Genomic DNA, 69,435 nt, shown 5'->3' on the forward strand with positions numbered 1-69,435 from the left:
GAAGAACACCTCCTTTGATGAAGGAGGAGTAGAATCTGAGGGCTCGTAAATAAGGATGACTTCATCGCTTCTGTTATCCAGACATTTAATGAACATAAGAAAAAAAATGACTTGAAGCAAAGAATGACGAAAATCACTGTGGATTGCCTCCGCTTTCGCCAGAGAAGCCATGGGGTAACTGAGGAATCAAGATTTTAGTCCTCACATTTTAAATCCCCTACTTCCAGCGGAGATCGGGAAGTAAGTGTTAAAGACTGCGACTAATAAGTAACGTTTATGAAGTTTTAGATAACCTTTATCTTTAGAGTATGGCACCAGAATAAACATCGAGAGAGAAATACAAATCCATAGGTTTATTGTAAGAGCCGGAAACGGCTCACAATGTGATCCAGATATTGTCCATCTCTCTGTTTTTATAATTAAAACGGGTATAAACGAAATCATATTTTTGTTCTAAATAAATCTAAATTTAGATTCTAATCTAAATTCTAAATTCTGTGCAAAGTCATGCAAAAAAAACCTAAGTATTTAAACATGCAGATTTTCTTCGACGTCAGCATACCCTTGTCCATTAGTTCCCATTTGACCTTAGTGTCTAATCTATTAGCGTAATGGTTCTAAGGATGACTTTAAGGAAGAACTCACCGAGACATCAGCCTAAAAAAACTATGTCGTGTTCGAATGTAAAGAAAGAAAGTTGTACGAAATAAATAACTTATAATACACCGTTGAAAAGAGCATGTACACCTCATCAATTCTCGGGGAAAATCCTATAATGGCGACATTTCGAACAACAACTGCTCCAGAAACGAACTTGACCTCGTCTCTTTGTATTCATCCGAGTCTTAGCGTCAAAACGAATCGGCATATCGCTATTATGGAAAGGTCGTAGGGAAGAGAATCGAAGAGGAGGGAAAATGGTCGTCCAGCTGGCGGCAGTTACCGGTCGTATAATCAGGGCACCCTGACCTTTTGCGCGTATTCCTCGTCCATTCGGTGCTGAGTGGGGGGAGTGGGGGGCTTGAAATCGATCGAGGCCATTCACACGAAACAACCTCAGTTGGTTTCGTTCGCATTTATTCTTTGGCAGCAAGCGTTTCGGCCAGGATCTGCCGCATGTACTTCCCGCATTGTCACCGCTCAAAGCGGTCCCGGTGTCCGCCCCCGAAAGCCATTCGCTCCTGCCATTGTGTGCCCTACTCATCCACTATGGCTGGCCTTTATTTGTGCTTTCTCATATCGATCCGTTATGTTCCTATGCTCTTTGCTTAATAAACGGAGAGAGGTAATGTTCCCTGGCACATTGTTGCTCCTCCTAATTCTCTCATCAAGAATCTTCGCCGGTAACTCTACAGTGGTGCATTTACGACCAGCTGGAGTGATATCTTTTAATGGCGTATATCCACACTATAATCACTAGTAGTTTTCTTTGATTACTGTACAACTAATTCGTTAACATCCCGATTACACATTCAACAAGTTTTCTCTCCTTCGTCGAAGAGTCCAAGGTACCTAGAGTACAGCGTACCTTTCATCTGTTGTTTATAAAGAAACAAAAATTGAACGAACTATTCCTATACTTTCATGAGGACTATAAATTTTGATTTTATCTGACTCAAACATGAAAACCTCTTACTGCACCCATTCTGCATCGAATCTATGAAAACTTGAGCGTTCGCTGAAGAAAAACTCCGCTACAGCCGGTTTTCTCGTTCGTTCTTCTACATATAGCCTATGTATGGATTCCCTAAACTCCCATCCATGTTCCTTATGGTTCATTGCTCAAAGAATGTTTAAACGAAATGTCGTCGTTAAGCTATTCCCATGTAGAGCCGGAAAAATCCTCGTTTTGCTCATTGTTTGCATATGTTCGAATTTTTCCCTTTTTCATATTATTATAGGAACCAAGTGCTCATTCAGTTTTTCACCTTCAATTAGTTTAGATTAGTGTTGAGGAAGCTATGGACTAGTCGCGGAGCTATAAGCTCTCGGAACTTCATTTCATCGAAAAATACGCTCTGCGTGCAAAAAATTGGACGGGACGCAAATATGCTAAGATTTTAATCCTCACGACAAATTGATCGCTTAAGCAGATATTACATTTCACTGGTATCGAATTCTTGCACAATTTTTTATTGGAACATGAATTTATTCCTTAAAAGATAAGTAAAGCTTAAGGGATGAAGAGGTATCTGAGGACATGCGATTTCCTGGGTCGATTAGTAGGGAACGCTTTTATAACAAATAAAACCTGTCAGATCTCATATTTTGTATTCTCGTATCATTTATTGCTGTTCTTTCTTCTTGATTTAAATAAAGGCTTTGTTAAAATCGTAAATATTTGAAGAAGTTGACATGAAGTGGTACACGAATCTCCGGAATACTTGCTATTTGTGTGCATCACGCAAGTATCGAATAAATCCACAAATTTAAATTAAAACATGAATTTATCACTTAAAATATAAGTGAAGCAAGGGGTTCAGAGGTGGAATATGGAGATTTTGAAATCGAGCTCAGCTTGAAGCCTACTAAGTTGTATTCGCAGTAAATATAATTGCGATCGTCCTGTTGTGCGACAGCCTAGGGAATTTTGAAGCAATTTCTGCAAACTACGCGTTTTTACCATGTCGCAAGTTGTGTTTTTCTTCCTACTTCCACTTCGATATTCTATATTCTGCTACACTCGAAAGTCCACGAGAAAAAGAAAAAAAGGTAAGGACAAATATTTGGATCTATATAGGGTCGTGTTTCCTGAACTTGTCTTTTCAACTTCCGTTTTCTCATCGTCTGCACGTCAATTCCCATCCTTTTTCTTCCTGTTCCGACCACATGGTGCACTAAGCAATTCGCCATTTTCTGATCCTAATGCTCCTTCACCATCTGGCTACAGTTACCGTAGTGGGCTTTGGAACTCTTTGCTGCTGTTGTCCTTTCATCAAAAAAAAGCTCTTCATTCGTTGTTGTTCGCGAAATCGTGTAAACAGTCCAATCATGCAGCTGGATTTATCCTTCCAGAGCGTTGTATAGAAATCACCATAGCGATCAGGACTCTTTCATACATTCCTATGAATTGGAAGTTCTTTGACATGATCTCACCAAAATTAAGATTTTTGGAGCTGTATAGTCAAAAATAAAAACGTCTCAAATACTATTGAAGTACATCGACGGCAATCAATATCTCTCGCCATTGAACTGTTGATGATCTATTGATTAGAGGAAGTCATAACTTCTTTGTCGCCTTTTAGTGCGCTACTATGCAGCGAACTATGAACGCGTTTGTTTGTACTGGAGCCAGGTTTTCTCGGATCGACTAGTTGTGATTTACTAACAATGTATTGCTCGGCACGAAGTGGTAGAAACAGGACCAGAAATCGGGAAACGAGTCAAAGCAGAAGTGGATCCTTGACAAATCCGGACAACGAAGAGGATCAAGGAATGGGTCTCATTCACCATCTTGAAAGATGTCGAGAGTCAGAAGATCACATCCCGCGCCTTGGGGATCCTAGGGGAATGCCATGATGCGCATGACGCTTCAGGCCGAATATGTCGATCGCATCGATCAAGGTCGTGCAGCTCGAGGTCATGCCGGTTGAGGAGGAGATGATCTCCCATGTCACGCTGAGCAGTGAAGGACAGGAAAGGAGAACGCGAGGAGGTTGCGTGAGGATATTTCACGCAAGTGCAGGTAAATCTGAAGAGGTCTTTCTCGTCCTTCCATCTTCTTGAATATTCTATTATAATCCCCTATGTGTACTAATAGGGCACAGTCGATATTGCTGGTATCCAACAACTAACTGGTGAAAATTGCATTTTATAAACATTGCTTCATTCCCATCTTAAGTTATCGATCCATAGGAAAAGCATTGTTGTATCTAAGCAGTTAAATCTGTAGTTGATTCAGCACCTTCTGGACACTTTGTGGACTTTCAGTCCTGTTTATTACTGTCCACAAAAAATTTGAAACGTTTGTTCACAACTAAATCCATTATTTACTCAGTAACTGTGAAAATGTTCAACAATCGCTTTTTTGTTCATTTAGTGCATAGAAACATTTGAATTATTGCACGTAACAATGGATTTGGCTCGAAAAATATAATGGATTTTCACATAGTGATACTATAACACTTGTTTCCTTTGTATCAACAGTGATCACCGTTGGATAGCTTGTTATTATGTTTGACATCTTATTTTATATAATATTTCTTTGAAAAGTCGCAAATAAAATTACGAATAAATTTAATTACTTGGAAATAAATGCAGTCTTAACAACATTTCTTTAGATTCATCATGATCCTTGCTATACGAATTCTCTTCCGTATCGCTGTCCTGTGCATTGTCGTTCTATCGATCCGTAATGTATTACATAGAAGGTGGCCCATTGCGTGCAGTTCCTTCGAAAAAAATTCCGCCTCTTTCCGCACTTGAAGACCGATATTTCCCTCACTTTTGACGTATAAAGCTGCGCTCAGCTTCCCTCGATGTTACTGCTTCTGTGCAAAAATTTCAAAAAAAAATCCACAAATCGAGAATATGCCTTTTGCTGCACATGTTACTAGCCAAGATCAAAAATCAAGATCATGAGAATGATATCGATCTCAGTGTTTTTTTTTTCTTCTACAAACACATTTTCTACAAACGAATTTTGAAACTGTTTATTGACAAATCAGTAAATAGAGGAAATTATATTTAGAATTATGACTAGGGAGAGATTGACACCTCAAAGTTGCGAAATACTGATGAATAAATCCTGTGCTAAATATCAAACATCATGGTGGATGACGCATTTAAGGGCGGTGCTTGGAACGAAATCGTACAGATACTGCATCTACGCATAGAGAGAGACGCAAGCGATTGTTCATATACGTGATCATTGCGTTCGACCTTACTTCATGCTGTAATATACATCAAACAACGAAGTTTACTGTAACTCTGCTTCTGCTTCTTGTTCTTTGATCTAACGATTAGCATGCGGTTTGGTTTTAGCTGATGCCATTCTATATTGATTTTTGCCTATCATATCTCTATAGTATGATTAACTTTCCCTTTTACTATTCTTTATAATTTTTTTCCTCATGTTCGTCAGTGATTATAGAGATATCGACGGTGTCGATCCATTTTTTGTCCAGAAAGTCCTAGAACGTAATATCCTTCCTGCATTCGTATGCAGGAAGGACACTACGTATTGCTTTTGAATGGATGCACCGTAATGTTTTTCGTCCAGATATTAACGTTTTATTGTGTTATTAGTTTCGAAACGGGCACTATTAACTTAACGGTTTCTCCATTTTTCTCCGGTATTGTTCGAAACATATGCATCCACTTGTGTTGACACAGATGTTAAAGCCGATAGACCAAGCTAAACCAGCTGTCTTTACATCCTAATCATATAATGCGATACAATTTCTCTTCAAACGCAATGTTCGTCGAAATATTCGATGCTCAGTTCTCTGTAATAGTGGATAGAGATCCGGACATAAGTTTCAAGTATTATAACGAAAAAACAAAGCCCAGCATACGAATTTAGATATTAGGGGTCTCAGTTCCCCTGACGAGGTAACTTTTTACAATAAGTCTATAAGGATGGTGGCGTGAAAGCGCTCGAAACGAAGTAGTGATGAAATTACTCGACGTATCAGGTGATACACTCTTACCAGTGCCGAAGATTGTTCTGTACGTTTTTATTTCATCATTCATAGGAATGTAAGTAGTTGCCTCGTTTTATGAACTGAAGACTTTAGGTTCTACCGTTGGGTCTGATTCCAGGATTTGTACTTTGTGTTCCAAACAGCCGCGAACTTCTTCACGACCCTCATTCGCTACTGGAAAGATCCAAAATCGAGAACAAGCCAATGCTCTATTCATACGCTTTTAAATACTGCTTTTGTAAAGTATTTTCTCAAAAGTAACTTTTCGCAAAAAGTGCCCAAAACCTGATTTTTGGTAGCTTTTCACAAAAGCCCTACTAGTAAGCACCCAGTTCTCCCCGAATCCGAGCCGATCTCTAAACGATGCAAATCTGAATAAAAACACTGTACAAGCAACGTCATTCCGTAGTGAAAAACCTGCATATGAGAGCCAAGAGCAGAAAATTTATTGCATGAAGAGAGCGAATTGCGAATGTAATGACAGAATGTGCAGAAAAGAGAATTAAAGCAAGAGATAGGTGAACTTTCACAGCGACGATTGCGATGCCAAAACCGATGTGTAGCTAAGTAACAGGCTAGCTGGGTACTAAGAGACCGCTAGGAAACACTCTTACGAATATACTCCAAACTTTCTTAATGTATGCAATGATGTCGTGAAGATTAAAAGTGATTGAACATCCATTATTACTTCTAGCTCACGCTCATAGACACAATTCTCATATTGAATCAAGAATCTTGACTGTGGGTGACCTTGTGAAATCTCAGAGTAGCTATTCCTACATTTTGAACCAAGACCTTTTTGTTATGCATCTTGCTTAATAAGTTTGAAATATTAGGGGGAGATATAGGATTGTCTTCTGACCTCAAAATTTTATCAAAGAAATTCTTTTGCTGCATAATTCAGTTAAATTGCTTCTTGATTTACTATAACGTGCTTTGTATCCGCCAATTAAGTGCTAGTTCTTTTTTTTTACATTTCGATTTCTCGTCTAGTTTGTTTTACTCGTCAGCCGAGCTTTACGAGATAATTTTCTCGATAAGGGGTTGTAATTCCGCTGACACTCATATGCGAACTTTTTGCGGTTCCATATGCCCAGATGTTGCGTAATAACTCGATGTCATTGTTCTTAAACATCGTGTTCCGTCAGAACTTGTCTGTCTTCGTCTGAAACGTCTCCTTTCCTTGTCTCAAATGACTCTTAATTCTAACACTTCCAAAATCCAAAGTACATATTTCAGATGGAGATCGGCTATGACTTCTCCGAAATCTTCCCCTCAGAACCTATCCAACGTCTTGATCGTGCACAGTTGTATCGTTTCAATCCCAGAAAATTCTGGTCAGTGCAGAAAGCGATTGATACGTTGGGACATCTGTCAACGGAGGTAATTTTCTCTAAAAACATGAACCAGCACCGTTCACGTACTAAGTAGCCTCATTTCGGAGAACATTTTGTTATTTTTGCTTCAATCAAACATTCATGACGTGCGCTGCCTGCAGAATCATACATTTTAGAGTGATGTAGCAGGAGCTATTTACGGGAGGTCGTTGAAGTTTATCTATGCTACCGCCACGGGGACAGTTTTTTTCCAACATTTTACGAATGGGCAAATATAAGAATAGTTAACTCTTTTCATTATCATAGTATGAAATAAAGTGCAGGCTACATAAAAGTTCTCTTTAGTCATACCAAAAGCAGTTGATCTTATATTTTTTGTTAACAGGTGATGAAAGAAAAAGTTTTCATAGAAATGCACTTTTGTGTCTTTGAAATGTATCTATAATCACAGAAACTACCAGCCATGCATAATTTTCTGTGATCGCAAAATGTTATGCACGGCTTGCGTTTGGTGTTACGGACAATGGTATACGTGGTCGTAATGTGGTGCGCACAGGTGTGCAGCATTAAATTTTGCCGTATCTCAAGGTGTTCATTGTGTTTATTACCAATGAAGCAAAATCGGTTCTTTTACGATATTATTTGTTAACAAATTCTAAACACTCAGGTATCCTACACATTGAGATTACAACATTCACAGATTTATAGAATTCCGTTTTGAAAAGATGAAGCGGTAGATTGAAATCAACTTCGGATGCTGACAAAAGTTTTAAGGCTATGGTTTTCCATAATACCATAAATTCACCGGTGTAGGAGATATTCCTTTCAAGATACATAATTTTCAGCTTTTGAGTTTTGTTTGAGTAAAGGTGTCTTCTTGATAAGCAATGTAGTACGCTTACAAATAGCCAACATAGGCTTCTATTCCTTAAAATGTCTGTCTGAAAGGTACACTAATCACATCTTTTTCTCTCATTAGAGTCCTCCTAACGATTTCTTTCCTGCATTCTAGTTGCGCACGCTTTCATTAGACGAATCTCCCGTTGACGGTTGCACTTCAGCGAGCTTCCTTAACTTCGTATTTTACCTCAAAATCCATGCTACGGTGGTACCCACACGGTTGAAACGTGAAAATAGGTCTCAAAGCAGCAGTTCCTCGCAGGAATTAGAATCGTTCTGGTCATAAATTGATTGGTTTTGAAACTGAACCAATTACAAGTTTCGCTAAACAAAATTTTTTAAAAAAAATTCTGACTTCACCACGACAGAACTGAGATATTTTTAAAATTATTTTGACTGCTGATTGATTTGTCACCGTACCTTAACAGTCGATCAGTTTATATCGCCATTGCAGGCCCAAGGCTTGAAACGAATCCTGACGACGTATGAGAAAGTTTTAAACCAACCGGAGGATCAATTCATATACTTAATGTGGCAACGTCATCCATCGAAACCGTTAGTATTTTTACATATTTTATTTGTACAGAGATTCAAGCGGTATTGATATATCTGTCATCATAGATATTACCTCAATAATCCTAATAGGCATGGTAAGTTATAATGTTGTTCAAACTCGTTACTTGAATTTTTTTTTTCAAGGGCAACCAGTTATGTAATTGGAATGTTGAAAGTTGGCAAAAAACATCTCTATTTACTGGATGAAAATCAAAAGAAGTACGAAGAAGAACCATTGTGTATCCTTGATTTCTATATTCACGATTCCGTTCAAAGAAGAGGAAATGGGCATCAACTTTTTGAGGCTATGCTTAGAGTGAGTGATGCTTGTTTTTATCAGTTGATTTAATTTTTAAAAATGTTCCCAAGTCCTCGAATGGATCTTTGGAGTCCCATTAAAGCACGACTTCATTCAAACTATTTCATTCATTAATCTCTGGTCGAAAAGAAGTGAAAACAAACTGGTCACAGTATACGAAAAAGAAATTAAATGAAAAATGTATGTGTTAATTGAATGATTGAATAAATGAGCGCTGTCATGCTGGCTAACAGAAATAAAATTCGAATTAGTAACGAGTAAAGCAGATCTAAGTTCCTTGACCGTTTCTACGTCTTCTTTTTTTTTGCTTCTGTTCAAGCAAACTATCCAGCGATAAGCTTTTAGACCCATATAATCTCAAGTAATCGCTTTTTGGTTGTGACCATGAAAATTTTTTAGGAAGAGTCCACATCAGCAGCTGCAGTTGCCATTGACCGGCCTTCAGATGCGTTTTTACAGTTCTTGTCAAAGTTCTACGGACTTTCTAAACCAGGTGAGCAAACGTTTGAAAATTGAATTCACCATGCTCATTATCTTTCACATATTTTTGTAGTCTGGCAATCGACAAATTTCGTCGTTTTCCCAGAGTTCTTTGAAGGGAAAGCTCCCGTCGAACGTTACGATAAAAGTGGAAATGGATGTCGAAGTGAGAAATTCGGAACAAGAAAGAATGCTACGCAGGTATTTTTTCATATGTGATCCAAATCTAATTTACGAAGAAGATCGGGAAAAAAGTAATGATCCACATCGAGAACTACTATAAGCTTAGTACTTTTAGAACACAGCCTCGGAAACAACTGTTAAGGATACGGTAGCAGGTTTACTACACGGTAATCTAACCCCAGAATTGCGACGAGTTGCAGCTCCTGATACACCACTGGACCGAAAAAATAGGAGAGATTTTGGACATCAGAGTTTATGGTAGCTATGCACTGCTTTGCTTTGTTATCGTTTTTGTTATTACGTTATTACACTATTGTAAATGTGCAACTGATAGTTTCTATTGTAATCATTTTTAGACAGCTTTTTGTGAACTGTCAAGCTTAGTATTTTAGCAAGTTTAGGTGATCTCAGCTAGTCCACTTAAAACAACGTGTTTAAAACAAATAAAGCTATTAATTTTTAAATTATTGTTTGGCTTTTTTGGGCAATTGAAATATTGCCTATTATATGCGGCTATAGGCTGATGCGACGAGTCTTTTGTTAGTTTTCTCAAACTTTTCTCGTAAGCATTTGTTAGATGTTTTATACTGTTTCTTAGTCATTTCTCTTCTTACTTGTTACGTAATTTTTCGAAGTTAAATTTGTAATCCTACACAGAAATCGGGTCCCTAACTTACATACGGATCCGACAGAGTAGTGAAAATATTTCCTGTTTCAACACTCTGTTTTCTCGACCCCATCATCGACACCCTGATGTAGATGTGTGACCTCGCTCGGTCGATCACAGAGATGGTAATAAAGCAACTACAAGTGATATATTCTGTAATTTTCCATACCGTTGAAAAAATCCTTATCATAGAGAATTAATAGACTTGTAAATTCTGTGGATTTTATGACTGAATTTTTCATTTAAAGTTTTCAGATCAAAACAGATACATTTTGAACAAAACTGCCTCTGCTCTCCACATTATTTGATAGTTGGTCAAACTATGTAATCGATCTTGATGGACCGAGCAGGCGCAATAGAAGCGAAAAACGAACGCATCTTCTATTTCTAAGATGTGGGATCGTATCCACGTATTTCTTCCCTCATAGATATATTGGTGTTTCCTCCAACAGGAAATTTCTATTCTCAAATCAATGAACCATCGGGAATATTTTCAAGTAATTCGATTTTGTAGCAGCCGTTAACATAAATTAACATTCAGACAGGTTGTTAATACCATTCACCGTCCTTAAATTTCTCCCAGATTCTTCGCTTGAATTTTTGATTAGAAAAATGAAACCAAGGACGGAATAAGTAGGAATTTAAGCAGAGATGAAATCCAGCAAATAGTCAATGCTACTACTGTGGGTAAAAATGAGATTATTCTATGTCTAAGCAGTAAATAACTCGTGTTAATCCTTAAAACTGAAGAAAAAACATTTAAATCAAATGAAAAATATTAGGGTAAAGAGCTGTAGGAATCTCTGAGCCAACCTTAAATCGGAGGACGCCCTACTGCTATTTCATTAGATGAAAAAGTTTTCTGAAGCGAAGAAAAGATCCGGAAACAAAGAATCACATTTTTTGTACTCACTAACAATGTCTCCCTCCAGCAATCGTAAATAAATCCTGCAACTATGCACTTCGCATATTCTGAGTAAAGATTACAAATAGTCTCTAATTTTCCCTTATCCTACTGTAGATTGTAAGATCAGGTCTCTCATAGCAGCTGCGACAACTCCAAAATAGTCAAACCGACAAATGGTTAGGTTCAAAACTATCCTAGGTTAACCAATCGATGAAACGATCTATCCATTTTATTCACTGATCTCACCACACTCAAAATTTTTGACTTGAAACGAAAGTCGGCTCCTCAGTCAACTTGTCCTATCTCTAAGGAAAAACACCCATTCCCCCTCGTAAATAAAAACCTCACAAAACACTTTATTTGAGAATTTAATTAAAAAAAAATAAGATTCGATTATTGCTAGACGAAGTTACCAAATACTATCAAATATTTACCAGAAAACATAAGTTGACAAGCAACGGTATTCCTTAAACAAACTCGATTCAAATATAATCAGCACAAAGTCATTTGAATAAATATTAGGATGTCATATTTAAAAAAAAATTGGCTTCCACCAATAGCTTAAATATTTTGAAATCAACAATCAAAATGAGAGAGGAAAATGTAATGGGACTAACAACACTATATAATATTCTCTTAAAACAAAACGTCTTTCTTTCCACCAGATTTGCGTTTAACTCTATAGAGGTAGTACGAATAGCCCAAGGTTAAGTACTTGAGAAAAGAAATGACCTTGGCGTCGCCATAGAGAGGAACAGCTAACCAGTAAGAACAGGATCTCCAGAAAATGTTCGCGAAAACTCTCAACAAATGTTGCGAAGGGGGGCTGAGACTCGGGCAGTGAGGCTCTGATCTGATCTATCATTTTCATTTGTGAAACTTTTACAGAAATTTATTGCCAGAAAGCATTGATACATCTGGAAAGTTCTAACAAGATCTAAAATTGGCATTCCTAAGGATTGAGAGTTGGATTTAAGGCTAGTTCTCGGTCCCTCTTGGCAGCATTGCTCGTTTTCGGGTGTAACTGACAAGGTTTGACCAGTTCTGATCAATATGATCTATTCGGAGTAGATCGTATAGGATTTGTCGAGCCTATATTCTTTGCAATACAAGCGCTATCCGCATCTCTTCCTGAATATGACTGAATCTCATTTGCTTAGCAGTCCCTTGGACCTCTTCTATCATGATCTTCACACGATTTCCTGCTGTTTTCGTCATTGTTCCGAGTTATCAATCGATCTAGGTTTGAAAAAGGACGAATATGATCTTGAGCATTTCCATCGCTTATCCACCTTCGGATTATAGTTCACCTATATCCATGTTAAGACTAAGTTTGAACTTTTTTTCACTACCTGAAACTTCTTGTCTAAAGTCTTTTTGTCCTGGAAATTACAAAGGATCACAATTTAAGAACGAACGTAGATCTAGTCATTCATCCACCTCATAATCGATTCAAGAGAATTCCCCACGAATCGTCGGAAGATATTAATCACAATGAGACGTATGAAATCCAACAAATATGTAGAAAATCTTGTTCTAGGAAGATCCAAGGATTGTTTTCTCAGTTTCGTCAGTAACAACTAGTGACAGTTCAATTATATTTCAGGGACTACAAAGATTATTTTAAAAAGAACGCGCGAATATTAAGCGACAATCACATTTTGATTTAAATTAGACATAAATTGGACTTACATTCGTGACTTACATTTGGATCTAATCCATCCTCACTAAAGAATCACTTCAAAGCTGCAGACCAATTAAGGGGCACTAATTCTAATAGATAAGAATGCCGTAAAAGTGGTGGTGATGATGAGAATGAAATCTTTGTCTTTTTTTTCTTTCGTCCGTTTCTTTTTCTCTTTCCTTTTTTTGTTGTCTCTTTTTCTTTCTGTTCTTTTTTTGTTTTTTATTATTTTACTCAAAAGCTATTTTTTTTTTAATTTAGACCTGCTAATTTTCAGCAAGATGTAGAAATGAGTTTCCGAACCATATCACTAATTCGTTCCATGATCTTTCTCTGGGATAGACCGTATATTAAGTGTAGCAGTGGGATAGAGCCTGAACTCCTTGGAATGTGCCCAATTTCGCATAAATGAGAAGTATTAGACTTAATCTGGAACATAAATGTCTAGTGTTACTTTAGTACTGGATTTGTGGCTCTCAAGACAAAGCTGTTCAGAATTGAGTGACCGAAACTTCCAGAATAGACAGAATAGGGCTGGGAAGAGTCTCAGTTTGATTTCATAATGCGTCAACTAGACTGTACGGACATTCTGCACACGAAGGGCATAAAGATAACAGTATGCATGAATTCGTCACACAGAACCTATCCGTTGCCTGTAGCTTATTGTTTTGGATGTCATTTTTAAATTTGTCTACTTTATAAAACTTTTCTGTAAGCAAAAACGCTAAGCAGAAGGTTACTTCTCTGAAAGGAGAAGAAATTGTTAATGCTCTGCAATCTCCCAAGTTTCTGTTTCAAGGTAATCGTTTATAAACCAGATATGAAACTGCTAAGAACGCGTATCCATACAAATCTGGGATATTTCTCCGATCTACTCTTATTGCGGTCCCATGTGACAAAGTCATTTGTGCAGTGACGCGGCTATATTTCCAAAAATCGATCAAAACTCAACCAAACATCCTTTGCCGAAGACAACCTTTGCGGGGAAGAAAAAAGATTCCTTATTTAAATCGCATCCATATAATCTCATATCTTTATTTATACCTTAATAAACATGAAATAATAATGAACTTGGTAAAAATGTTTATATGTTTAAATATATTTCATACATAGTGTCCCGAAACGTAGTGTTTATGAGCGTTCAAAATGAGTTCGACACATTTCCATTGGATTCAACTCATTGCCATGAGGATATCATAAATCATCTGTGTTATTCGTTGTACTTTGTGTTTCTAGCACATTATTGAATTCTGGAAGGAGTTCCAACTGGATGAAATGTTACTTTATGGGTTCAAAACTTAGGAAAAATGTTGCAAAATTACACGAGGAAATAAAACGTTTGTTTAAGATTATCCAATCATAATTCTTTCATAGTCATTTCAAAAATGAAATAAAACGTTTGTTTAAGATTATCCAATCATCATTCTTTCATAGTCATTTCGTTGTTCTATGCGAACTATTTCATCACTATTTTACCAGGAAATTGTAAATATTTAAGTCGTCACCTTCAGCTTTCCAATGATTCTTTGAAAAAATACAATCACCAAATCAGTCACTAAATGGGCGTTCAACAATATATATATATATATATATATACCGCTTTTTTCACTCAATTTTGATTTTCATACCAGTAGCGCCAAGTACCAAGTTTTAATCGCTACCGTGCGCCGTCTGCATTATCAACAATATAATTCGAGCCAGCGATTGCATATTATACAGAAAGAACATTCTAGCAAGTTTATTATGGTTCAGATAGACTTCGCTGACTTCTGAGTAAAGTATAATCCTTGTATTTTTTCTTTGCTTACAATGTACTGTTAATAGTTGATTCGTAAAGTGTAGAACTTATGTTGAATATACATGATGAATCGTCATCACATACCACAACAAAACACACTAGTCATAGATAAATACACTGTATATTCAACAACTAATACAGTACTTTTATGTGATACTCGTGCAAATGTGTAACTTCTAATCAAATCCACTGCTTTGAAAAAAATCATCAAGCAGCGTATGGATAAAAAAAAACTGCTCAGAACAATCCAGGTGAAAGCAGTGCTAGGAAAAGAACTGAATCTAATCCATAAGAACATCCGGAATGCTCGACTTTGCGCCTTTATTTCTTGCGATTAGCAACAAAGAATGCATACCATCAGGATCTCGCTCCATATCTCCGAAGTCTGTGTTCTAATTTAAATGATTTACTGGAAATCAGTCAGTCCAGTGAACATTCACCAATTAATATTAAGTTATTAAGTCTACTATAAGTAATCAAATTTATTTTTATTCAATCTAAAGTTAGTATCTGGTTCAATGGCTAATTCAGTTATCGAAAGATAAGCTGTTTGATTTCGGACAAATTTGTTCGGATAGGAACCATGTCGGTTAACACATTTCAGGCTTTGATGAGGTCGATTTGCTGAAACGTTAGCCGATGAAACAAGTTTGTGTACATCTCCTCAGCGATCAATACACATGACACAGAACTCACCGCATTGCGCGACCACAGACTAAGACAGAGCTATCTCTCAACATTATTTGAATATTCCTATATAGCTGGATTTTAGCCGACGAAGGGTTCAAAAACTCTTGCCAAATCCTTATTCTGTAGAAGATTTAACCTAAGTCAAACTAAAAAACTTCAAAAAAGCAAAGATACTCCTTCTTGAAGGCAGCAGAGTCCATATTATTGAAGATTTTCCTCTACTATTTGGTGATACTTGTCTTCTGATTGTCGTTCTTAAACCAGGATATTTGTAAACCCTGCTTCATGACCCAATTTTTAAGAATCGTAGCCTTCTCTGTCGCATGATTTCCCAAAAGAAGCAAAAACAGATACAAAATGAAAGCGGTTCTGATGTCTTTCTCAGGCCTATAAAATAAAACCCAAGCAAAATTGACTTGCGGCCAATGATAATGTACAACCACAGATGGCAATGCGAAAAACTTAACAATTATGAAATCAAAGAGGACGGATCCGTGCCGATGGATGAAAAACTGGATCATTTTAGAGTTCCTACTTTGAGAGCTAACTAGAGAAAACTAACGTACCCGAGCTATAAGAGCATAATTCACTTCTCTATTAGTATAGTGTTTCGAAAACTAAATCCATGACAGAACCATAACAATCCATTTGCATGGAATGCGCTCTGCACACCTTCACACACCACACATATTGCTTGCTGGAATGAGGTACACTGAGCGCCTTACCGATACGAAAAACGTCAACACTCGAGTCGAAACTATCTGACTTCTCGTTCAATTGCGTAAGTGATCACGCTCGAACTGCCCTAGATCCACAGGACCCTAGGTCACCTCAGCAGCACAAGTGGAAATAGAGAGGATCCCACCCGCTACCGACAACGCTTACGCAATTGCACCACAGGTCAGGTTATGTCATCAAACACATAGAACCAGTACACTATCTCGACCTTGACGTACCAGAAGCTAAACGCAGACGCGTTTCAAAAACAACACCAATGACGATCGCTTCTATGAGCGTTTGTAGGAAAAAAATCAACATTACCTGGAGCCATGAAGCAAATCCTTTCGAGATTTCCTCAATAATGCAAATTTCCTTCAAATGATAAAAAGTAGAATAAACTAAGCGATACAAAAACCAGGTAACTTCCCTGCGAACTATGTGGCTACGGGTATATCGAATTACAGTACACACGCAGTACATAGCCGGAGAGCTAGTTACCAGAGAATATGGGTGACTTCAAATTGATAAGCGTAGAGAGATCGGGATCATTATCATTACGGGTACATCACAGGAGTGTAATCCGTAAATAATGATCCGGACCTCAGCAGACGCAGTATGGATGTGGAGACGAACATAAGAGTAGGCGAATAATGGTTAGTGCACCACACAACAGATGAGGTCAGTCGATAAGGGAGGAGAGAGGGTGGGGACGCGCGCGCGGCGCGTAAACAAAGGCGCTCGGGGGTCACGCGGACGCCACCGGCACCCCGTGACCCGCGAGCGATTGGGGACACGCCGCCTATTAGCATATGTCAAATAATCGATACGGGAAGGACCGAACCGTAGACCGTCAAAACGAGCACTGACGGGGAGTTTGGAAGCGATAAGCGAGACAGTCGTGCCAGTCACTGTACGATGCTATAAAAACCGAGTCACGATTGTGTCCGCTATCACAAACGATGAGGAGTGCTTTTATCTGTCGCACTAATCGTGACCAAAAATTGCAACATAGAGCGAGAGAGGGAGGGAGAGAGAGAGAATGAATGAATGAATGAATGAAGCGAGGAAAGGAAACGACGAGCTCACGCAGCTCAAGCTATGTACATTACGGGTACAGTCACATAAAATGCACACGAAATGCATAGCTTGGGCTGAATGACTCACTCACTCACTCACATGACGCACGCAGTATGTGTGAACAGTAATAGTAGACAGCGTATTGTTGCAGTAGCGCACATCGTTTAGCGAATAGAAGAAATGTGGTGATCCAGGCAGCGAAATGAATAGGACGCTTTTTTAGAAGCGAGAGCGGCGTAATAGTGGAGTGGGTGGATGGGTGGTGGGGCGACTGGAAAGATTGGGGTGTACGGGGTAGGGGAGGAGGAGCGAGAGGGGAGGGGGCACACAACCGCCAAGGCCGATCGTCGGACAGCGTAATGACCAGTGTCCAGTGCCAAGCCACGCCCTAGCTAACACCTGGCATCCATCCATCGGTCGGTGGTGGGCCGGTCAGCAGCAGCGGCGGCGGCGGCGGCGGAGGGTCGTCAAAACAACGCCAGCGGTGAGAGAGCAGCAGCCGGCGAGGAGGGGCGAGGGCGAAGCGAATCGACTCGATTTGCGCCCCCCTCACCCCATCCCACCCGTACTGCGACGACCATCTAGGGACGGCGGCAGCGCGAACCGCCGGCCGACGCCGCCACGGACAGAAAAGCAAGGCAGTGATCGGATGAATGGCGTAGGAAGACATTAAAACGTTGAAACAGTGACGTGTTCCGTCTCGTCGCAGCACTGCACACGGCGGCAGTAGGGCAGCTACACGAACGAACGAGAATTGAGGAGTAGTGACGCATGACATCGGAATGGGAGAAATGCTACCCGTACAGCGAACATGAGAGTTGCAGCGAGCGTCGCCAGAGCGCTGAGTGGTGCTGATCATGGGGGAAGAATCCGGCCGGTCCGGTGGTATGCGAGAATTGTGCGATCGATACGGAATCGCCGAAAAATTGCCTCATAGTGCATTCGGCGCCGTCACAAACATGCGTTTTCGCGCACACGTGAACACCACATATTCCAATTAATATATTAATGCGAAACAATGCGGAGACGATAGTGGCAGACAGGAGGGAAAAAACTATCCATATGAAATATCGAATACACGATTCAGCGATGACCGAACCAACATCGAAAGTGGCGAAAAGTATCCAGGTGTGATAGATATGTGCATGTACTAACATGTACATATGTATGCAAATAAATCTGTACCACTGTCGACTCCGATCGCGATGTTTGACCTAGATTCCGTAGGCGATAGTATTGTACACATCCACGTCCTGCTTCTCTCCGGCATCGACGATCGATATTTTAAAATTTGCGCGCATACGATCGGATCATTACGTCTGCTCGGGCGGAACCATTACAATTCATTGCAGAAGCACTTACTGTCGTGAGGTTCAGAGGAGTCTGAATACGGTGCCGGCAAAGAAAACGCAGGAATCGGCGGAAATCCCGAGGAAATAGCAGACGGTCAGTACGGTTGATGAAGTAGCGAGCGATCCGGCAGCCGCAGGAGCTGAGCGTCCTCATTGGACCACCCATGGTGCTTGGCACACTCCATAAACAACATCGGGGCCGGGTCAACTGTCGTAATCGCGAGCGAGCTGGCCTTGACCTGATCGCAACGTTAGTCGATGCCGGACACACGTCCGTGCCAGGGTCAATCAGGGGCTTTCATTATCGGAGGAAGAGGGGGGGGAGGGTGAGACAGCGGGCGGGCGGGCGTCACTGGAAGTGGGCTGACGTTCTCGGTGAGTTTCAATGAGCAATATCTAGTGCGATGTCCTTACAAGCATCCACGGGCACCTGTTATCATGCTGTGGTCCTCAACTAGACCTCAAAACCATAGAGGATAAGTAAATTCTAGTGGCTGGAAAGCTTGGGAATCTTGTGAATTAACTTTATAAGTACTTTATTTAGCTTTTAGATCGCATTTTCGTACTAGCCTCAATCTTTACAAGCAGAACATTGAAAAATTTTGCTCCACGTAGTCAAATAGCACCAAGGATTCCATTATGTACACCTTCGAAAGATCCTGTAATACTAAATAATCTTAAAGAGGTTCCAGTGATTCTTTTTTTTTACTCCGTGTAACTTTTATTGCCCTTTAGATGAATGTCCATTAGAAATTCATTGGACGCATCCTTAAACGTGAGGAGAAAAAAAAAGGAGCAAACCTCCATGAAAAAGGGCGGATGACCGTGCATTATGTCAATCAATTGTTCATTCTGCACTCTGACAAATCGACAGAGAGAACGTCGAGAAGATCGTCGATATTGACACAGTGATCGGGTATTGCGGTAGTGTTAGAGGAAACGGTAGCAATGCTTTGGTTGTGGGAAGCAGCAAGTGATGCAAGATATATGTAGAATAATGATGAGATAACGATAAAGAAACAAGAGTAGGACGTGGCGAAACATTCTTACAGTAACAAACACCCACGCAAACGTCATATAAACGTCATGGGAGGTTTCATATCGATAAAGTCATTTAGTTTAATATGTAGTTGAGATAGATATGGTCACAATAAGTTATGTAAATAAGTATTTATTGCTCACCCATAAACAAATAAACATCTTCATGTGATGAAGAAACTTTAAATAGTCGAAAAATCCTCAGAAATTACCATTATTTACTTCCATATTAGTGAATAAAAGAAACCATAACAGTGAAAGTGTAGCCAAATATTTCAAACTATTCTGCCACCCAATGTTAATTTTGTATTTTTTCGTACTAGCTCATAAATAGACAGATTTTAATAATTTATTGTCATCATGTGAAATGAAATGAATCTTTATGAAAATTCAACTTCTTAACATGTGATCATTCTTTTCTAAAAAGACTTTTTAGATCAACAGAAGAAGTATTAGCGGATTCGAGACAATGCAGTAAATAACACATAATATCACTTATATATTAGACTGAAGATTTTTTTTTGCATCAATGAGGTCAAAACTGATTTCTTGGGTGAGAGACTAGATTTATGATTAGGCATAGGAGATCACCTAAATTAGTCAATATTCTTGGTATTTGACAAGAAATCGAAAATTATTTTCAAAAAGAGCTTCAGGACAGTTCCAAGGGGTTTTATATATTTAAAATTGGCTGAATATTCTCTCTGTTAAAACTGTAACAATATATTACCTTTCGAAAATCTCACCTTTTATATGTTTAGTCTTTTTCTTTCAAAATATCAGCTACAGTACGTGGAAGTACATTTAATATGTCAATTCTATTGCTTAAGCCTTGAACTATACGATGCCCCTTTATTATGAATAATTTATATTGTAGTGAAATGTCTCATCACAAAAGTTCAAACAGATCTGTGGTGCGAAAGAATTTGCACTAAAAACCTGCAACCTGCTCTAATTCCTTTTTTAATGGGAACAGTATGATCAATAAGTTGAGACAGGTACGACAATCCCGTCAAACATCGGACAAAAAAGAGGAAATCGCGCCGGAATTCCATGACGCAGTAGCTGATCGGTAACGCACTTGACAGTGATTTACAAAATGAAAAAAAAGTCAAAATGCATGCCTTCCTTTTAAAACAGCAGAAGGAGAAGGCTAATAGAAATGTGTTAAAGAAATTACTCTATAAAAAGTCAGTAGCAGACATAATTAATTTGAACTCCTAACATACTGAGCACTTCAAAAAAGATCCATTTTTTTAAACGATAGATTTAATTAGTTGCATATTTAACGCACTAAGTCAATTATAAATTCAGCACTCTACGAGCATTTGATAGTTGACACATACAATTTCCATCGAGTAGAAAAAGTGTGCGAATCGGTTCCCAACCATAGTTTCCGTAAAATCAAAAAGTAGGATGAGTATTTTTGCCAAGTTTTACTTTATCTAATCCAAGAAAGAAAGACCTCTGCGTACGCTTATGAAAATCTAAGCAAAGTTTATGCCTAATGTGTTTAGTTTATGTCGAAACTCCAAAAGAACATTGAAATCAATATTGCTCTGCTGGCTTCCTTTCTTGTGAGCCCAGAGTGAAGGATGCACCTATCTCAAATCGTCCAACGAATTTTGAGGATGATAAAATAAGGAAATTGGTCAGGGCAAATTGACATTTAACTATTGACGGGACCTTCAAAATACTGAAGGAAGGCGAATACTTACATCTTGAAAAGTTAGTCACAATCATAAGCTAGACGGGGTAAAATGTAGTTCGGGGGCACTCAGTGAAGGGTGGGGGCGTTAATTCTGGAAGTAAATAACTAAATCAGTGAGGCTCCTAAGACCTAAGCATTAGTCCTAGATAATCTGTGAAATGTAAGCTAAAGTTACTCAAGTTAAGAGGAAAAAGTAAGATAGAGCATCCAGAAATAAGAACACCCCTTGTTGCCCTCCCCCAACATTTTCCCGGCCAGATGTATGGGTCCCTCATGAACTAGAAGAAATTCACTTCACGAAACATGTAGACGTCTGCGAATGTATGATTGCTTGAGATGAAGGCTCGGATATATCTCCGGCATTATGAAGCGAAATATTCCTGGAATAAAAGCTATAGGCGGGTTTAACGCACATCAAAAGCAAAAAACCACCAGAAAAAGGTGATGATCTCCGTCAGAAAGAAACAACAGCAACCAAAAGAATCCTCTAAGTTTTTAAGCAATCCACGTCTATCTACGATGATGTCATGTGCGGACGGAACCTGTAAACATCTTAAAAACTGTGTGAATACAATAAATAGTTTGTTGTTGTTCCTTCAACATGGTAACTGATCACGTTCGCTGTTGTAAATAACCTACCGTATTTGTTCTACTTTCTCATTAACTAGTCAGTTATATTATCCGTCATCGATATCCCCAAAATCACTTATCTTGAACTTCTACACATGTTAATGTTGAGCCAATCCTTCCCTTATATTATCACTAAGTACTTCTAAAACAAAATATAATGAGGTATAATATGATAATGTAGCGAAAAACCGACGAGGTTAGGATCCACTTGTCATTGTTTGAAAAACAAGTGAGATCCTCGAATAGTAGAAAAGAGAGTAATCTCGAACATATCGAATTGCGAACATCTTGTGCAGGGTGGTATCGATCGCGCGGGAAATTCGATCAAATTTGACTCAGTGAGAATGGGAGAAGCTCGATCAATATGACCAACAGTGGGGCTGAATGTCTATGGATAAATTTGGTTTGGACTATGTTTTATCATTCTGTTGTGTCTGATAATCATTATTCGTTGACTGTTTTTTTTCTCTCCGTTTAAAATTTGGAAGAATGTTCGTGAAAAGTCATCTACACCCGATTGTTGTTACAGCATTGCTGTTGAGAATGTATTTTTTTTGTCCATGTGTTTCTTCATCTTCTTCAAATACTGGAAGAGTACCATATTTTTCTCCATATAATGAATGGAATGTACTGGAAGGCAGAAAACATGTTGCAGTGCTTTTTTGCGTTGTTTTTTTTTTGTTGTTTTTTTTTTCTTATTGTTTAGTGAAACATAGGTGGTTGTTGAATTGTAAGTATATTTGTATATGTGTGTATTTGTCTTTTTGAGTTTTTCAGCAAAATAGAGACTCAAGGAAGTGAATCTTCGGAAAATGCCGAGTGACCTACAGTTTTCTACGATTATTAGACAAAACGTAACCAGAAATTAAAAAAAAAGAAACAATCACATGAAACGTAGATTAGTATGTTCGCATAAGTCGGATGTTTAAAGATATCTTCCGGTAACGATGATAAATTTGTCACTGCCACTGTGAAGATGAATTAGGCATTCCCTCTTACTCTCTGGAAAACTAGTATGCAGAAAAAAGAAGCGCAGAAATGACTATTCATATAAAGTTTATGTTCAAATGGAGTGTTCCTTTGTATTAAATTGAAAGAATTAGGCCTTCATCACGATTTTTTCTTTCGTAAACAAAGATTTGTTGAGTTTAAGTGTGATTTCGTAATGCTTAACCGTAATCTCGTAGTATCCAATTTGAACCTTTAAATTATTGTTCTTTGCTAGATAAATAGTGTCGGAACCTATAAACCACAGTATAATTTCGCTTATTATTCTTACACTAATTTGCAATTCTTCTCAAATTTCTCTGCGCTTGCAATACAATAATTGTTTTTTTTTTCTTTTGGAAGTACTGTCTCTACATTCTTCTTTTTTCTCTTCCGATTTCATCCGATTGTTACTCAATGCCTATATAACATAAACTTCTGATTTTTTTTAATCATGTTTTTTTCTCTATTAATTGCAGGTAGTGATCGCAAACTTGTGGGATTATTGTTCTTCACTGAAGATAACTCATCAAGCTTCTAAAGCCAACCACCTTGCTGGACTTTAAGAAAAATTTTGGGTAAGACTGGTTTTATTCTGACTAAAGTTTGCAAGCTGTAGTTCGAAAATCATTTGTCTTCCATAGCATAATCCTTTTCATTTGGGCGCATAAGGCAACGGATTCTTCTCGCTCTCAGTCCCCGATGATAATAAAGCCCAAATCGAGCCGCGTGGCGACACGCTGCGCGGTTGGTTATGCCAGTAGGTATTGAGGCGGTACTTTACGGCCACCTATACCCTATTCTAAGCCAAGGAATTTGTAATTTACATAGAAGAGATGTTGGACTAAACCTTTTCTAAGTAAATAGGATTAATGATGTCCACAATAGACGTGTCTTCCATATTATGCGAAGAGGTGTGTCATCGTCAAGTATTGGTCTCATTTTAGAAGCGCTGTTGTGGGCCTGGTTAAGAAAAAAGGATATTTTTTTTGAATATTTTTTGGTCCGTTTTGGTCAATTCCGGATCAAGTACATTGACTGATTTCTCTTTAAGATATTATCGTCAAAGATATTCTTTCCGAAATTACTCGTGATGGCGAGAGATATTGTGGATTCCTCACTCGATCAGGAAATGCCGAATCTCTCAAATGAAGGTGGGTATTCTTGTAATATGTATGTCTTTAGAATGGCCCACTTTTGACTGTTCAGATTCCCCCAAATGTGTCATGATTATGGAGGAGTCAAGTGGGAAAGAAGCCCCTTGTTCGGACACGAGAATTTTCGAGATACCGCGATGTGCTGATCGGGTCACGCCGTAAGTAATTGTATTTTGCTGCTCGATTTCAGAATTAAAGAAGAACAATTTTCTAGCGAGCCGTCAACCAATTCTAATACTTCATCTCTATATTTGTCTCCGAGCTCCATGGGCACTGCTTCATTGCTGTCGGAGGACTTCGAGGTTAGTCGTTTTCAGTGATACGTCCATGCCTTGTTCTTTCAACCTGCCTGTATTCCTCTCTATCGAAAATGTCCAAGTGCAGAATAAATCCTGGAGGAATTCCACATCTTTTCCTTTAGTTCCTGACGGTTAGCATAGATGGGGGGTCATCAGATGTTTGTCTTAACATCTGTTATTAAAACTGAATATGAACGATTGTTTGTAGAATTCGGCTTCATGTTCCGATGGTGATCCAGATCAGGAGGTGGATCCGGTAGCAAGTAGGTATGTCAGTTTTCATGAAGTTGCACGTTGGTAAAGTTGTTTTGTTCCTCCATGACATAGGCAATAAGGCGAACCCATGACAATTTTTGTAACTCCTTGGTTTAGGTTTGCAAGAAGCCCAATGTTGCTAGTCTGCTACTACGTTTTATATTTGGGATTTTTTCTGTCCCTTTTCGAGTTCTAGTCGCGTTTTATCTATTCAGGACCTAGTATTTGTTTGATACATGTTCTCTTCAGTTAATAATCTTCTCAAAGATGTGCTTTGCATTGGTCTTGGCTGTTTTTTTTTGCTTCGAAAAATCATGTAAGTGTAGTTATTTATTATTAATGTGTGGTTTTCTTGCAGCTCGCGAAGGAATTCGTTCATCGAGCCGCCGAATATTTTACCATGTAACAGTCAAGACTATCAGTTTTCTTCGCAAGTTTCCAACGAAACCGGCATTCACAAAAGTGAGGAGGAGATCGCATTGCCTGACAATCCTTCAGAACTTATTACATCTCATTTGGTCGCTTTTGAACACCATTCGAAAACATTCGCTGCGACACAGTCGCCGAAGACCGATTGGTAATGACCTTCTGTCTGGAGTCTTTTTATTTTTTTTCTTAATCTCTCTTTCAGTAAATCCGAAATCCCGAAGAAAATGAGTGTTGTGATGAATGCTAGTCCGATGAAGGAAAAAATTGATTCAAAAAAAGATGATAGGAAGATAAACGAAATTTCGCAAGAAATTTCCAAGTGCAAGAGCCTCCCCCAACTCAATAAGTCCATTGTGCCGCTAATGTCGCAAACTGTCCAGAGAAAAGCACACGAAGATAAAGTCAAGATCAAGGATAGGTCGAGATCGGGTTTGTTTTGCAGTTCTATTGTGATATCTTTAAAAGTTATTTTTATTCATCGACGATGAATTATTTTTTCTAATATGTACATTATTTCAACTATATAATCAAGTTGAGGGGACCTATTGAGTATGAGTCGAGTCAAAACTCGTTACTTCTTGTGTGGAATGCGCTTTCAAACACTTTGGTACTTTTCACGCTCAGTTTGAACTCAACATTTGGATGAGTTTTTGGGACTAAGAGCATATGGAAACATAGAAATAGAAACAATGTGCTGTGAAGGGCCAACCTTGCTGTGTAAAACTTACACGAAATTCTAGTGAGCTGTGTTCCCTCTTGTTTTTGTTTTATAGGACACCTGTAGGTCTTTTCAAATAAATAAATATCACTATCATTATGTTTTGTAATGGTTATGGTGTTTATGATGGCGTGAACAGTTCCATTCATGAATTCGGCTTGTCTCTGGTAACGAAGATTTAAAGGCATCACTCCACGAATCTGAGGTGGTACGGATTTCAGGTGGAGTATTCGGGATCACAGATTAAGGAGAGATGGGTGACTCTGTCCATTTCTTGCTAATTGGCGTAAAAAACGGCCCGGAAGATACGGCTTCGGGCGTTCTGGCGCGCCATTTTCTACAACGGGTCGATTGGAGCGCGCCCGCCTTGTGCACGCGCCGCATCCTCCGGGCCGTTTTCTACGGGAACTAGGAAGAAGTGGACGGAATCACCCGCCGTAATCTGCTATGCCGTATGCGAAGACTCCACCTGAAACCCGTGACACCTCAGATTCGTGCGGTGATTCCTTTAATCAACTGTATGAACTTCAGACATTTCTGACTTATTCAATACAGTTTTTGTTTTAGTCGGATCTTCTTCGTCCGTACGTGTTCGTAAGTTGTCGGAGAAGGGAATGATTGAACAGATATTCCCTGTTTTTGATCCACTCATGAAAGACATCTGGGACTTCAACAACTTTTCACCAGTTGTGAGTTTTTGCCCACTTCACGTTTTTTCCCCGGTAGTGACAGTAACTTTTTTATTTCAGAAACATGTCAAACGTGCGACAGGGATACGGAATACTACGCAACATTGTTTCATGATTTCAGTAATGCAAACGTTAGTGCACACGGCACCATTTGTGCGTTTCATCATGGAGAAACATAATCATAATAATGGTTTGTATTGATCGAAAAACTTAGATTTTCAATTTCTCCTTGTTTGCAGAGTAGTGTTACTTTCTAGCCAGTTAGTCATCGCTTTGATTATTGCCTATAGAAGAGGAAATTGGAGCACATAGATCTAATTTCATACTCTTTTACTCCACAACCATTACAGGTGTACCAGTTGAACGGTGCTTTTGTTGTGATTTGAAGCAGCACGTTCATCGAGTTCTGCGTATAAGGAATATCCCTCACAGAATGGATTGGATCCTTGTACACTGGAAAAGTATGTTATATCTCGTTGTTATGTTTACGTCGCGTAGATGTTCTCGAATATAAAATGGTTTTTTGAAGAATTGTTCGGTGCTGAGTACTTCACGACACAAGAAGATGCTCACGAATTTTTGCTGAAAGTTCTAGAATTGATTGATAGATGTTGCTGCCCACCCACGTCGTCAATTGATGCAATGTAGTTTTTATTCACTTCGAAGAATATTTCCGGCTTCTCTGGAACTTTTCATATTGCTACGTATCTTTCAGACCGAAGGAGCCTTCGCCACCGATGGTCCAACTATTCGGTTTCAAGCTCAGATATCAAAGTGAGTGGATTGCGTTAAATGCTGAAAATTTGATATTATCAATGGACTTCAGTGGTTTGTTCCACTTGTGGGACGTGTTCCGTGAGCTATGCACTTCACAACGATCTCTCTCTTCATCTCCCCAGACAGGATTATGTGAGATTTCCTCCAAACATGCACCAACTAATTGCGATTTACATGAAGGATGAAGTTCTGGAATACGCATGTCCAAATAAGAAGTGAGTTTTAACTTATCACGTTAATTCAGAAAGACGAAATTGCGATAGTAAGAACTAACATTCATGGTTTTTCTGCGGGAAAAAAGTATCAAGTGCTTGAAATATGTATTATATTGGGGTGTTCAATGAGTTCTGGAAGATTTGGTGAAATGGAATGATTATGATTGTTTTATTTGTTTTTGACTTCAATGATACCATCTTCAGTGAAAAGCTGGCCTCTTCGAAGACAAATTAATGATGGCCTTGCCTTTGAGTTCCTTTTTATACTCTTGTCGCGAAAATTTCCTCACTATTGCAAAAGAAACTAGAAAAGAAGAATCTAAAGCGTTTTAAAATTTGTTCACGAACCTAATACTTCGAGAAACCTGGCTTTCTCGAGAGAACTCCAACTGTAAATCCAGAACTTTCTTTTCGATTTCAAAATTTCAAGTTAGTTGTATACTAGCTGAGATTTTATATACATCCTTTTGTTAATAATGCATAAGACGGAGCTCTGGACAATAAATTGAGTGTATGAACTCAGATGTCATGGGAAGTATGCAAGAAGGACGCCATTCATTTTCCGTTCACCGTCTGTACTTATCCTTCAAGTAAAGCGCTTCCTCCACAACGGCAGGAAGAACGGCATGAAAGTGAACGTGGAGGTTAGTTTGTCAGTGTTTGTGAGAATACGTGTTAAGTTTTGAATTGATCTTGTCAAAGGTGCTTTTATTGCTGATTAACACATTAGATTTAGAGATAAGAAATTGGATCTTTTCAGTTTTTATAGTGTTCCCCTCGATATTTTGCAGTATACTGTACTATCTGTGGGACCACAGGCGTTTGAAATACCAGTAATGCAGGGTCTTGATGGCATCATATAGATGTTACCTTTAGCTATCGAGGCTAGCGACTGTTGATTTAGTTTTAGTGTCATTTCACCATGTCATCGATGGTACTCCCGTTCCTTTTTTTACGTTAAACAAACGTTAAACGTTTTTATGCTTTAGGAACACCTTTCTCTCGATCAATTTACTTACTCCCAAGGTGGTAATGAAAATTACGAGCTGACTGCTGTTATCTCTCATCAAGGGAATAGACAGTACACTGGCCATTACACCGCACTTGTGCGTGGATACGACCGCAAATTCTATCATTTCAATGATGAATTTGTGAGTCTATGATGCTCAATATATTTTCATTCATTCATTTCTTTCATTTTTGGTGAACTAAACGATTTTTCCTTTGCAGGTGAATGAGCAGCGATTACTGACGGCAGATCTGTGCCCATATTTAGTGGTATACAGGTTAGAAATTATTTCTTTCCTATGTACAGATGATGTACAGATTGAGTTATGCATCCCTATGCATTTCTACACGTTTGATTACATTACATGATTTAGCACAAAACTGATGGAGGTGTTATACCTGATTTTTGAGTCAAATGTACCTTAGCATTTTAAACAGAATGCTGTTGCCATAGCGTACATTGTGAATGTTCCATAAGACTTAACTTTGAGTTGTAGATTCTGTCAGCATTCACACTGGATAGTTATTTTTTTAGTCGCCGAGGACCTCAGGACCGTATTTTTGCCTCGCCCACGAAATCCAACGTCTGTTTACCCGTTCAGAAAGCACCGTCGCTAACACCAAATTCAGCTAAGGAACAGTTAGCGAGAAAAGTTAATGTTGATGCTGTTCCTCCTGTTAGTAATCCTGCGGTAATCCACCCAGCCACGAAGGTTGCTGTGCCACGTAAACTGGAGACGTACTTCAAGAAGATTAATGTCGCAGAATCGCAATGGAAGACGGAAATAGGACAGCAAAATAGTAGAAGTATACAGGCTGATGGATACGCTGGACTCGGAAGAAATATCATGAGTGCTATCGGTTCTGAGGATGAAAAAAATTGGACGAATGGTAAAGAAAATGGTAGCGTCACATCTTTTCAAGGATTCGGTGTGTCGAAAATGAGGCAGACAAATTATATCGAGGCGAGGTTCAATGGCAGTCGTTCATTTGGGTCATCTGACACGGATACCCTTCTACAGGCTATTGAAAGCATCACAGCAAATATGAGGTAGCTTTGGAAATTGGTTATTTCTTACTCCTACGAGGTATCATTATTTTACTTTAGCAAACGCCGAATCGGTTCCACAATGAAGTCTGGACATCAGCAAAACCATTATAGTTTCTGTAAATCCTCCCCCAATGAGGATGACGCTAGGAAGAAACCTAGATTGGGTTAGCAATTATTATTTAGGGGGGCGCTGAGGAGGAATCAAAGCAAACTTGGTGGAGCTGATGTGTGTGCCTGAATAATATATGACATTTAAAGTTAGTTCAATATAAGTAGAATTTCAAGTAGAAATAAAAGCAAGCTCCAAGCTTTTCAGATTTTAAATTCCTGTGAAAATCATGTTATTCCTTGAAATTTACGCACCTCTTCTCGATTTGCGCAATTTAGAACGGTGGAGGTCGCATTTAGGGACGTTAGATCACTAATCAATCTTGCGTAGGCGTAGCTACGACAGTGAGATTGGCGGGACATCAGGTAAAACGCAGCGGAACGATCTGCTGTCACTTTTGACCACAGCACAGCGGAATCATCTTCGCGCGTAACTCTTAAGAATATATTGTGACAGACTTATGGATCCCTCCTGATACGCACCCACTATTATTATCACATGTTCACTCTCTTTTTTTTTTTGCTTGTTCACACAGTTCCGTACGGTTTATCACTTTAGCCTTTCTCTTTTTCATGCTGCCTTTTTTGTTGTAAAGAATATGTTCAAAAAGTCATGTAATGATTAGAACAGAGTTTGTAGAATTTCTATCTATACATTTATGTAATTGTTCATTGAATGAGTAAGTATACAATTTCGTTGTTCCTATCGTCTTTTTGGTTTGCTGGAAATATCATGTTGCCTATTTGTCGTAACTTTCGAAAATCTGCAAAAATTGGATCTTTCTTCGGTTGATCTGTTTAGAGATGGATCTCCAGTTCGTTGACGTTGCCAGAGTTTTCTTGTTTGTTACTGTTATGTTGTTTTTCTTTTGAGAAAGTCTGTGATTAGAGGATTATGGTTCAATAATTTCTTTAAAGTGGTATTGTCGGTTGAACTGCCGCTGTTTCTAGAAACGGTTGCGCATGCAGACTTTGTGCCATTTTTTTCTGTTTTGTTTAGTATTGGTTATTTTGTTGTATTTTATGTTTTCTTGACTGAATGTAATAAACATGACTACAATATGTGAACAAAGTTATTCGCGTACCGACCGATAAGATCTATTCATGCGTCCTGAAACTAAAGTTCTTGGAGATCCGTGACCGCTGTAGTAACAGTGTGTTCTACACTTATAACCTATAAATTCTATCCCGCTACGAGTGCCAATTGTCGCAGTATCGCATTTCTTGAACTCAGTTCTGATCGCTGAATCGAAAACTGTATTCTACTTAGCCATTCGAGCTTGGTTATTTGGGTCCCAGAACTTATAATGAACTGATCATCCATTGCATCTATTTCAAAGAGTGCTAGTCGCCGCTGTATTACATTTTTCGAATCCAGCTTCACTCGCTGATTCGATATCTATGGAACCATGGCTACTATAGTTTATTGGTCCTGATGGGAAAGTACCGTATAGGCACTGAAAGCAACAACAATTGACTAAAAACGTCATTAAGAGTAATGATAGAGGCTAAAATTAAAAGGGTGGATCGTTTCGCCTCTACCTAGATGATCCACTTTAGATTAACATCACTGTTTGATTACATTAAACATCGTACAGCCTACGAACAAAATTTTAACTGTTATGCTTTGTGCCTACGAGTTTATCCGAGTTCCAGGAAAACAGGTCAGAGTTGTATTGATTAATGGATCAGTCGAAGAAATCAATGTTGAATTCCAGACGATCATCCACTCAGCTGGCATTGCTTTCTTGATCTCTTTACCATTCAATATTAGCAGAGCTAGCCAAGAGGTTAGAGCTTATATATGTGCACAGAAAACTCACAAGTGGAAGTATAGTCGGATCAACACGACATGTGGCACGGTAGCAGGGGTCCTCCCTCGATCCTAACTGTTACACTCTACCACATCACTTCGAGCACAACCGTTTACGCAACTGCATCGAATTTCATTCAATTTAACCTTACTATATTCAAAATATTCAAATTTTGAGTGAATGGTCAAGGTATAAAAGGAAAATTTCTCGTTTATTCTCTGCAACATTTATCAATTTTACAAGAAAGAAATATATACAAAGAAGGACGACTTGCACTTGTCAGAACACTCACAAACATAAATTCTTACACCTAAATTTTTCTCAGGCTCCTAATTTATAGGGTCAATCTAACTCGGAAATAACTAGAACCAATCGATTTAAATAGAAAGCGCATAAGTAATTCCAAAAGAAGGGGATCAAACGAGAAATCAATCGATGCCGAAATAATTTGCATCACACAAAACTGAAATACATCGTTTACGGAAACAATGCGGTTAAAGTTAGTTAATACAGCATCATAAGGAAGTTCCATTGACCATCCTGAGCAAAAACCATCCTGAGCATTACCACGTCTCTACCTCCACTAACAATCCAAACTGCAGAAAAGTTACAATGTCGGTCTTGATCTTCTCAGCAGCAACCTGCTACAGCTCTGAGTTTGCTGGTCCTCTGAGGAACATGGTTTTTGCAATTGTTCGATGTGAGATTCCAGAGAGATATCCTTACCATCCATAACAAAAAAAAAAAACAAAAATATTCTTTTGAGTGATTCGAAACGAAAAGAACGATCAAATGATCTAAGAACGGAGATTAAAAGTTATTTGAATGAATTAGATGAAATCAAGCCAAACAACTACAAATCAGAGCTGAAATCATAACAACACTATTTTATACAGGAAATCGTAATGATAAAATCCAAACGTAGGATAGAGACAATGAATTTCTTTCTACGGTGACGGAATGAGTACGTATATCTTACGGTGTACGTGGTATTGTTCGAGAGCGGGTGAATTGTACTTTTCAAATATTGTATTGTTTTGAATTCTAGATATTCCAGGCAGGATTGTAATGTCATCCTTTTTATCTCAATAGTTGGATGATTTTATTGTTTTATCTCATTCCTTCATGAGTTCCCTCCACATCAGTGATCCTTTTAGAAGTCGCTTGCTTTGTTACCAAGTAACTTCTGTAGTCACTATCGATGGTTCACTTTCGGAGAGTCATAGCGATTGTGGCCACCGCACATCTGACTTTATTATTCTACCAGCACAGCACCAGACGGAGCGTGCTTTCTGCGCCTGTAAGGATCGGTAACCGTATCCAGACATTCAGGCGGGTGGCACGGCGAAAATGTAATTGGGGTGGGGTTACTCAATGGCGCCCTTATTTCTGGACGTTCTATCTTACTTTTTTCTCTTAGTAACTTTAGTATACATGTCACAGACCCTCTGAGACCAATGCTTAGGTCTTAGGGGCCCGACTGTTTTAATTATTTACTTCCAGAAATAAGGGCGCCACTGAGTGCCTTCCCCAACCACTTTTTACCCGCTGTCACCTCCGATCGATAGTCACCAAATTCGTAGAGACGCGGAAACCGCGGCCGCAACCAGCGCTGGGCAATGCTTAACGGAGTAGATGGATGTCGTTTCCGAAGGTGGCTGACCAGAGCAACGGGGAATAGAAGAGAATTTGTGCGATCTCGTCCTGTATTCTACAGTACGAGGTTCCACAGCGACGGTATTTGTTAGCGCACCTCATACTTAGAGAATTTAATACACATACGGGACAGTTTCATTTTTCTATTTATTCTTATCCTGTAAATAAGGCTTGTGTGACTTCCTCTAGTACAAGATATAGGTAAAACGACATGAAGCACGACGCAGTTGCGTAAGCGGCTGCGCACAAAACGGTGCGGTGGAGACAGCGATTGGAATCGAGGTGGAATCATGGGGGCTGCAGAGATGGGTGGTGGTAGCGAGGATCCTTACACGATCCCAACCGCTGCGCCCTGCCGCGCCGCTTTGAGCTCAACCGCTTACACAACTGCATCATGGATCATGTCGTTTTGACTTTATTATGGATGATTGCGAACACTTTACTTTGGAGGGATTTTCAGTAGAAAAATAATCGAAAATTTCTCATTAAGACGAAATTTGGAGCGTTGAGAGATCTACAGTTGTTTATTTCGTTTCTATACTAATCCTAAAGTTACTGTTGAAACTCATAATGCTATAGTCAATTTTGAGGTGTTAAAAGACATTTGTGTTCTTTCATTCATTTTTTTTAAAGAGCCGTTCTTACTTTACGTTGTTACTTGTTATGATTGCGAGATCTCGTCCACTTTCTTGCCTTAGTGAAGTCTCATGCGCCCTCTTCCATAGTCCTGGGGAGGTACATATCACAGGACTCTCGAATTAAGTGTGGACTTCAAACAAAATTCAATTTCTTTACAATACATAATTCGGCTAATCTTAGCTTGATGAGATTTTCTAGTGACTACGTTTTAGTTTATTGTATATTTTTGTGAACGAAGTAATTCTAGAGCATTTTTTTAGGGTAACATGAAACAACTGTTGATAGCGAGGCTATTCTTATGTACTTTGACAAGAAGATATCCAACAAACAAACTATTTTTCAAATTTTAAGGTGAGTGATTGTGAAGATGAACAAGCATGTCGATAGCTCACGCGACTCGCATGCTACAGGGAGGTAAAATCAAACAGTTTCGGAAATCCCATCCTAAATCAACTATCCGTAAACAATGCCTTTATGTGATATCTGCACAGAGCTTGAAACATGCCAGCTCACATAAAGTGAAATGAATCAAACTGCTCTGCGAACGTCAACGGATTCAGATGATAAGGTCCAATTCCTTATCTTTATGGAAGAATTCTCTATTATGAGAAATTCAGAACTTGAATGATGATACAGGAAATTGTTGGAAATATTAACAAGACAGAATAAATCTTTATTCAATAAATTATTCCAGAGACTTTGATAAGAAAATCTTGACGCTTCACGCCATGAGGGTGGCTAGTTTTGAGTCAATAGCACTGAGGAAGTCTTCCGTTACAAGGAACATCCCTTTTTCTGCTCCTTTCTTGGAACCGTGGATACAAATTGAAAGATCTTTGGTCATTTTTCCTTCTTCGATTGTTTCAATGCAAGCCTTCTCCAGCGTAAGAGCAAATCTGGAAAGTCCAGCGATGTGAGAAAGATAAAATTGATAGGAAAGAAACATATATCCTTGGCGGCATTGTCAATTCACTTCTTAAGGTCTTCATTTTTGTCCAGTACTCCGCGATGATGCAATCCTCTAGACCAAGCGAAGATAGAGGCAACAGGGTTCGTTGAAGTGGGATTGCCCTGAAAAATTGGGTAGGAAATATGAATCAAATCCCCTTACTAACCTCTCTTCTTCAAGAGCAACCAGTGACAAGCACTGAGGAAAGCTCTTAGTCCCGAAACCGTGCTAGTGAGTAGTTCGGTTAAGTGGAAAAGCTTAGGTGGACTGTTTATAAACAAAACATATGATAAGAGATAACATAAGAAACAAAACGAGACTGTTTTGGTCCTGGCCTTTTTATAACATGAAAGTTAAGACATAGCAGTTATTAGGAGTAGTGTTCCAGAATGCCACCGCATACTGTCAACAGTAAAAAAAACCCACTTTTTGATGTTCCCTGTAGTGTCTTGTGACTGTTCCATGTGCTGCTTCAGCTTCAATAGTTTTCCCATCAGGACACATTAAAACCGACGTCATCAATCCAAGTGAGCCATAACCTGTATGCTTCTTTGTTTAAGTAACTGTTAACAACACATAGTGTTCCCACAAACGTGATCGATTCACATAAAGATCTGCTTTCAGAATAAATATGTAAATAGAACTCACCTTGTGCAACAATATCACTCTGGACATCTCCGTCATAGTTTTTGCATGCCCAAACAAATCCTCCAGCACTCTTCAAGCATTGAGCAACCTAAAATTCGAGTAACTTCTAGCACTTTTTCAAATAAAAGAATTTCTGGACATCCCGCTCTCACAATAGTTCAAGCTCCGTTAACACAATGAGTGACTTGCGTCACGAAGACACTCAATTTAGAGGACTGAGCTCTGTCCGTTCATTTCGTTAGTTGTTAAACTTAATTTTTTTGAAATGAATTGAGATAACTCTACGCACGACTATATAGAAAATTGCACATCCATTTCTATTTTTTTCTTTTTCCTATTTCTGTTCTTTTTCGGATTTTTGGTTCTGTCCACTGAATTTTCACATACCTGATCATCAATAAGTCTGTGCTCGTACCATGTGCCAGCATTTTTGAAATCCTTCTCATAGTTCCTAAAAGACAACCAAACATTAAGAAAAACCATGTGCCATATCACAATCGTGCCACTAACGATTCGTAAATCTCCTGGAATATGTCCTTAAATCTTCCATCATAACGTTTTAATATAGTATTTTTTGTGCTGAGGTAGAGTGGCCATTTCTTCATTAAAGCATATTGGAAGCAGGAATGGGCAAATCCACGGATGCTCTAAAGTAGGTATTTCAAAATAAAAATTTGAGTCCGCAGGATGAACCGGAGTCCGGAGGAATTATACCTCATCAGTGTTGTACATGGCCATTCCTACACCACCCGATTGCGTATATTTAAAGACAGTCGTAGCTTGTTCTTTACCGTCAGCTCCTGGAACAATAACCTTGGAGCACCAGATTTTTGTTTGTGTACATCCTCAATAGCTTGGCTTTTTTTCAAACATCACATTGCAACTTCACATTAGCAGCAAAAACTATTCGAAAAAAGAAAACTAATTCAGCGACAACATTTTCTTACCCTGTCTATTTTTCCTGCAAAATAAACAGTAAGTATCATTTGTGTTAGCAACGTAGCAAACGTAGCGTAGCAAATATTTCATTATAAAATTCATAAGTGCCTCCTGTTCTATGGTCTCATGCAAAAATGAGCGTTAAATGAGCTATAAAAGTACCTTTTACAACAAGTTCTAGCGTGGAGCCTTGCGGGATGACGAGATCTGTTGCTCGATACTAAAAAATATCCATCAAATCATAATTGAACAAACTGGAGAATTGTTGAATAATACTGGAAGCATGAGCCAGATCCTTTAAAAACTTACCTGGTCACCGAACGCATGCCTACCAATAACGATCGGTTTCACCCAACCTGGCACTAATCGTGGGATGTTTTTGCAGATGATAGGTTCCCGAAATACAGTTCCTAGACAGTATTTAGTTAGATGATGTGAATATAATATGTTCAAACACACTATCCGACAGGTATCCGAATAAAAAAGCAGAAATTCTACTGAAAAATAATTAAAGAGGAAGATAAATCTGTCCGAAAGTCTGATAAAATTTGAGTTGAGGCTGCAATCTTCATATGAAGGCATCACCCCACGAATCTGAGGTGGTACGGATTTCAGGTGGAGTATTCGTATACGGGATCGTAGATTAAGGAGAGGGGAGCGATTCCGTCCATTTCTTCCTAACTACCGTAAAAAACGGCCCGGGAAATGCGGTGTGGCACATGGCTGGCGCGCCCGAATCGAACTCGTTGTAGAAAATAGCGCTCCGGAACGCCCGAAGCTGTCTTCCGGGTCGTTTTTTACTGCAATTAGGAATAAATGGACAGAATCACTTCTCTCTCAATAATCTACGATCCCGTATACGACTACACCTGAAATCCAAACCACCTCAGATTCGTGGGGTGATGTCTTTAACAACAACACTGCTAAGCACTCACCACCAAGAATATTTCGAATTGTTCCATTCGGTGAAAGATACATTTTTTTCAAATTGAACTCTTTCACTCTAAAATCGATCGTATTTGATAGATCAATATAAACATTCAGCGAATAAAAACAATCAGAAACCTCGCTTCATCAGGTGTGATTGTGGCGCATTTAATACCAACGCTGTGCGTTTGAATCGCTTTAGCAGCATCGATAGTTACCTAAAAGAACGAAAAATCATACTGATTTTTAATAAACTGTACAAGAGGTTGTTAAATAATTTTATTGGCTAACGTCTCGGCAAAATCGCCTTCTTCACATCCTGAAATGATCAATTCAAGTCAAAATCTAAACGAGCAAATCTTTCCACAACTAAATAGACGAACCCTAGGCCTAGTTTTTCAAATACTGACGTAGCGACTGCTCCCCCGGGATCAGAGACGCTTAGCAGGGACCGGTGACTGATCGATCACGGGAGTGAATTAGCCAATAAAATTATTTAAAACCTCGTGTACAGCTTATTAAAAATCAATACGACATCGAACCAAAAAAATTCATTGAAATTCGAACTTTCGAGCAGAAAATCAGTTCACAATTTTCAATAATCACCAAAAATCATTAAAACCACATAATATTAAACCTGGTCATTCGTCTCATCTCGGTGGGGTAGACCCAAGTCGAAATACTTTACGTCGAGATCAAGATAGGGAAAAATGAGCTGAAATAATAGATTTTTAAACAATATCAAATTTTACGGTTTTGCATCTAAGCACCATCTTATCTTTTTGCATTCACCACAGCCTCCGCAATGTTTTCCCATTTTTATTTTAAAAAAATTCGAAGATTTATAAATTCAACAGGAGCATAATGTCAATAATAAAACGGAGGAATTGTGGATTTCTGGAACCGGCACTTGGGATAGTGCTGTTTCACTTCTAGATCACATTTATTTTTTTCTTCTGCTAAAACTGAGGTTATTCGGGGTGCTGATCATCAATATAAGTTTTGCACAATAAAACCAATTTCTCCAGTTCTTTGATATCCCAATAAAAATGTGCAAAACGGATGCAGTGTTCCCGATCAGCATGAAACTTTACGAAAAAAATCCACTTCAATTGAGCCACAAGGTACCGAACGCCTAACTAATTTAAAATTAACTGTTGCGTGAGTAAAAAATAGATAAATGTAACATTCCACACCTTTTTCTTAATCTCCTGCCAAATAATCCTAGTCATTTCGTCACCATCGAGATCGACTACAGGATTTGCAACTTTGATCTTTTGTTTAGCACCTGGAGCTGTGGTGGCAATCGCTCGAGAGGATCGGACTATCTGTCGAGAATTCCAAAGAACTAGACGGGCACTGCGCTGCATTACTAGGATATTGAGCTGAAAAGTTCAATATCGATGGAAAGAAGTGTAAACAAATCCGAGTTAAAAAAAAGATGCGAAACTGAAAAACACGAAAAAAGATTAATAGATGTGCTTGATGATTCAACACGTCTACTTCGTGTCTCTTCCAGAGTTTGATTGATTCAATGGAACACATGAAAGAAAATTCACAATTGAATAACCGTGAAAGAACTCAACGCAAGAAAAGTCAGAATTTAAGTCGTTGCATGATTTCACATCGACATGGACTCTTAGGATCTCAGGATATTGAACGATTGTTTGATCGATGATCACACAGATGCGCTAAGACAAAAAAAAGACATGTCCTCGCATTGAAGCGGACGTTAGCAGGCATCCGTTAGAGTTAGGCTCATCGGAAGTAAAGTTAGGTTGGTATTTGGAGGATAATATAGACATACACCATGGAAAAAGGACAGAATTGCGGGCAAAAAAAAAAAGAAGTGAGAAAGATCCACGTTAAGTCTGATCAAAGCGTATTGACTTATGATGCACTACGGCGCATGTGGCAGCGTTCGAAATGACACAATCCTCGATCGCACACAGATGACGTGACTGCAGAACAGTCACGACATTGCTAGAAGCCCGAGGGCGCGATTGCGCGATCGCATCGCGTCGATCCCATCGCGCGCATCTCAACTGTAAGCCCGTCAGTACGACCACAACTGTACGTAACACCACGATCGGGAATTTTTGACCGAACCGCCGCAAAGTGTGGTGGTGGGGCAAAGCACTTTTCGCAATGAAATTCCAGGGACAAGGATACTTCCTTGTGAGATGAGAGAAGGCACATTGCAGTCAACCGGTTGATCATTCGGCTTCGACTACGAGGCGACAATTACAAATCTGATAAGTAGAAGTTTTTCTTGAGGAATTTCCCGCCACAAATATCTCATAGGAGAAGATCGATAAATGACCGCACAACGAGCTGCAGTCAAGTTTTCAAGTCAATCGGCATGTGTATGGTTTTACTTGGTCTACTTGTAATAGGTGGTATACATGAATTTTCTTTTAACCTATATCCGTAAAAAAAGCTTTACCACCCGGAGTTACTCACGACGAATCAAGTAGATATAAGACTTTTGGATGACTCGCACTCTGGAAGGTCCAAGATCAAAATTTATGTCATTTGATCTACCGTTTACGTCACAAATACGTTCCGGTACTGTTCCATTCGAGCAGCTTCAAAAACAATAGCAAAGAACACGATCAATATTTCCTCACACTTTCAAAAGACCCTAACAAAAGTGGTTGTATCAGAAAACTTAAAATAATTTTTGAAAAAAATAGTCAGTAGTGGAAAAGGTTCGCGAGTAGAATAAGACCAGATGTGTGCCACAAGAAGCGAACAATCACATATGGGGATAAAATATATTACGACCACTAGTGTGAAGATTTTCAGCCTGTAAGAATGTTGCCAAATCCCGAAATATGTAGAAAAAAAATCAATAAAATACTGGTGTTTCTATCTATTTATTCTTCTAGACTTTTCTTTTTGTTATTATTCCATCCTAAATTTTTAAGTTGATGGCATTGCAAATAACTTCCTAGACATGTTGGTGTCCTAGTTTCACTTCGACTAAATATTAAATTGATTTTAGATAGGAATACTTAAAAAATCACCCAACTCCACTGCTATTCCGGAAGTTTATACTTAAAAAATCACCCAACTCCACTATTATTCCGGAAGTTTAAAGTGTGAGATATAAAGGCTGTCGGTAGCTTCTCGTTGTTAACGAAACAGAGGTACAGAATGGATTTTACGAATCCAGTCAACGCGAAGCAAATCCATTAAACGCCGGAATTTTACGAGTGGTGGGATGGTCTACTACAGAAACTATGTCAATAAGCATCAAATATACATTTTTGGACATTTACCTCTGATTCAATTAGTTCGGTTTAAAAAAAATGCAGACATCGAGAATAAGGATAAGTTCCGTATCAATTAGGATTCGTAATGACAGAACGGAACGATTCGTCGTCGCCGTTGATAGTTTACAGCAAACGAAGTTGTCAAATATCAACAACGACGAATTGTTCCATTCTATAAAGATGAATCCAGAAAATATTACAAGAGAAATGGACCGAAATTCCAGCGTACTCAACACCAGTGACAGGAATTCTGGGTATTATTAAGAGGAGGCGGAGCGTCAACTACGTTCTGATTGGCTGTTGGTTGAGGTAGATGTGTAGCAACTGCAGCAACTTGGATCCATTATCGCTCATTTTTGCTATCTCATCGGTGGAAAAATCCGAGCTTGATGGTAGGTTTGGACGTGTCATGTGGCCATTTACATTGGATTTAGTGGGTTCCAAAGCTAATACTTTACTACGAGTTGTTCAGCAGAAGCACAGCAGTCACATCTCGCACGTACACGGGACGTTCAACGTCCGACACTGGCCAGAAAAAGAACTCAAGAAAAACATCACCGTCGAGCAGTAATTCATCTGCTTCTCAACAATGCTGTGCACGTGAGGAAATCCAGACACCGGAAAAATTAATAGATCTTGGCTGGATCACGTTTTCACATCCTTCGTATTCCCTGGATATAATGTCACTTGACATTTTGGCATTTGAAGCCTAATCTGGCCAGAAGGATGTTTAAAATCCTCCTTAATCCATTTGGAACGTAAAATGCATTAGAACCAATGGAAAAAATCGCACACAGTGATATTTTAAGATCCTAGATGTTCATTAATTTCAAACGATAGAATTCCAAAGAGAAAGTCAGGATTTCGGAGAGGATACGCAAAGATTATGAAGATATTTCCGAGCAGAGCTACATCGCAGCTAAAAAGTTGACCATTTTGTGCTTTAACAAAAAAAAGATGAATTGCATTATCCTAACAAAATTAGTACGAATATATCTTTCAAAATATATTACAGATATGCCACGTGGTAAGCAAAAGAGAAAATGAATGGCAGTCCTTTGTTTCAATTAAGGGGTGTCACGAACTTGCTGACAACGTGAGTTCCGCATGGCACGGTTTTATTTTCCAGGTAGTGATTTAAAAATGATAAAAAGCACTTAGAATCATTTTTTTCCGGAAGGAAAGGGAACAGAACGCTCAATGACCTCGACCACAAGCGTATACGACCTCGAATATCACATGCGAACCGAAACTAAATGTTAGCGATCGACCGCTGTCGGGTATAGTTAGAAACAAAGAAGAGAGTAAACAAATGAGTAAGAAATACACAATACGTCCTCACTGAATACCTTAACTCTTAAAAACTGTAGCGAAAAGAGACAGAAAGGGTCGTGTCTCGTCAGACATTGGGGCTGCGTTGAATCTTCCAACAGAGTCAACTTCTTCGACGGAGAACAAAAAAGCTTCCAGAACTTTTCGACAAGCGAAATCTAGCTGACACGTCAACCTTACCGGCTTGATATTTTCATGTCATGACGCAAGCCACAAGTTTCTAAGTACCAGAGAGTTTTGCGAACCAAATAATATGAGGAATCATTTGCCGGACAACATGAAAGGAGGGAAAAATCATCACATTCCACATCCTCCAACAAAAAAAAAGGCGCAAGCATTTCGTTGTTGTTCAGAGGCTCGGAGTTTGACTCAAGAGTCAACCTCGTACAATTCATTAAAGGTAGAATATTTCACGGAGAGTTGGGGATGTTCGTAAATAAACATATATAAACATTTGTACTTATGTTTACTCGCAATACACCTACGGTTGAAGCGAAGCACAGGAATGAGAAATTGTGTGTGTACGAAAAAATAGTGTGTATTGCGATGTGTTGTGGATTCCCGCGCAAAAATAAGTGCCGGATACTGTAAACACATCTTCCTAATTTTTTAAACGTTATGGACCCACTTCTAGCAGACTTTTCCTTAAATTTCATCTGTTTGTCACTTTTAGCTGCAGTAAAAACTCATCTGCATCGTCTTATCGCTACTGCCCAACGTTCCGATAAAAAAAGTGACTAGATCAAGAGCACCGACTAGTGAAGTCAATAAATCTGGCGCTAGGATCAAAAATTGTTGAGATAGGATTAAAAAAAAGAATGATGAATGGCAGTGAATAACAAGAACGGTGCACGTTCTTTAACGGTAGCACGTGCTCTCAAAAATTCACTCATGGTTCTTGAAAACTTTTCAGTTGGGAACGGCTAAGCTCCTATTGTAGACAGCATTTACAGAAAACACAATACGCTCAATGTAATATAAAAAATAACCCTTGACAGCTCCAGATTTGTAAAAACAAAATTCAAAAATGTCTGGATATTACCTGTTTCTACAAGGTTCCATTAAAATCCATGTTGCATTGTTCACAATGATATTTTGTAACTTTATTATTATTTATTAATTTATAGTTAGCCACATCTAAAACTTTTATAGCGCCTATCTACGGCACGGATACTCGGATTCGGAGTCCCGTTCCCCGCTCTCAGGCATCCAGAAAAATTCCGTTGAAAAACGTTGCTAAACCTCGGCTATTGTGCCACGTGCAATAGAAAGCGCGCCAACCGGCAAGGACATGTGAATCGATTATTTTCGGAAGAACTCAAGTATCTAGGGAGAAATCCATAAGGATCTCATAATCTCTCAATATAAGCACTAGTTGACAGTTACAGAAAGCAGAATTTAGAAATTCTAAAATGTGCTATAGAAATGAATTTTAAGAGCGGAGACAGAAAAGAATTAATGAGAATAGAAACCGGTAACGAAGATGTGAACCGTAATAATTAATCTAAATTTAATTCCCTTAATCATAAAACTTGGAAAAATGGAAGCGATTCGATTTTTTTTTACACTACGAGCTGATCGTCGAGTTTCGATGACGTAATATAAAAGTGCGATAACGCTGCCCGTCTTCTCATTTTACAAACAAGCCTGAGTGGTCAGCGAAAAAAACTCGAAATCATATTAACAAATATAAATTAGGCAGCAATACCACATAAATCATATATCGAAAACATCTAGTGGCAAAAAGTTACATAATGAAAGGGATTCAATACAAATACAAACTACGACTACCTTACAAGGAGAGAAAAACGTGGAATTATTTTTAAAAAATACGAAAGAATGATAGATTATATGATTTTGTGACCAACATGTCCCACAGGCTACTATTTTTTGGGGTCGACCGTATCCTATCCTGAACTGCATGGAACACGGAAGAATGGACTAGGAACTGATAATCCTGGACTTCCACAGTGATCAATAAGATATCTGTCTATTTCGGATCAAAAACGGAGAGAGAACTATGCTACAGTACACGTGACCTGTCGCAGGTCAAGCTGGTCGATTTTTCAGATGCGACCACTCGCTGTGTTCAATAGCAATCAATAGATCTAACGATCGGATGGTCGCAACAACATCGTCATAATCATACTTTAGATTTGTGTAAATATACATTATTTTGTTATCTTAGCTCTATTTGTTTCCCCTTTTTGAGTTATGCATTATTTCCTCCTTTTTTTTTGCAAAATGCAAAATTGCAAACGATCTGGGATTAATGCTATCACTCTATGAACAAGTAGTGTTTCGTCTACGTTGCTTGCACTCATTATTACTGTTGTTATCATTATTGTTAAGTTAGAGCACGAATTCGTACGTGCTGCAAATTCCCTCGCTTACCGTAGTCCAATTATCTTTTATTTGTCATATGTGAAGTAGCAGGAACAAAAGGGGTACTGGGTGTTAGAGTAAAGACAACAGTGTTAACTAGTGAGGGTATCTAGAACGACACAATTTCGGGAGGGTGTTGACTAAAAATTCTGCAAAAGAAAAAAACACTTTCGGGAACCAATAAGCAAACAAACAGCGTATGCTATCGATTTCAATGTTACGATATCCATCAGCTTTAAATAGATCCTGGATCCCATATGTATGTGGAGAACAGGGTCTTTGTCCTCTGTTCAACACATTATTACACTACTGCACGCATACCTGCTAAAATGACACCACAAAAAAACTGAGCCAATGACATGTACACAATTTCTCGGCTTTAGAAACTAGAACTCAGCACATGTTTGCCCTATGCTAACAAGCAAACAATGCATCTTCTTCCTTACAGAAAATACGGTTAAATTCCTGATCGCGAGCTTTCACAAAGGAATTCTACGGAAAAATAAGCCAAAAATTTGAACGGGATATGTTTTCGATAATAGAAATACAAGAGTAGTGACAAGAAGAGAACGTGCTCAAAATTTTGAAGTTGCGTTTTGAACTAAACTTAGAAAAAAACTAGAAAAAAATTCAACGTCATTACGTCGCTACGCTTGCATTTTAGCGAATATTTTTGAGGGTCACGCAGAGCCGTGAACTTTGCTGGAAGTAGCTCAGTTTTGACTCCATGGATTTTGAGTAGGTGCTCATGTGGTCTATACATACAGTGTATTAGTGCATTCCTGTCGTAAATGAGTGTACCAATCGATATCGTCGATATCTTTTCCTGGCGTTTGACCTTTCTTTCGTCCTTACAGGTGACACTCGTTCCTCGCGGATTTCATGTTTCGCTGGCATGATTTCACTTAGCCGGGGTCATATTCTTATTGGTAACTTGTGCTTCATTATTTTGTTATTTGTTTATGTGCACACTAAACTATCACAACATGAAAGTCCATGGCGACCATTATCTTCGAATACCATGGACTTCGAATCGCAGTTAATCGTCATCTACAATCGGGTTAGTTCCAGGATTTTCATGTGAGTGCTGTAATGTAGCATACAATTCTCCAGGTACCAAAAACCGGTTCAACAACGTTCACTAATGCGGTTGCATATGATTTGTTCAAAGTGAATGATTTTAATGTGATCCATTTGAATATGACGAAAAATCGCCAGGTTTGACTTTTACTTTACGAGTTTTTGTGCATTTTCTCATTATATGCTTGCTTATTGTTTTTCCTGCATTTCGATTTCAAAGTTTTCTTCTGGATGGTTGTTGGGTTTATAAAAAATGCAGAGTGTGAAAGGGGAATAGATGATGTGCGCATCGATTGGTGAATATTCTCGGGATATATAGAAGCTACCGCGTTATTTTTCATTATTATATGATAGTTTTGATCAATATGTGCACAGTTTCTCTTGCATACAAAGTCACCTCAGACATATTACCTACGGTTGTTTGAGGTAGTACACAAAAGCTTTTGCAAACTGACAAGTTTTTGTTCAGTGTGTGAAGAATAATGGAGTAAAATCCGCATAATCCCAGAAAGTTTTTAATAGAACTACCATAGTGACTATTTTCTTGCACAATTACCATGCACTCGTACGAGAGTCATGGGATAACTGTAGGATGTAGACAAGATAATCTTCGCATGCGTTTTTTTCTTGGTTGGAATACCATAGTGCGAAAGGATCCATTTCTCTTTTTTGTGGGCCATATTCTTTCCTCGGTGTTCCTTAGAATGATCTTGGTTCTCCTATTTGGTTTAATGTTTGACACACAGATTATCGTGGATGAATATATAGGTCTTCGGGCGTCTTAGTTTTCTTCTGTCCGAATGAGGTTTTTCATCTTTTGCATCGAAACTCCGTTTTTTGAGATGTACTATGTGATCCTTGCGGTATATTTGAGACATTGAATATGCTCTTGCAGTATTTTCGTGCCTAATCGAAGAGTTTATTCACACGAAATCCTTAGACTAGTTACGTGCTCTATCACTACCCTTCGTTTTAGACCTAATAAGAGTGTGGATGGGTTTAATGCTCTTCTTTTCCCTGTACTGTCTAATTTGTCGGTTTTTTCTTTCCTTTAAGTTATTTTTTAAGGTTCCAGCAGAGTGCCCACTTCTTTTCCTCTCATTTTTAGCTACTATTTCCATAAATCACGATTGATACTTTCATCCGAGAGCGTCAATTCCGATAGGGGCCCTATCAAAGGATGGATTTCCTTTTGGTTCAGACTAGGTTCTGTCCTGCTACCTACATACGTGTTATCAAGACGGAATGTGTTTTCTCTTCGCTCTTATTTCTTATTTCCCTTTTTCTGAAAGTAATATTTCACTAGGAGATACACCACTACGGTTTATAAAGAGGAGCGAACGCGGCTGAGGCTTCCTGTACTCTGGTAATGATAACCAAAGGAAACGACATAATATTATAAATAAGTAGCATATTGCAGCTGGATTCACTTTTTTGTTGTTTTTCTCTGCAGTTAAAAGAAGAAGAGAGCTTATTCAATCAAGAAACAAACTCTTACTCAATCTCGTTTTTTAGGTGATGAGTCTCACCGATCAAGGTGAATTCATCAGAAATATTACTTCATGGATGGAGAGAAGACCTAGTTTCTATCATGGTCACGTTGCCTTCATTGACTTCTCAAGGTGAATATTAATTTCCAACATTTAATTATGAAACACTAGCAGTAGCTGAGTTTTTATTGGCAAATTTTTTAAGATTTGGATACCCAAATCCTATTTACATTAACATTGTTCGGGAACCTCTTCAACGTCTGCTTTCTCACTACTATTTTCTTCGATTCGGAGATAATTATCGCATCGGTTTGAAAAGAAGCAGAGCTGGGAACAACGAAGTGAGTGTTATACTCATTTCTATCTGCGATCCAAGAGTTATCCTCATGTTAACTAGAAGAAATTGGGAAGAAACCTCATATTATATTCTTATCATAACAACTCTTTCAGACTTTTGACGATTGCATTTTGAAAAATGGACGTGATTGTGACATGAGACAAATGTGGCTTCAGATTCCATACTTTTGCGGCCATCACCACTTTTGCACGTTAGTTTGAAATTATTTAAAACATACTTTTGTTGTGAATAATTTAAAACGTCATTGCAGAGTTGTTGGTAGCAGACTCGCCTTGGAACAAGCAAAAAGGAATTTGATCGATAAGTATCTTCTGGTTGGGATCAGTGAACAGTTGCGGGATTTTATAGCTATACTAGAGCGACTAGTGCCTCGTTTTTTCAAAGGAGCTTTGAGCCATTTTGATGGTCTCAGCGGTGAGTTTGTCCGCTCTTTTTTTTCCTTCATTTTCAAGGGAGTTTGGTGAGTATTCATGCGTTCTCTATGCTCACGTAGAGTTTCCTTACCGAAATCTCAACTAAAATTTCTATGTAGACTGTTTATTGGAATCTTCTTCAGTTTTTTATGTTCCAGAAAATCGTGCACATTTACGTAATACGAAACAGAAGTTCCCACCCAACGACCATACTTTGTCGGTAATCAGGCGAAATGAAGTGTACCAACTTGAAAAAGAATTTTACGACTTTGCAAAAGAGGAGTTTATGGCAATCTTCAAGTGAGTTAGATTAGCTATTGGTAGCGAGTTTCGTCATCACACGAGACTATGATTATTTAAGGAAAGCTACTAATGGAACAAATAACGCCTTGGACGTTGTACGTCTGAAATCCCAATATCACTATGAAAAAATCAAGCCGGACCGAGCTAAGCACTTTTGAAACTCTCAACGTGTTCCACAGAACTGCTTCTATTCTTCTCTAGGTAATGGATGAGATTTTCTGGTACGTGTACTTTGGATCTTCTCGATCCCTTAACTGTAACTTTAGGAATGTTCACTTTGAGTTATGGTTGACTTTTGTTTGAAAGGACCTATGAATTAGCATGAAATAGCAGTTGATTTGTGTACAATGTTGCTCCAACGAATTTCTTTTTTTTTCTATTTCTTGCTTGTTGTATCTTGAGGTGCTCTTGTACGGAACCAGTAAGTATTATTAATCAAAGGTGCTTAATGAGCCTAAAAATTAGGGCAGAATCAGTTGGGGAAGCTGCTACTACTCAAGTGAAATAATAGAGCTCATTTATATCGTTTGCTTTGAAGATTTTTCTTCTTTTTCCTTGAATTAACTATATTTGGGCAAAGCCTTCGTATCCACTTGCTTCTATTTTCACTATAAGATGTATATGCTGTTATATGTGTCAGTTTGTGGTCGGCAACCGTAAAAGCGAGGAATAGTAGTCATTGTAGTTGGTTGTTGAGGGAACTAAGTGAACCACGATAGGAACTCATCCTTTTTCGTACTCGAGAACTGCTTTCGGATAAAATGTAGTTGGGAGGTTCACTCTGTAGCGCCCTTATACTTGGAAGTAAATAACTAAATCATTCGGGGCCCTAAGAACTAAAGATTAGTCTTAGAGGATCTATGACATGTAAGATAAAGTTACTAAAAGAAAAAAAAGTAAGATAGAACGTTCACAAATAAGGGTACTACTGAGTGCCCCCTCCTATACATTTACATTTTCCTCCCTTGCTTTTTAACAATTCGGTAATTCGTGCTACTAGCATCTATATTTGGACGGAAAACCAATGAAATTGGGAGATGTTAGAACTAACTTACATATGGATGTAACCAGTCCACTCGTTTCTTGAGTTTTGGTAGTCTAACTGTTTGATAGTGTGCTGACTGTTGTTTTCTTATCTACGGATTTGCCCAATTTCTGTTCTCTCCTCTGCAGTACAAACTATGAATTATATTTCTTCCGCCAATATTTGACGACAATTGTCTTTTTGTATTTATGTTGAGCATTTGTTTGGGTATTTTTGTTGTTATTTTTTGTTATATGTTACTTATAGATGTATATAAAGCTACTTATCACGGGTATCATTCTGGTTTTCTGGAGTGGCAACGTCCGAGTACAGTAATAAAGCGCAGTTGTTGCTTTTTTGAAAACGAACAGTCAGTGCAGATTAGATTAGATTTTCATCTTTATTTCATGTGTAAGAACAATGGCGTGCAATGGTGACGAGATCTATCTAAATTTTTCGAGATGAGCCCTATGTTACTAGTAGCAAATGATTGTGCTGGTCGAAAAATGTAACAAATAAAACAGTTGATGCAAGGGTAGAGCAGCAGTACGACTGTTCGACGTGATTTCAGGAGATTAGCAAGAAAAAGCAGGATGGTCTCGAGAAATAAAAATAAGTAGTGCAATAAAACTTCGGTCATCATTTCAGTGAGGAAGAAAGTGTTCTGCCCACCCGTGTGAGGTGTTTTTGTATTTTCACGCGAAAAAAAAGGAAAGAGGTGAATAACATGCGATGATCCCTTAACACACACTGTACAACAGTGAAGAGATTTAAAAAAAAATGGAAATGATTGTTGGTTTTCGAAAAGGAAATAAATAATAGTGGCAACTTATAGTTTTCGCTTATATTCTTTGCAGCATATTTCCGTACATCTCTGAAGTGAACGGAAATTATTGAGGGTACCATCACATCCTCCATATTGGAATTCCACACAGGTGTCCGTTGCTGCATTGTATCCATAACGAGTTTCGTAATTTGTGCATGGTCCTGGATCACGAGGAGCGGAGCAGAAATCCACGGGATCCTGCGATCAAAACTATCAACTTTCCTATTCTCACAAAGAAATCAAAAATCTGTGCCAAATCGTTCTGTTTATCAGGAGTTACATGGAAGTTAAGGCACCTAAATCCTCAGATCACTTTGAAAACTGCAACTAAGCACAGGATGTGTGTTTTACTCCTAAGAAACTTCCTACATAAAAAAATTCTATTCTGATTTTGTTGACAGATTAAATAATACGCTCAAACATTCTAATTACTTTAAAATGCGATAAGCGTATTATTCATGCTATTTTCAGGTATTTAATTAATAATAAATATATTATTTATCCCAAACTACACAAAATGAATATTTCAAGAACTTTTCAAGGATGTTACTATCTATTTTGTCTGTTTGTGATCTCCTTGACTTACATCTACCGTATCCACATAAATGAGATCCTTTTTCCCGCCTTAGTGTAGCTATAAATAGCTGGGTCTTCCCTGCTATCTCTTTACCTGGAAACGCTACTCCCAACGTATCGTTATTAATTTTGTTTATTCATTGCAGTGTTTACCTATTTATTTTTGGTCGGCTCTACTAAAAATTGTTAGTCATACGGATTTAAAGATGTATCTCAGGATTGAGTTATGTAAGAATAAACATAGCCTTTAAGGTGAAATTTGTGTACCTGACAGCAAACGGATACACTAAATTCGGTGCTCATGTGACATATGAAGCCATCCGGACAACCGCGATCGATTCCACAAGCCTTCACTTGTCCGCTTTCGATTAGTGGAATACCATGTGGACAGTAGTTACGGTAAACTAGAAATTTCTCTGAATTTTTTCTCTTTTTGTAGGTCATAGATGTGGTGGAATTCACCTGGACACGTTTCACTGCATGTGGATTGGCTGATAAAATTATTCTCGTTACCTCCTATTCCACCGTAAGTGAACGGTGCACATCTGAAGTTTTTCCAAATAAACAACACCAATAAAATGCGAGTTAAACGGTAGATAAATATACCTGTTCTGTTTTTTATCGAAAAACCATCGAGGAAGATCCTCTCCGCCTGTGCCTTGAGTAACTTGCTGGTCGCATGGATCAATTTCTAGGACATTGAAATTTTAACCGATACATACCTGTTAACTAGGAATTTTTAACATTGCTCACTATTCCTTGGACAACACAGGGTCATAAGAGCACTGCTCCCGACATGACAATAGAATCCACGAGGGCAAGTGTCTATTTTTTGTCCGCCACTACAAAGCACACGTTCATCATCCGTGCCAACCAGTGGTTCTCCGTAACCACATGGATTCAGTTCTGAATAGTGTGTTTGAGGATGAGGTGAAGGAAATCCACAAATTCCTCTCACCTTTACATGCTTGTCGACAAGCCTGTTTTGTCAAGAAATTGTTGGAGTTTCCTTTCATTCCTTTGTAGACGAAAGTTCGACACATCTACAATAAATATTTATATTAAGGAATGGTTTTGCACGTACGTTGCACAAATGGCACGAAAATATTGTGCCAGCTCATTTCTTTTTATTTCAGAGGGGTGCCTTCTCTCGCCGTTTTTGTCCTTTAAGATATATATGTATGTCCTTTAGTGATTTTTTTTTGGATTTTCCTACATCATCCCTAGCTGACCTCATCCCGTCAACTATTGAAAGTTTTCGGAATCGTTAGAAACGTCTAATTTAATGAGGAAAAGCGATGCTTCCACCTGTATCCCTCCATCGTAGAACCATCTTTCAAGAGTTTCCGATCCTTGTCCAGTTTCAAGCGGTAGATCACATGGGCGTCGAGCTGATATGGGAACAATATGTGTAGATGTTTATATTTATCGAACGATATTTACACAAAACTCACTTCCAGGGCAGCAGTTAGTTGTTTCTGGACTTCCTCCCACGTGGCACCAGTACCCATTGATGCATGAATCTTCACCACCACAAATTATAGGCTCCTTGAGGGCATTGAGAAGAGGTTCGCCGAGTTCACATGGGTTGGGCAGGACTGAGGTAGAAAAGTTGTGTTTTAAAATAGATTTGACGTACACAGTTCTCCGTTTACCTGGACACACTAGCTCGCAATCCTCCAAATTCAGGAAATTATTTGCGTTTCCCTTGGAACCTTGGTAGGTGAATTCACGACATCTTCGAGTCTCTTTGTCAAAGTAGTACCTTAAATCAGCGATTTGTTAATTTTTCTTCCTGAAGCGTAGACATTGTATACCTCGAAAGCGAGTAAGTCCCTTCTCCGACAGCCAATTCCTGAGAGCATGGATCACCATCTGAAAGATTAGAACAAACTATTATTTTATTATTATTACCATAAAGTTATATATTATAATTATTATATTAAATTATTAGATTATTTTAAACTTATAACTTAAGCCTTACTCTTTGGACAGCAGTAGTTCTGATCACTGTCAACTCCAATATGACAGAAATGTGTTGAAGGGCAACGTTGAGATGGATTGCAGACTTTTGGCACGTTGCCAACAAGCAACGGTTTACCGCTTCCACATGGATTTTCGTACACCGGACAAATGGTTTCACAATCATCTTGGGTGAGGAACATGTTCTAAATGGAAATCAAAGTTCAAAGAAATCCTTTTACTCTGGATTATTTTGAGGATTTCTAATATCATGTTTGACGTATTATTCGCCACGAAAATTGCCACCATAGGTCCCGCTGAGAATATATTAGGGGCCGATTAAAAAAATGTTCTCAGACAAGTTGTGTCTTCTTTTATGTCGTTTATTTTGCTTCACTATTGGTATGTGAATAAATAAATAAATAAATAGGAAGAATTTCTGGAGCGAAATATGTGGCACTGTTTTTTTTCGCGACTATGGATGGTCAAATTCTACTGGGTAGTCGTGGATACTTACGTTTGCCCAGGTGACCGCGATTCGTGCTCAGTAACATACAATTTATTTTTATTTACAAAATTACAATTTACATTATTTACATTTTCCTCAAATTTCCTGGCTAGCACGTAGTCCCTCAGGCCTCTGTCCTTCTCCGATCGGGGGTTCATCGTGGTTGTACGAGTAAACCTTTTTTTTCCAGCAACGTTTGCATTTTTCTTTTCGTACGTAGTCTTTTGTCAGTTTTTGTGGCAGCCTTTTAACAATCCTGGACGCAATCACGCGATCCATAACCAGCTTGAGAACTCATAAAAGCTAAAGGAACATCAACACGTAACGAACCTGGTTTCCTCCTTCACCACTGTAGATAAATTTGATGCATTTTTTCTGCTTACTGTCGAAATGCCAACGTGTGAGGTACGAGTTCCCGTGTCCTTTTATTAATGGCATCTCACATGTGTTCGGGACTGAAATACTAGGATCAGTCGAAATATCCGCAAAATCTTACTAGGATATTATTTACTTACGTGTTGAACAGCAAACAGTCATTTCTGGCGTGATTCCAACATGACACCAATGCGATTGTGGACATGGTGATGTCGGATTACATAGACGTGGCTCGTTCGTTGGTGTCATTAACATTTCTCCAGAACCACATGGTGATTTACATTCACCTGAAATTCCTGGACATTTGTTAAATTCAATAAAATGCGTTTATATTCAAAATTATCTCACGTTTGCATTGTTTTTCACATGCTGCCTTTGTAAGGAAATTATTCTGATTTCCCTTGGTTCCCTTGTAGACAAATGGTTTACATTGCATCGAACAGGAGCGATCATTTGGATCAGCATACCATCGAGGTAATTCTATACCTCCTTCCCCTGTTTCTACGGGAAGCGAACATGGATCCGATGAAGCTGAATATTATTTATTCAATTTTATTATTTTCGAACATTTCTTTTTCAAAATGTTGATTAAAGTCTCCGTATATGGAATAGAAAAAAAATCACCTCCAGGACAACAAACAGTAGTAGAATCGGATCCTCCTAAATGACACCATTGATTAACTCCGCACTCTGTACTGTTAGCAGAGCATTCCCTTCGCGGTCCGAAATTCTCGGTTGGACAAGGGTTGCTCCATTCTGTAAAATTCAATGTTATTTTAATTCTATTAGTTTTTAGTTATTTTTCATTTTTTAAAATTAGTTTTTATTTCAATGTTATTTTTTATTGTTATTTCAATTGTGAATTCCTCAACTAGACTCATGTTCAGGGATTTGTCTGATCAATCGCCAGCAGAAACGGAAGATGTGACCAGAAATGACCTGTCACTCATAAGCGGTCCCATTTTCCTCTGTCGCATCCAAAATGCAACAATGTGTTATAAATTAAGTACCATCCTCGTTTCTGTCTATTTTTCTGAAGTATGACAGCGGTAACGTGTGGTACGGCCACGCCTCTCCTGTCGCGATTGGTCAGTCAGCAAAAGATGGAACGTGAGCTGAGGCATTCAAAATATCCAAGAAAAGTCATTGGAAAACTGGTAGGAAGAATTTTCCGTTCCAAACATACAAAAATATCAAAGGAGAATTTCCTCACTGGGATGGAAAGTGGTATTCTTTTAATTTCATAGCAATATGTGCTTAAGCATAGAGTTCACTTACTCTGGCATGCATCCTGGCATTTTTCCAAAGTGAGGAAGTTGTTCTCATTTCCCTTAGTACCTCGGTACATGAATTCAGTGCACCGCTTAGAAAGTGTATTGTAGTAGAATCTTTAAAATTGTACATTAGATCAAGTGCACAAACTTTATGTTTTGTGAATATGAGTGTAATGATTCCTGGATCATGATGGATATTATCAAGCACAATGCTTTACCTCTTCACATTAGCTTTGCCTTGTCCCACATTCAGCGCTAGCAGACATAGATCAGTTACTGTAAAAGATTGGTACATATAACCGTAGAGAACTATAGGCTTACTAAAAGGAGAGTGTGCCCCTTACATCCACTCGTCTCACAGCAAGCTGTCGTTTCCGGATTTTCTCCGAAATGACAATAGTAGTTCCGCGGACACGAAGAAGTGTCGTTTGGACCGCACACAATTCGTGAGCGATTCCTATGACTCGCTGGATTACCGATTCGACATGGATTTGCGCGATCGATAGACGAAGCTGAAAAAAAAGGAGCTGCTTGTTCAAAGATCCTTGAAGTGTAAAAAATGTTTCGTTGAAATTTGGCTCAAGGCGCTCTTTCATATAAAACAGGTAATGGGTTGGTATTGTGTTGTCACGAATCAGTCATTCAGTTGGGAAAGGTTTTTATCCCGAATGTTCTCTATTTCTCTAGGAATAAGCGCTCAAACATCCTAGGTAAGTAATAATAAACTCCTAATGGCGGAGCGTTCCTTCCTGCTTTTAATCGGATCTACTGAAGGTCTTCGAATTATTCCTTGCCTATCGAAATAAAAATTAGGAGAGGAGATAAATCTATAAGATCTATAGGATCTATCTATACATAAGAAAGCTAGGTGCTGTTTAAAGATCCCGGAAAAGGTTACGTCACCGACAGATACTGCGTCGTGGGCTCTCTCAAATCGTGAACCTCGTTTGAGTAAACTCACTCGTCTCGCACGCATCAACACACTGTGTTTTAGTGACGAAGTTGTTTGCGTTCCCACGAATTCCTTTGTACAAGAATCTGAAACTAGTATAGGTACTAAAAATTCTGCAGCACCAAATTTTTCGCAACTAATTTTTGAACAAACCGTCGGCATTGCTTGGCATGTTTATCATAATACCATCTGGCAACAAGTTCACTACCTTCACCAGTGTCTCGTCGCATTTCGCAGCGGTTTGCTGGAGAAAAAGGAGTAAATCTCGCAATAAGTGAGGAAAGAAATGAGGTGAAATAATGCGTTAAAGTGACGTCATACAAGGGTCAGTTCTCAAGCAGCAGGAACTCGTTGCAAAAGTGGCACCCGTGTGACACCAATATTCTTCAGGACATCCTCCATTTGGTTGGTTCAGATAATTACATGAAATTGGAGTATTGAACTCGTTCATCAACGGTTTTCCGGATGGACATGGATTGAAGAATTCTGGAAGAGATAGAAAGATATTTTTAGAAGTCATCTTAACTAAAAAAAACAATTTACTTGTTTTATTCATTTGTTTGCGTTCGGGACGAAGGAATCGTGTTGTGGACGAGATTTCTGGTGTCGTTTCCGGTGGTGGTGTTGGGAGTTCCGTAGTAGTAGTGGTAGTTGTACTTCTTAGCGTTTCCGGAGGAGGAGTAGGAAGAGTGGATGCCTTAGAAAGCCATATAATAGCTTTTGGAGGATTAATAGACTAGAAAAAGTTTTACAGTTGTAAATGTAAACGTCATCGGGAATGCTGTTGACGTGATTGGCGGAAGTACCATCGGAATCGGTCGTACTATTGTGTTGACGTTCACTTGAGGTAGTGCTACTCCTCAAATTTCACTCAATTCGCTCAATTTGTTGTGTATAAGCCTATCCTATGCTCATACTTCTACATTTGTAAATTTTTAAGAACCTGTTGGTCGATAATTCCATCTGTACCGGTTCTGATTACACCATACGTATTGACAGTTAGTTCTTATCGGATACATCATGGTCCGTTGAGGAATTCGCGGTTGCTGGTAGTGGAACTGAAATATATAGGCTGGTCAGCTGTACGTTTTGAGATGTATTTTCATTTCTACTAGCAAAATTTCGTAGGGAAGATTTTATGGACGACAAACCAACGACCTCCTTACTTCGAAGCTATGGGAGGGAAATTCCATTGAATCGCCGATTACAGAACAAAGAGTATGAGAAAAGGCTATGAAATACTCTAGCTTTTCCGGAAAAGATTCCTTCGAGAAATTACAGGAAAAAAGCTATGCATTCCGGCTGAATCCTTGTGAAAGATAAATTGCTCACCTGACAAAGTACTATTCGTACAAGTATTGGAAGAAGCAACAGCTTCATGGTACCGCCTAAAATACGTGAAATCTATTCAGAAGGAAATCGTAGTCGAGCAAAACAGATGAGAGGGAAAAGCACTAGAGCGGTCCAGAAATAGTCCTAGATAAGATTTCCGGCTAACGAGGATAATGTTAGCAACGGATGTGGACGAGGAGCGACCGCGCGCAACTTTGCCGCGACAGTTTAGTGCGGCTACGACGTGCGACCCTTACTGACCGGAAGTGTAAACAGTCGCGCCGAACGAGGAAAAAGTGAGTGACTGAATTAGGCAAACAGAGTCCACTCCCCAACTGCTAGATTGCTAGATGATAATAAGGTTGCTGAGTTGAACTACAGGATTGACGTAGCCGTTGTCTAAATGGCAAAGCGGTGCCATTGTATACTGTAGTTGTTCACTTTATGCTATTCTATCTTCTGAATAACTAATTGGCTTAACTAGTTGGTAAAAAAATTTCAAAAAGTGAAAAAAGGATGCCTAGGCGTCCGGAATTTGAAAATATGATAAGAAAGCAGAAGAAGGCAACTCCTACCGGGTATAATGAAAACAAAAATGAAAAGAAAACAGCAAGAAAAGAGAGAAAGAAATGGAGAGAATTACCTTTAAAGATGGGAACTATTGGCTTCTTACTTCAACGACGGACTGTTTTATGATCAATATATCACCTTAATCCCCATGTCCATAGATTTATCCTGTAATGTAATGTAAATTAATTCCAGGAGACCTAAGGATCAGCGTTCTCCAAGTATCACCTTTGATAACCTTCTATGTAGCCCACCGTACCCCTACTCGTCACATTTTTGCTTCATTTCCGACCTAGAAAGTAAGTAATGCTCAGTCATGCTTCTTTTCTATTCTCTCGTGACTACATTCCTATCACAATAGTCAAGTCTCATTGTTTTCCTCCGGGATTTCCCCATTGTGAAGTCAAACAGACGAAGAGAAACTCATCGCATTACCCATATATATGTGAGGTTTATTGTGAGTCATAAGTAATATTACTAGAACAGAAATCATCACCTTCTAATTCTGGAATGTCTAATAATAGGAGCCAATGACAAACTAACTGAATTTCCGGTAAACTTCTTGTGTTCGTTCTTGTGTTATCGGTTTTTGGATGACAATAATGACTCAGGATGAGGTAAAGCAGAAAAATAGGATAAGATTCGCTGAGTTTACGCTGGTGGCTTCAGAATTTTGCTGGAATGTTCCCTCGTAAAACGTTCTCGAGCAAATCGTAAAGAGTAGATTCGACACCGATTTGGGAAGCATTCGAAAAGTCACTAATATTCGAATATTCTTTTGAGTATGTTAAAGACATTGTTTTTGAAGCATTCCTATATTTTCAGACTGCAAAATATTCGAAAATTCGAATATTCGTAGGATGGAGAGGGCAAAACCCGCAAGCAAGCAGAAATATTAGATAACTCTGGCACACAACAAGGAAGAATAAATATACATTACTGATGCACGTTGGAGGTGACCGAAAATGAAAAAGGGACATGTACCACATGTAAGTGATGGAAATAGTAAAGAACACAAAGTTGCCTCCATTTTCGCATATTTTACTTCGTTTGGAAAGGTAATTTTTTCAAACTGGCAAATATTTTTAGGAGTCCAACGGTTGGTAAAACTGTTAAGTGCAAGCATTCAAGCCAGCAGAAGTTCCAACTCCAGAATCCCAGCAGTGGTCATGTAAACCTCTAGTTTCTGGAGAGATGTCTGATATGCCTTCCCTTAACCCATTTTACCACAATTAATGTCTTTATGGCCATCTTGCTGGCACTATCCATTCCCATTCGTGGTGCCAGGCTGGCGTTGGATTCAACAGCTTCGTACTGACAGCCTCGAAGAACAAACCCTGGATAGAACAAACAGACTAGTCGTCTAAAGGAGGAAAAAGCTGTGCGTCCTTACCATATTTCTCCCATTCTTGTAAGAAAAGTGATGAGCGAGCAGTAAAGACAGGAAGTAGCCTAGAAAATAGAAAAATAAAATAAAATAGAAAAAGGCACAACAAATACATTAGTTTAAGGAATAACCGAAATAGATTAGAATAGGATAGATCAAATATACAGTGATATAGTGAAATATACAGTCTCCGGAACAGGAAATAGTAGTGGAACATACAGCAGAAGCTATGTGGTGAACGTTATGTAGAACGAGACCAGAACGACTTACTATGGATTCCTTTAGCATCCGAAAATTGAAAATGAGCTCATAACCATAGCTGTTCCCTCATTCAGACCTCACTCGGCTAGACATCGGAAGTCAGAGAGGGCCTGTATAGGGAAAAATACGCTAGAAGTGAACATGAGAACATATAGCTATGTCCATAGAGCACGTAGGAAGAAGAAATCCTTCCAGGAGAAGTAGTAGCGCCTTTGGTAATGAGGTAGACGGGGTTTCAATCTGATGTACGTTGGAGCTTCTTCGCATTCTTTCTTCTTCTAGTCCTGGCATAGTTTTTCATGTTTTTCCTTCGGAGCAGTGCTGAATGTAGGTTGTAATTCATGGGATTGTCGCACTCAGAGGAATGAAGTTGAACGTATCTGTGAAAAACTCAGGAAATGCTGCATTACTATTCATTCAACTCTTCTAATAGTAGGAGAAAATGTGTTTGACGGAAAACTGTTTCTGGAAAGAGAAGCACAAAACGAAGGTGAAAGGTTGTGAGGAGACATCCTTCTGCTCACGAGTCCTACTTTCCTTGGGGAATATGACATCCATTTTGAGTGGGAGCGGCAGGATGCTAATCCATGTAGCCAATTTTGTACCAAGTTTACGCGATGGATATGCGGAATCTATCATAGCGGAGCTATCGATGCACGAAGGAAGTTCCATGGGATTGTCGGGATTCTGGATGCCTTATTTGATGTCGTGGATAACCGTTTAGCTGTAGAATCTTGTGGCTACTGCCGTGAAGTGCGCGAAGTCGTAAGGGTGGAACTTCGACGTCGTCGCCGTCAAAGGATCTCCAAGAATTTGCTAACAGGTATGAGAGAAGGAATGTGGGTATGATTTTGGAAACCCGACAAGAAATCAAGGCTTAGCACGGAAAGTCCAGGTACAACGGGGACGAGGAAATCTCGGAAGACTCAAACGCAGTTGTTTTGCTCATGATTTCTACGGTACCTGCCGTGAGTTAAATATTTCTTGCCTCGAAAAATGGTCCTAAACGTCTGCCGCCCTCTATGAGTTGAACAAAAATAGACTCATCTAGATTCACATGGTAGGAACGTAGAGGCACAACAATTACGGTGTAGGTCATAGTGAATTGGACAACTCTCGCCCTTGGCTTTCTCTTTTTCCGCAAAATACCGAATCCAGGGGACCGTCATCTCCTTCTTTACGCTTCATTGATCTGTGTTCATAAAGACGGAAGAGGGCAAAGTGTCCTTTTTCTACTTAACCTTTCATTGTAGTTCTCAGCAGCCTAGTAATTCTGGATTAATCGAGAATCGCCTTCTTTCGAAGCGACTAACCTTCCTAATGGCGCTTCCCATTTCCTGAGCACTGAACGCCCACGCAGGGAAGCCTTGAAGGGAATGACAGGGGGACTGCGTGGGACTCCTGTTGATTGTCAACGTCATTTGTCCCATGTCAAGATCCGTTAAACAGATGATTGTAGATCCACAGGAAGACATTTATCCTGGAAATAGGTTGAAGATATAATAACTAACCTGCCAATATCTTCTTGTGTTTCCAACACATTAATTAAGTCTTTTATGGATAATCTTCATTGAATCAAGTCGACTTTTCCCTATACCTTATGGATAACACATCCAAGATAGCAGCTGTCTTAGAGAAGAACAAAACAAAACAAAACGATGCTCAATAACAACTAACGTAATATAGTAATTTATTTTTGTTCCTGCTTGCTGTATTCTTTGTTTTTTTTTTCACTATGCATTTACAGTCTTCCTTTTGTATTTTTTCTTGCCACATTCATTTTCGCGCGTTGTTGAGCATAATAAATAAATAAATAAATAAATAAACAAATAAATGCTACATTGTGCATGCGATAGAAAATGGAATGCAAAGTATGCTATGTGGTAAAAGCCTCAAGACCACGATCATTCCCTCTCAACCGTCCATACTCCCGGCTGCGGTACCACCGCTGCTAGGATTACTGCTTATGTACTTATTTTGTCCTTTATGGACATAGCTGTGTTATCATATTTACTTTTACCGTCTTTTTCCCCTATTCAAACGTCATTTCGACAGCTGTCTCGCATGATCTGCTGGTACCCTCAGCATAAATTTTCCTACGTGGCCTCATCATCTCATCTCTGGATTAAACCGGAAAAGGTTCCTTGGGTGGCAAGTAAATTAAAATATCAATAGAAAACAGTAGTGGTGATCCGTTTCGCCCCTATCCCTAGACGGAACATCCAGAATTAGTGCTGAGAAGGAGAAGAATCAATATACCACTCCCGACACTTCAGTATGGAATAGTGGATTTTGAATAGGAGGGAATAATAAGCGGAGTGGGTTAGAATAGCTCTAAATGTACCATGAAAGGGTTGAAGGAGGATTAGAAGGTTATAATATCTGAGGTTCACATAGATCCCACCAAATCAGTTCAAGATCAAGGAAATAGAACAGATCCTAACAGTTTTGTGGACTTTTTGTGACCTTTTCGGATGCGGAACTCAGAATATCTGTGAGAACGTATGTTTATTATTTATAAGATGTTTTAAATACAATAATATCAAGTATTTGAATATCATCGGCCATAGGTACTGCTAAAGGCCCTCGAAACTACGAAAGGGCCGCCGACATTCAGCAGAGCTGGCCGCGAGCCAGCGCTCCGCAACGCGACCGCCCGCGCAAGCGAATAAGTAGATTTAGATGGGGCCGTGGCTGACTTCCGTACGCTTGTGTCATTTAAAGGTCGGCCTGTTATGAAATTTTGTGATTTCCGTCTCTTTTTCCGTTCTTCATCATCACCTCTTACTTCTAGGAACACAGACATTCATTTGTGCGTTTCAGCTCCACAGATTTCCGCAATTTCTCCACATCTGTTTTGTTGCGTACGTTATTGCACGGAAACCTCCCATTTCTTTGACCTTTAGGCCATGTATTGCTGATCATCTCAGTCGAATTTGCTGGTGAACAACCATGGAAGAAGAAATCCTACCCCAGTTGACCCCTCTCGATCAATATCTGGAGACGGAGGTATGCACACTTTCAATGTTAATAATGTCAATAACATTTTATTACTACTTGTTCGTTCAGTTATACAGAGTTTATTGTACTTCAATTCAGATGCTCTTGCAATGTGTTGATAGTAATGTTAGAAATATTTATGTTTCGTGTGTGTTTTTTATGCTTCGATGCTCTTCACATTTCACGAAGTCCGACCGCACTCTGGAATTCATTTGAACTTGCATTATGGATGAGCTGCGGTCTCATTTCCATTCATTCCGATATATAAACACTAACAGATGATGGCAGTAAATGCTGTTCTCGTAACGATTTTAAGTTGGATGCAATCAAATGAACGATTGATGATATTTCTTATGGTCATCTGTTATTCCGAGAATATAGTTAAAATTACCTGAGGTACATGAAGATGAGGGGAGGGGGAATTTTTCATTTCGGTCTGTTTTTCAAAGAAGATGCCGGTTACCTCGTATTTCCCAACAAATATGTGATGCTCACAGTACTGACAGTATCTTGTTTCGTGAAATGAGGGCAGTCTGAGTAATTTTATAAATCTAAAAGTCTGGAGTCCATAAATATTTCAAATCCCTTTGGATTTGTGGTGTTATTGAACAACAGTAGCTTGTTTCTTGCTAAGGAATGAATATTTGGTGTTGTTGTATGACAGATAATAAGTCCCTAACGATGTGACTGTTATTTGTGGTATGAAGTTGCATCAAACTCGTAATTTTCCTTTTTTATCCTAAGGTGAAATTTATCTCGAAATTAGCTGAGCTAAGTAATTCGAACTGAGGACTTTTCAGGGGAAACTCGCAGCTTCGATTAGATGGCTCATCCTACGTGTGTACGAACAAGAAAAGGACATACCCGATAAACTGCGACATGGGGCATTCCGGGATGAAAGGGTCAGTATTTTATATTGGTATATTCTTCACATTTTATGAAAAGCTTCTTACAGGGACATTTGCAACTAGACGTCGCCATTATTACTGGTTTAACAAACGGTTCCTTGTACTCGCAGGCTGCTGCTAAGATATTTAAGGAACCGCAGCTCGTAGCGGTATGTCAGCTTTGCCATCTTAGCTTTTTTGTGTTAACGACAGCAAGAAATTTTCTGCATCCTCCATTTAAAGGCATCACCCCACGAATCTGAGGTGGTGCAGATTTCAGGTAGAGTATTCGTATACGGGATGGGAGACTACGGAGAGGGAGGTGATTTCGTCCATCTCTTGCTAATTGCCGTAAAAAACGGCCCGGAAGATGCGGCGCCGCACAAGACTGGCGCGCTCTAATCGAACCTCTTGTACAAAATGGTGCGCCAAAACGAATGAAACCGTATCTTCCGGGCCGTTTTTTACGGCAATTACGAAGAAATGGACGGAATCACCACCCTCTCCGAAATCTCCCATCCTGTATACGAATACTCCACCTGAAATCTGCACCACCTCAGATTCGTGGGGTGATGCCTTTAAGTAAATTGAGACATTGTTGCATTTGAAGAAAATTTGCACTATGCGTTTGCCTTGGGCCGTCAAGAAGCTATATTGATGTTGAATTTGTTAGAAAAGGAATGGGACTGTGACTACGTTTGGAAAAGTCAGCTGTTCACTTTCAACTTCAGCTTGTTCAGATTTTTGAGAATAGAAAGAATATTATTTGATAGGAATACTATCATTTCGGACCTTTTGATTCCGTTAGAGAGAACAAGTGTTGTGATTGATTTCCATCCGATCCGAAAGTGCACTTTTCAACAGGTCACTAGTCAAACAGTATAGAAGTCGGCTATTACGTTGATTTTATTGTATATTCTGCAGAGAAAATGATTCAAGATGGACCATTTAAACGTGTAATCCTTTATTCACTGCTTTTCTTGAATATATCCAGGGTAGTTTTTATCCCAGCGCTTCTCGCATTCAAAAACTAACCTTTTTTCATGTTCATAACCATCGGTTATCTTGAGGGCTTTTTTGTAGGAAGAATATTTTACTGATGTGCTGAGAATTACTTTCAACGTAAGAACATATCTTCCTATTGCAGCAGTCTCATGGAGCGGTGCTAGCTGCCTTAGTCGACTACGGTATCGATGTCGTACAGTGTTGCGACGGAGGTACATCACCAGTAACTGAGACAGCGCTTTTCTCAGCTGATAATTTCAACATGGTAAATATTTTCTAAGGATATTAGTGCTTTCTCCATAAGTCTATGTAATGTTAAGGCGGCGCATCTAGCAATGATGGATGCGTTAATGCTCGCTCATCTTCGGAACGTCATCACAGTTGGTCGAGTAATCGATGCCGTGAGGTAAGTTACCTTATTCGAGGTTAATTAATAGTCTTCTGAGTGTGTATCTACTAAAGAACCAATATCGATTATTCATTAACATTGATCTCTTGTTGTAGTCGACACACGACTGTTGACGAAAGCGAGCGACCAATGGATTCAGTGGACGCGCTCCTATTTTGGATTAATAAGGTTTGCCTTTTGGTGCGAGATGACGTTGAACGGTCCCAGATACAACTGAAAGGTAAGTGCTAACGTCTTCTATTTGTTTGCTGTTTCGTTTCTCTTTTAAAAATTTCATTATTATTTTGTCTAGGTGGTACTGATGGTGGAATGATCCCTGAAATGGAAGATCTCTACGATGAAATCAGTGATGGCCAATGTCTTTGTACTCTCGTAGCTTGGTATCGACCGAGAGAAATGGAAATTGAAGGTTAGTCAGCTTGTCATTCTCTTTTCATTAACATTAACAAGATTTTGAAGTACTTATTGCATTGATTTGCAGATATTTGCTATAACGATCAAATGAGTACAGCTCATTGCCATTACAACCTGCTTTTGTTACAGTAAGTTGCATATTTTATTATAGATCCATTTGCTCTGATTGTAATACACTTATTCTATACCCAAGAATGTTCTAAATACCGTTTTATTAGAAGATATGGGCAGTATTTGTATTGTTTATACTTCTTAAATAAGGCGATTCACTTTTAGGCGTTTCTGTCACAACTGTCTGCCGTGGAATCCATTTCATTTTGAAATTGAAGATATCCTTTATCTTCATGACTCACTCCAAATGAATATCAACGTATTTTTGGCCGACTTATTCGAGATCTTTGAACCTGCCCCCACCGGTGGGTATAGCTGTATGTTTGAAATTCTATCTATTAGCTTTATCTTCGTATTTGTTTTCGACTTATTTTTGGCATTTCATATTCAGTTGTTGTTCAACAAGAAGCTGTTACATCTCCACGTCGATTCGTACCTATCCAGGGAATCCCAGACCTGCGATCTGCTAATTCAGCTGCTCGTAGCCCACATCCTCCAAGAGTTAGGAATCCTTTCAGCAGTGTACATGTAACATCCACTCCAGGAGGTGGAATGACCATGCCATCTCGATCGATCAGTATGATGAGTCAAGACAGCTTGCTCACCAATAGGTAAGAATCCTTAACTCGTTTCTTAGCTTCCAAACAAATTCCATGGGAATTCAATATAGGACTCACGATTCCTGGCAAGTTGCGCCTCAGCACCAGGCATCAGAGTACTGGAATGCGAATGTTACTAACTTCGGCCGCTTAGTTCAGGTATGTATTGTAGAGCTTGTGTTTTGTCCTCATATCCCTCTTTTTTGTTATATGTTTCCCTCACCACGCTTGTTTCAACTAGGAGTTAAGCTCTAAACTGTTTAGCCTGATGGAGGCAGTAACGGGAATTTGTCAACTGCTGCATGTTCGCCATATGCCAGAAGCGATTCTCTTCCTACTGCTTCTATAAGGCTTGCATTGGAAGAAAAGCGCCGCGATCACGAAAAACGGAAGGCTTTGATAAGGTATTGTTATTGTGCTTCTCGTTCTTGCTTTTGCATCCATAAAAAAGAAATTTAGCACAATGACTGAATCGGAACGAGCTGAAAAAGGCAAAGCAGCATTCTTTGCTTTAATGAGCAGGTGTGACGCTACAGTGAGTTTTTAGTTGGTTCTTCCGAGCGTTTTCTGTGAATCCACATCTTCCCACTGCTTTAAGGATCCTGCCTCAACTGAGTCGCCTAATGCGAAAATGATTCGTGAGTTGGATCGTAAACTGACTGACTTAGCTCAGCAAGTATCAATCATGAACATGGCTCCAGAACAACAACGCATGAGTCGTGCACTTTCACAGCCAAGTGTTTATCAAGGTGAAATATGAATTTCCTCTAGTAATCTAAGTTCATTCATATCGCTACTTTCTAGATCCTCCACAAATGCCTCCTAATTCGGCAAGAGCTGGTTACGGGACTCTACCCCATAATTTGACAACGCAAGCAGTTCCCAACTATGCACAGCCGTATGCACAACAACAACAACAACAGCAGCAGCAACAGGAGTTTTACAGCTATGCCCAGTCACAGGGGCACTATGCGCAACCTCAACAGGTGAATACTGGTCCTAGCTAGTTTTCAGACACATTTTTGTTCAAGTGTTTTTCTCTCTCATTACTTTTATCTTTGCTTTTTCCTCATTTTCTTGACTATTCAAATGGTGTGTATCACCATCACCGTTTGAATAGCCAAGAAAAATCTCTTTACGTTAGTTAAAAATCGTGTGGATTCTCGGCTGGCGAATTTCCCAGATGAACCAACTTCGAGGCATCTATTAATAATCACTTTGAAATTCCTTCATTGTCCCTTTACTTCGTTCCTTGCAGTCAACTCGCAGGTTTTATTTTCGCATGAAAATATTGATAGTCAATTTATGAGGAATCAAGTACTGGATTTTCAAGTTTGCTAATAGATAGATTATTTGATTATTTAAAAATTCACTGCATTTTAGTAAGTATTACCTTGTTAGGTCTGCATTTTAGATGCGTTCGAGTTTATCTAATGGAATGTTGAACTATTTGTCTGGCCAAGCGCCATCGTACGGCGAGTACCCTACGAATTTGGTTCAACCGCATCAAATACAACCTCCTCCTGGATATACAGCAGACCCGTATTCCTCACATCCGGGCACATACATGCAACAACAGCCACAACAACCAGGTTATTCTATGGTGAGTTTGCATTAGAAATCAAGTTAGTGTACAGATATGGTCATGCTTATCCAATTATGGTTCCTTTTCTGGTATTTCCCAGCGGATTCCACGTGTAATTAAGTGTCATATACGATGCATGCTCTGTGCTGCAATTGAAAAAAAAAACATGCTGTTGCTCGAGTACGCCTTAGACATACTGATGCTGGGGGATTTACAAGGAACCATAACCGGACCAAGATGAACATGTCTGTGTTTTGTTTCTAGATGTTTCTAAGCTGCTCACTTTTGTACAGATGCATCAGTCAGCTCACGCCGCCACTGGTTTCTCACTTCATCAGCCGTCAGCGGTAGGTGTCGCACCAATGATGCCCCCGGCTGCATCCACTTACTCGTCCGTCCAAGCTATGGCGCCATCGCTAGATACGCATAACTCTTCACCTTCTTATCCACTACAACATCAGCCTGGACAACTTATCTCAACGAGTGGAATGATCCCTACGCAACAACAACAGCTTTACTCGCAGCCGTTTTCGTCGTATCAGGGCACACCACAACTCGAGAACCAACCACCGCTCGACTTCGAATCTCAGGAAGGAGTTTCCACTTTCCGGCTACACAGTCAAGATGTAACTTTTCTCTTTTTCTATTATGATTCAGGGATTTCGTTTTTATTCCTTGCAAATATATCATAGGGTGACATTTGTGGCTCCTAATCGCATAGACTTAGTTCATAGTGGGTTCTTTCTCAGAATCGGAGGAGCGGAAGGTTAGGCAAAGTTGACCGCTGTGATTTTGATTGAATACTGGGAAATTGAATGGGAACATTGCGCTCATTCACTCGCTGAACTGAGCTGAACGCTACCAGGAACCACTTCCTTTTTGACATCCACGTTTTGAATTATGGTATAACTGCTTCTAACTTCATTGTTACTCCTGTTTTCCTATAATTGTTTTACATCCTCTTATATTGGAAGACGAGGTGTTGAGGAATAGCCAGTACAGTAATTAAGTTCTACCAAAAAAAAAAAATCTAATATGGGGGATACTTTTACTTGTGTAGAGGCATTTGATATACTAAATCTGTTGTTTTTAGTCAAAATGAGGATGACGGGTTTTTCATATTTCAACAGTGACTACTACATACCAAATACCAGGAATAAGCAGAATTTTCATCTTCTACGGATTTTAAGTGAAAAAGAAAAAATTCGAAAACTTGAACATGGAAGAGCTTATGGACTGTTTTTGAATTTTGATGAAAACAAGGAACAAACATATTTTTCTACAATTTTATGTGATTTGTTTGTTTCCTTGCATTGTTCATTATTTTAAATATTATTGTATTCTTGATGACTTTATTAAGATATGGCGAAATACCTACAGGAAAGACAGGAACAATCCTACAGAAAATGTAAGCGGAGAAGTTTCTTTTGAGCTTCTAGAAATTGCATTTTTTTCATATAGCTAATTCGTTAAAGAAGTTGCTTAAAGAGAAGGGTCCGAGAGGAACAGTTCGAGTGTTCAGCTGGTATTCAGATCCGTAGCGCAGAAATTGTTTCTTACATATGCTACTAATCCGCGATATAGTTTCAGGCATCATCTAGCCGAATCGATCCGCCCTTAGAAATCAATCGCAATTTGACAAACTGGGGCATGACATATCAAAAGGTATTTCGTCTACTAGTTATGTTACTTGTTATGAACATGAAATATCGCGGGGGTAAATGCTTGAGGTGGATCCTATAATTGGCTCATTCGTCCATCATTACTGTTCTTCTGTAACTGTAACTGTAGTTACTGATCCTATTTTCGTACCGTGAAGACAAATTTTGCATAAAAGGTGAAAATGACATAAAAAATAATTTGCATGGATGCGGGGCGCACAAATTGCTATTGAGAGGAGTAGGACGACTAATGAACCATTATAGTACTTTTACTCTACCTCTTTCCCTTTCACAATGTTCTACGTCGACATTTTCACTAGGAATATAAAATTAAAATACTGAAAAAATAACGGTATAAATGGAATCTATTCCGTTTTTCAATTTTACAAGAATAACCCGATCAGATGCAGGGTCATACGGGTCGCCCACAAAGGAGAACATGGGAAAATCAGACATTCATCAAAAGTGAGCACGATTTGGTGAATCAACCAGATCTTGTTCCCACAATTCCCAGTGAGGATGTGAGTGTTTTCTTTACACTCTTACTGAGCACAGAGTGAAGTCTTCTGTTCAGGATCAGATACAGCGACAATCTCCGTGCCCTGTTGGAGCAACTCAGAGACGCTCTAGAGATTCTCGTGAAGGAAGCGATAGCACAACTGCTCCAGAACCTGAGCGTGTGCGAGTGCAAGGTATGTGCTTTTATTTTCCGAAATTCCACTAGATCTTACTATATATGATCCTACTTCCAGATCAAACAGTCGCTCCACCGCAGCCATCGCCACCACGTGATCCAGCGAATCACACAAACGGTACAATGTCTGAACAAAATAGGTCGGTTTTTTGTCAGAAGGTGTCGTCTTTGGTATAAGTTTTGCGGAATTCTCCATTCCAGAACAACAGCACCATCAGGACCAGCTTTTGTTGTCAGCGACGATCAAGCAGCCGAGGATTTCGACAAAATTGTGAGTTGATATTTCCAGATATTTTCTGTTTAGCTTCTTACCTAGTGTTTCATTAGTGTTCTCTACTTTTACGTATTTGCAACATATTTTTTTGCTTCGATTTTTTGCTGGAAAACGTCCAAATAAGTTTGGTGTCTAACGTAGTCGCGTCCCTTGGC

The 69,435-nt window shown here is 39.0% G+C and overlaps 10 protein-coding genes across 20 annotated transcripts in view; 6 read left to right on the plus strand and 4 right to left on the minus strand.

Moving 5' to 3' along the window:
• Positions 1-3,543: 3,543 nt before the first annotated feature.
• Positions 3,544-9,681, plus strand: RB195_021178 (uncharacterized protein; the record flags this gene model as incomplete). Of its 2 annotated transcripts, XM_064207783.1 has the most annotated exons (7): positions 3,544-3,660; positions 6,885-7,028; positions 8,337-8,437; positions 8,582-8,753; positions 9,156-9,249; positions 9,310-9,437; positions 9,535-9,681. In XM_064207783.1, the coding sequence occupies 7 exons, from the start codon at positions 3,544-3,546 to the stop codon at positions 9,679-9,681; spliced, it is 903 nt and encodes a 300-aa protein (XP_064063664.1). The 2 variants fall into 2 exon arrangements, with proteins under 2 accessions (XP_064063664.1, XP_064063665.1); XM_064207784.1 differs by lacking the exon at positions 3,544-3,660.
• Positions 9,682-17,350: 7,669 nt separating this feature from the next.
• On the minus strand, positions 17,351-17,821 carry RB195_021179 (uncharacterized protein; the record flags this gene model as incomplete). The annotated part of the gene is made up of 1 exon (XM_064207785.1): positions 17,351-17,821. One exon carries the CDS (start codon positions 17,819-17,821, stop codon positions 17,351-17,353), a length of 471 nt encoding a protein of 156 aa, XP_064063666.1.
• Positions 17,822-19,939: 2,118 nt separating this feature from the next.
• RB195_021180 (uncharacterized protein) lies at positions 19,940-23,083 on the minus strand (the record flags this gene model as incomplete). The annotated part of the gene is made up of 5 exons (XM_064207786.1): positions 19,940-19,943; positions 21,357-21,443; positions 21,496-21,605; positions 21,703-21,719; positions 23,047-23,083. 5 exons carry the CDS (start codon positions 23,081-23,083, stop codon positions 19,940-19,942), a joined length of 255 nt encoding a protein of 84 aa, XP_064063667.1.
• A 469-nt stretch (positions 23,084-23,552) lies between these two features.
• On the plus strand, positions 23,553-29,788 carry RB195_021181 (uncharacterized protein; the record flags this gene model as incomplete). Of its 3 annotated transcripts, none has more annotated exons than XM_064207787.1 (20): positions 23,553-23,594; positions 23,735-23,834; positions 23,890-23,995; positions 24,052-24,139; positions 24,345-24,403; positions 24,750-24,968; positions 25,023-25,249; positions 26,106-26,227; positions 26,288-26,417; positions 26,578-26,688; positions 26,757-26,871; positions 26,943-27,001; positions 27,054-27,219; positions 27,743-27,863; positions 28,209-28,370; positions 28,450-28,505; positions 28,763-29,088; positions 29,152-29,278; positions 29,336-29,442; positions 29,718-29,788. In XM_064207787.1, the coding sequence occupies 20 exons, from the start codon at positions 23,553-23,555 to the stop codon at positions 29,786-29,788; spliced, it is 2,514 nt and encodes an 837-aa protein (XP_064063668.1). The 3 variants fall into 3 exon arrangements, with proteins under 3 accessions (XP_064063668.1, XP_064063669.1, XP_013307230.2); XM_064207788.1 differs by lacking the exon at positions 29,718-29,788 and adding an exon at positions 29,666-29,703; XM_013451776.2 differs by lacking the exon at positions 29,718-29,788 and having other exon boundaries at positions 28,763-29,278; positions 29,336-29,447.
• Positions 29,789-34,216: 4,428 nt separating this feature from the next.
• Positions 34,217-38,328, minus strand: RB195_021182 (uncharacterized protein; the record flags this gene model as incomplete). The annotated part of the gene is made up of 13 exons (XM_013451775.2): positions 34,217-34,391; positions 34,469-34,566; positions 34,871-34,983; positions 35,093-35,180; positions 35,480-35,543; positions 35,603-35,739; positions 35,807-35,892; positions 36,194-36,251; positions 36,341-36,441; positions 36,967-37,034; positions 37,097-37,176; positions 37,596-37,673; positions 38,155-38,328. 13 exons carry the CDS (start codon positions 38,326-38,328, stop codon positions 34,217-34,219), a joined length of 1,320 nt encoding a protein of 439 aa, XP_013307229.2.
• Positions 38,329-40,549: 2,221 nt separating this feature from the next.
• RB195_021183 (uncharacterized protein) lies at positions 40,550-40,949 on the plus strand (the record flags this gene model as incomplete). Its single annotated transcript, XM_064207789.1, has 2 exons — positions 40,550-40,632; positions 40,709-40,949. The coding sequence occupies 2 exons, from the start codon at positions 40,550-40,552 to the stop codon at positions 40,947-40,949; spliced, it is 324 nt and encodes a 107-aa protein (XP_064063670.1).
• Positions 40,950-44,848: 3,899 nt separating this feature from the next.
• Positions 44,849-47,755, plus strand: RB195_021184 (uncharacterized protein; the record flags this gene model as incomplete). 2 transcript variants are annotated; one of them, XM_064207790.1, is made up of 8 exons in its annotated part: positions 44,849-45,013; positions 45,067-45,171; positions 46,549-46,655; positions 46,729-46,864; positions 46,974-47,071; positions 47,132-47,295; positions 47,453-47,594; positions 47,656-47,755. In XM_064207790.1, 8 exons carry the CDS (start codon positions 44,849-44,851, stop codon positions 47,753-47,755), a joined length of 1,017 nt encoding a protein of 338 aa, XP_064063671.1. The 2 variants fall into 2 exon arrangements, with proteins under 2 accessions (XP_064063671.1, XP_064063672.1); XM_064207791.1 differs by having other exon boundaries at positions 44,975-45,013.
• Positions 47,756-49,450: 1,695 nt separating this feature from the next.
• RB195_021185 (uncharacterized protein) lies at positions 49,451-60,116 on the minus strand (the record flags this gene model as incomplete). Of its 4 annotated transcripts, XM_064207792.1 has the most annotated exons (26): positions 49,451-49,645; positions 50,291-50,427; positions 50,486-50,568; positions 50,630-50,714; positions 50,777-50,929; positions 50,982-51,066; positions 51,332-51,414; positions 51,478-51,621; positions 51,679-51,788; positions 51,841-51,898; positions 52,008-52,191; positions 52,824-52,948; positions 53,009-53,155; positions 53,217-53,399; positions 53,493-53,624; positions 54,147-54,256; positions 54,361-54,418; positions 54,487-54,654; positions 55,104-55,180; positions 55,248-55,338; positions 55,416-55,580; positions 55,638-55,830; positions 58,221-58,330; positions 58,387-58,445; positions 58,723-58,751; positions 59,955-60,116. In XM_064207792.1, 26 exons carry the CDS (start codon positions 60,114-60,116, stop codon positions 49,451-49,453), a joined length of 3,126 nt encoding a protein of 1,041 aa, XP_064063673.1. The 4 variants fall into 4 exon arrangements, with proteins under 4 accessions (XP_064063673.1, XP_064063674.1, XP_064063675.1 ...); XM_064207794.1 differs by lacking the exons at positions 54,147-54,256; positions 54,361-54,418; positions 54,487-54,654; ... (2 more) ...; positions 58,723-58,751; positions 59,955-60,116 and adding an exon at positions 55,847-55,903 and having other exon boundaries at positions 55,461-55,580; positions 55,638-55,791; XM_064207793.1 differs by lacking the exons at positions 49,451-49,645; positions 50,291-50,427; positions 50,486-50,568; ... (8 more) ...; positions 58,723-58,751; positions 59,955-60,116 and adding an exon at positions 55,847-55,903 and having other exon boundaries at positions 51,269-51,414; positions 55,461-55,580; positions 55,638-55,791.
• Positions 56,943-57,892, plus strand: RB195_021186 (uncharacterized protein; the record flags this gene model as incomplete). Its single annotated transcript, XM_064207796.1, has 3 exons — positions 56,943-57,004; positions 57,189-57,292; positions 57,819-57,892. 3 exons carry the CDS (start codon positions 56,943-56,945, stop codon positions 57,890-57,892), a joined length of 240 nt encoding a protein of 79 aa, XP_064063677.1.
• A 1,477-nt stretch (positions 60,117-61,593) lies between the features above and the next one.
• RB195_021187 (uncharacterized protein) overlaps positions 61,594-69,435 on the plus strand; it is a gene marked incomplete at both ends in the record, with an annotated part of 10,158 nt that continues 2,316 nt past the window's right edge. Inside the window, 23 exons of one of the 4 annotated variants that reach the window (XM_064207799.1) lie at positions 61,594-61,650; positions 62,442-62,543; positions 62,597-62,698; positions 63,676-63,798; positions 63,854-63,939; positions 64,038-64,162; positions 64,235-64,351; positions 64,424-64,484; positions 64,633-64,784; positions 64,859-65,078; positions 65,138-65,225; positions 65,331-65,470; positions 65,526-65,601; positions 65,665-65,815; positions 65,871-66,052; positions 66,481-66,669; positions 66,945-67,277; positions 68,012-68,059; positions 68,242-68,316; positions 68,723-68,833; positions 68,887-69,004; positions 69,065-69,146; positions 69,208-69,277. In XM_064207799.1, the coding sequence (XP_064063678.1) occupies positions 61,594-61,650; positions 62,442-62,543; positions 62,597-62,698; positions 63,676-63,798; positions 63,854-63,939; positions 64,038-64,162; positions 64,235-64,351; positions 64,424-64,484; positions 64,633-64,784; positions 64,859-65,078; positions 65,138-65,225; positions 65,331-65,470; positions 65,526-65,601; positions 65,665-65,815; positions 65,871-66,052; positions 66,481-66,669; positions 66,945-67,277; positions 68,012-68,059; positions 68,242-68,316; positions 68,723-68,833; positions 68,887-69,004; positions 69,065-69,146; positions 69,208-69,277 (2,808 nt within the window). Of the gene's footprint in view, positions 61,651-62,441; positions 62,544-62,596; positions 62,699-63,675; positions 63,799-63,853; positions 63,940-64,037; positions 64,163-64,234; positions 64,352-64,423; positions 64,485-64,632; positions 64,785-64,858; positions 65,079-65,137; positions 65,226-65,330; positions 65,471-65,525; positions 65,602-65,664; positions 65,816-65,870; positions 66,053-66,480; positions 66,670-66,944; positions 67,278-68,011; positions 68,060-68,241; positions 68,317-68,716; positions 68,834-68,886; positions 69,005-69,064; positions 69,147-69,207; positions 69,278-69,435 lie in introns of all 4 variants that reach the window. The other 3 variants (XM_064207798.1, XM_064207797.1, XM_064207800.1) reach the window with 3 other exon arrangements.

This window comes from Necator americanus, chromosome X, assembly GCF_031761385.1.
Source record: "Necator americanus strain Aroian chromosome X, whole genome shotgun sequence".
Lineage (NCBI taxonomy): Eukaryota > Metazoa > Nematoda > Chromadorea > Rhabditida > Ancylostomatidae > Necator > Necator americanus.